The following is a 61,297-nucleotide window of genomic DNA, read 5'->3' as shown; positions in this document are numbered from 1 at the left end:
GCGTGGGTTTCCTCCGGGTGCTCCGGTTTCGTCCCACAGTCCAAAGACGTGCAGGTTAGATGGATTGGCCATGCTAAATTGCCCTTAGTGTCCAAAGGGGTTGGGTGGGGTTGCTGGGTTACGGGTATGGGGCGGAGTTCTGGTCTTAAATGGGGATGCTCTTTCCAAGGGCCAGTGCAGGCTCGATGGGCTGAATGGCCTCCTTCTGCACTGTATAGTCTACGTAATCATAACCTCCCTGCTCTTATATTCTATGATGTGGAGATGCCGGCGTTGGACTGGGGTGAGCACAGTCCACCAGGTTAAAGTCCAACAGGTTTGTTTCGATATCACTAGCTTTCGGAGCGCTGCTCCTTCCTCAGGTGAATGAAGAGGTATGTTCTAGAAACATATATATAGACAAATTCAAAGATGCCAAACAATGCTTGGAATGCGAGCATTAGCAGGTGATTAAATCTTTACAGATATTTAAAGATTTAATCACCTGCTAATGCTCGCATTCCAAGCATTGTCTGGCATCTTTGAATTTGTCCATATATATGTTTCTGGAATATACCTCTTCATTCACCTATGGATATGCCCACCAAGGTCCCTCCGATCCTCTGTAGTTCTTCGGGTCCTACCATTAATTGTTTATTCCCTTGCCTTGTTTGCAGATTCTTTATCCAGCGTGAAACCACAGGCTGACCGTGTGCTCTGTAAAACCTGACATTCCACAGGCCCCACTTTCCTGGAACAACATGAAGAATCTGCTGCTTTCCAGATCCCTTCATTTCCTCTCATCTGTTTAAAACCACAGAAAAGTCCAGTTTTCTCCTGGAGTTTGAGACAAATCAGCTTTCAAAATGATGCAGAGTTTCAGCCAATGAGGGAGAGCCGGGCTCAGCCCCGCCCCTCATTCACTCTGATTGGTTGAAGGACCAGCCCTTTCCATTCAGTCCTCCAGCTCCGCCCCTTCCTATTGGTCCGAACCTGCCGTCAATCAGTCCCCGGGCATTGTGAGCTGGAGCAAACCCTTCACAATCACTATCAGCTCTCTCGTTTGCAGCTGCGGGGCTTCTCCCTCCCTCCCGGGAACAGGCCCAGGTTAACGGGCACCATCCTGCTTCAGACACTGGAGGATGGTTCACATCAGAGGATGGGGGAGGGGGACAAGAAATAAGAGCTTACACTTTGCACTCAAATCAATGAGGACTCTGACCTCTGGCAAGGAAGGAAACCCTGGCAGGTGGGTGGGGAGAATTCGCAAACACCGGCTGGAGGCCCCAAACCCCCCCCAAAAGACCCGTGGATTTTAATGTCAGTCTGCAGACATGAGCTAGAGAACTGAACCCAGGCAGAGGAGAGGGAGGGAGAAAACTGGGAGTGGAGGAAAGAAATGGTGAGATGGGTTTGGATTTCAGCCCAGGGAGGAGGGAGTGTGTGTGGGACGGGGATTTACAGCTTTGGGGAAACCAGAGAAGAAAAAATGTTGCAGAGAAACTAGAATTGAGTTTCCTGAATTTCTATCCTGGACTGACAGTGATGACTTTTGTAAACTCCTTTTACAGGGTATTAAAAGGGGAGATTTCAAAGACTGGAAACTCAAACGGTTTTGCATAGACAGAGTGGATATGCAGAGATTTTTTTCCCAGGGTAGAGGGGTCAATTACTAGGGGGCATAGGTTTAAGGTGCGAGGGGCAAGGCTTAGAGATGTACGAGGTACGTTTTTTACACCGTGGGTAGTGGGTGCCTGGAACTCGCTGCTTGAGGAGGTGGTGGAAGCAGGGACGATAGTGACGTTTGAGGGGCATCTTGACAAATACATGAATAGGATGGGAATAGAGGAATATGGACCCCGGAAGTGTAGAAGATTTTAGTTTAGACGGGCAGCATGGTCGGCGCAGGCATGGAGGGCCGAAGGGCTTGTTCCTGTGCTGTACTTTTCTTTGTTCAAACCAAATATTATAGCAGCATTTGGCTGAGTTAATGGCTTCATCATTACCTGGATATCCACAGCCTTTGAATGTGGAAGGAGAAATGTTTGCCTGTTCTACCTGTGGGAGAACATTTCAAATAGCAATGTGATTGGAAAAGGACAGAGGCAGATGCATCTGAGTGACAGTGTTCCAGTTCACTGACTGTGCAAAGTGCTTCAACCAATTACTCAGCCTGCACCATTCACATAGAGGAGGAAACATCCATATATTCTGTGTGGCCAAGGCTTCAACTGGTTGTCCGAACTGGAGAGATACAAGGACACCTGGATCATGGAGACATGGAAATGTGGAGACTGTGGGAAGGAATTCCATTATCAATGCCTGCTGGAAACCCACCGCGTATTCACACAGGAGAGAGACCATTCACCTGCTCGGAATGTGGGAAAGGATTTACTCAATCAGCTGGCCTCGTGTTACACCAGCGATATCATGCAGAAGACAAACCATTCAGCTGTACTTCCTGTGAAAAAAGGTTCAGGCATTCCTCTTCCCTCACTGCACACCAACATACTCACACTGGGGAGCGACCGCTCACCTGCTGCACTTGTGGGAAGGGTTCACTTGTTCTTCCGTCTTTACTGCACACCAGCGGATTCACACTGGCGAGAGGCCATTCACCTGCTACAAGTGTGGGAAGGGATTCACTCAGTTATCCAACCTGCTTACACACCAGCGGATTCACACTGGAGAAAGGCCATTCACCTGCTAAAAGTGTGGAAAGGTATTCGCTCAGTCATCCAACCTGCTTAGACACCAGCAGGTTCATGCTGAGAAGAGGCTGTTCACCTGTTGTGTGTGTGGGAAGGGATTCACTCAGTCAGCTGGACTCATGTTACACCAACGAATTCACTCTGAGGACAGAGCATTCAGCTGCATGTCCTGTGCAAAGAGGTGCATGTCTTCATCTAATCTCACTATACACAATTGTGTTCACACCGGGGAGAGATTGTTTACCTGCTCAGTTTGTGGGAAGGGATTCACTCAATCATCCAGTCTGCTCAGACACCAGTGAAGTTACACTATGGAGAAGCTATTCAGCTGTAGTTTCATTGGAAAGATGCTCATAAAGTCATCCACCTTCAGTGCACACCAACAAATTCACAAAGGGACTTGACCGACCATCGACGCTGTGGGAAGGGATTCACTCAGTCACGATATGAGCTGAGACATCAGCAAGTTGACAAGTGACTGCAGGGATTGGATTTTGCTGTTTATGCTACTGTTATTCACATCCAGCATTGATGGTCTGACAATATCTGGTTTGATTCTGCTGATGTTAACAAACCCTAGAACTGGCTGCAGTTTAATATTTTCAGATGTCATTGATTCTCGGGGCTGCAATGTCCCATTTTCAAAGCAGCATCTGTGATATTCCCCTTCATTCAAGAACTCTTAACAGGATCGTCCTAAATTGATGTTTGATCCAAAATCTACAATTCAGAGTTTAAAAGGTTCCACTGATTAACATCTTCAATTAGAAAGTGCTGATTAATCATTGCTGATAATTGTTACTCACACATTCCTCACAGCAACATGTCCATTGTGAAATTACATTATCAAGGAGCATTAAACTAAACTGTGAAATATTTCACAGGCACATCAATAAAAACTTAATCAATCAACATTGATATTGATTAAACTTGGAAGTCACTGAGTTCAATCATTTCTCACACAGCAAGATTGCAAGAAACTGCAGAGTGTGGTGAACTCAGCCCAACGCATCACACAAGCTTGCCACCCTCCCATTGATTCTGTCTACACCTCCCGCTGCCTCAGAAAGGCAGACAGCATTATCAGACACCCCTCACACCCAGGGTTAGCCCTCTTCCAGACCCTTCCATCAGGCAGAAGGTACAGAAGTCTGAAGACCTGCACATCCAGACATAGGAGCAGCTTCTTCCCAACAGCTACTGACTCCTCAACGACTCTCCCTTGGACTGATCTGTTCCCTGTAAGAACACTATTCACCACGCCCTATGCTGCTCTTGTTTGGCCTTGTTCCGCACTGTAACCAATCACTATTTTGTTGATGAACCACCGTCAATGTACTCTGTCGATTATTCTTTTGTCTGCTATGTACGTACTGTGTATGTTCCCTTGGCCGCGGAAAAACACTTTTCACTGTACTTCGGTACATGTGACAATAAATATCAATCAATCAATCAATCAGCGGCAGCAGCCAGGGTTAGGGGATCGGGCGGGGAGTGGGCCGAGATAGAGTGCTCTTTCAGAGGGTCTGTGCAGACTCAATAGGTCAAATGGCCTCCTTCTACACTAAAGATCCGACAGGATTCAATGGTAAAAGTGGAACCTACAGCACAGACTGGTTTGAGACACACTCAGCAGAGATGATATCTGTCATTGAAGCAAAAAGCAAAGCCGACCTGATGTACAACATAAACCCAACACCGAGAACACGGCAGCATGTGAAAATAATCAAGACACTTGTATAAAACACGGAGAGATTGTGCAAATAAACACTGAATCAGCCAACGTCAGTAATTCCAAACTGCCTGCGATAACAGAAATCTGTGTGCTGTGTGTGATGGGAAGAGGGCGCTGGGTCACCATCACCAAAGTTGTGCCCCTGAAATCCCAGATGGTGACATCCTGGCAGATGTAAACAGATGTCCCGCTGGGTTGAACATGACTGTGAGCTGTGGACATCTCCCAGTCTCTGCAATCTCCTGCAGCTTCCTGTCATGGTTCAGTTGGACAAGGAACCCTCATCATTTGAGCTGGAAAAGGCCATTGATTGCTGAGCAAGCAGAAAGGTGCCCGACAAAGATGGAATTCCAGCTGAACTGCTCACACACAGAAAGTCCCATCGACTGTCATACCTTCACCACCTCCTCCTCTGTTGGGAGGTCGGAACAATTCCATGTGCATGATGCTAAAATCATCATAACCTATAAATGCAGTAGTGACCGAGGAGATTGCAACAACTACAGGGACATCTCACTCCTTAGCATCACTGGAAAGACCTTCGCCAGGGAGATGTTTAAAAGATCCATCTACTTGCAGACTGAGTGTATCCAGAATCACAGTGCGGTTTCTGTGCTGACATCTAAGTGAACATGATCTTGTCCACACACCAGCTACAAGAGACGTGAACAATTGGAATTTGATCTGGAGTCTCTGCTGAGAAAAGTGACATGTTCTAATTACTGAGTAAAAGTAAATCTTTAAGTATGAATTGCAATTTATTTGTACAATTGTAAAAGGCAGTGAAATGTTGGATTCTCTTAAGTTAAACTTCAGCCTTAACGTTGTGAATTGGATTTCACAAGTTTTTGAAGCTCCACCCTCTTTAACTTCTTTTGGTGTAAGAAGGTTGAAGCTTTTGGTTACCTGTGAAAGCTGATTGTTTTACCTTTATTTTTCTTTAGTTTTATTTGAATCAATTGGAAAGGTGCCTGAAGAAAGAGGAAAAAACACATTTGGGCAAAGCTGAGAAAAATGCCCAAAGAATTGAGGAAACAAAGTTTAAAATGGTGTTTGGTTCTTTTATCTGAAAATAAAGTTACACAAAGTCAACACAGTTGTGCACATTTGAGAATGTTTGCTCCAATACCTTTGGGAGCAGAGAAATTGAAGTTAACCCTTTCCACTGACAGCACGGTGACGATTTGAAATAAAGACTTTTAAAGATTTGGCTTCATCCCATTTGTTAACTTTCCAGACAAAGTGTTTGAGAACAGGAGATATTGGAGTTATTTCCAAACTGATTGCAAGTTCCTGTCCTTCTGTCTCTGATCTACAAATATATTATGTGAACATTAAAATGGACAGTAATGTTACTCCAGCACTCCAGTGGGTAAGACTGCTGCCTCACAGCGACACGGACCTGGGTACGATTCCAGCCTTGGGTGATTGTCTGCGTGGATTTCCTCCGGGTGATTTTGTTTCCTGTCACAGTCCAAAGATGTGTAGACTAGCAGGATTGGCCAAGTTAAATTGCCCCATAGTGTCCAAAGATGTGGTTAGTTGGGGTTGCGGGTTGGGGGAATGGGCTTAGGGATGGTGTTCTTAGGGCAGCACAGTAGCGCAGTGGTTAGCACTGCTGCCTCAGGGCACCGAGGACCCAGGTTCGATCCCGGCCCGGGTCACAGTCTGTGTGCAGTTTGCACATTCTCCCCGTGTCTGCGTGGGTCTCACCCCCACAACCCAAAAAGATGTGCAGGGTAGGTGGATTGGCCACGCTAAATTGCCCCTTAATTGGAAAAATTGTTTCAAAAAGGGAGGATGTTCTTTCGGAGGGCCAGAGCAGACTCGATGGGCTGAATGGCCTCCTCTACTGTAGGGATTCTATATTTCACAACATCCATGATTTGATAATCCTCCAAAATATCTGTGGTCTCCATTTTAAATACTTCCCCCAGTCTCACCAATGCATAGCACGTACATCTTAACAACAGCTGTGAACTTATTGAATGGTGGAGCAGGCTCGAAGGGCCAAATGGCCTACTCTTCTTTCTAAGTCCTATGTTTCCCTATGTTTAACTGACTTTGAACCTGAAATACACATAATATCCCTCCAATGTCCATCTCAGGTTCACAAGTCCATCTTGATAACAACTGAATTCCATGTCCAGGAAACACAGTCCACTGAAGAAGGAATGTTACTGCTGCTGTGTTTTCTGAAAGTTTTCTTCTTATGATAATTATTGTCCAAAGTTCTTTCTGCGAGAGGAGAGTCCTCACTGCTGCTCAGATGTGAATTTTCAAGTTCAGTTTTTAGAACAGTTCATAGTTCACCTTTAGAACTTTACTTTCTCCCATGTTTGTAGTTTCTCCATTGTTCCAATCTACAGAGAAGATTCCAGTCATTTCCACAGTTAAACTCGCTTCTTCTTGCTCAGTTGTAGGTGGATCTTTTTTTAGTTCATTTCTCAGACTCAAACATTCTGGATTCTCTTTTCGAGACAGAAATGGCTTATTTTGTGCCACCCTGTTCCTTCATTGGTCAAAATCTTCTTCCACACTTTAGGAGGGATGTCAGGCTCCTTGAGATGGTGTAGAAGAGATTTGGAGAATGCTTCCAGGGAGGAGGAATTTTATCCACAAGGTTAGGGTGGAGACACTGAGGTTGTTCACCTTGGAACACAGGAGGGTGAGGGGAGATGTGATCGAGGTGGACAAGTTTATGGCAGCTTTAGATGAGGTGAAAAAGGAAAAGCTGTTCCGATTAGCTGATGGTACAAGGATGAGGGTGCACAGATTTGTGAGTTCTGGACTGATGCAGGGGGATGTGAGGGAGAAGTTTAATGCAGTGAGTGGTAATGAGCAGGAACTCGCTGCCTATGAGGCCAGAGACAATGAAAGATTTAACAAGGAAAATGGATGGACACTTGAGGGAAATAAACCTGAAAGGACAAAGGGACAGAACAGGGAAATGGGACACTGGTTTACCCAATGAGAGTAATACCAGAACTGAGAGGAAAGACCAGGGTTGCGTTTTTCTAAAAAGAGAAGACTGAAGGGTGACCTGATGGAAGTCTTTAAGATTATGCAGAGGTTCAATAATCCAATAGGAATTTCAGTAGAAACCTCTTTACCCAGCAAGTGGTGAGAATGTGGAACTCACTCCCACAGCGAGTGGTTGAGGTGAACAGCATGAATCCATTGAAGGGGAAGCTGTATACATACATGAGGGGAAAAAGGAATATGATGGAGGAAGGTTGTTGATGAAGCTGTTAAAGACGGTTGGGCCTCGGACAAGAACCTGAAGATCTCCTGCAGTGATGTCCTGGAGCTGAGATGACTGACCTCAACAATGACAACCATCTTCCTCTGTGCTCGACATTATTCCATCTTTATCTTCATTGCACATTCTTTACATAAACAGGAACTAAAGTTTTACATTTTACAGCAAGTAAAATTCAGTCTTGGTATATAACTACTCATTGATTATTGATTCATTAATTACATTAGAATTAAGGATCACTACTTATTCAATCTTCTGTTACTGACAGGTAAGTAGTGAATACAATAATCTTTAATGAATACAGGCATCAGCCCACATTTTTCAGGCTTAAATTCTATTTGCCACAGATCTGACCAGCCCGTCTACATCATTCTGTATCAGAAAAACAGAGCATTTAGCCCTCAGGAAAGGCGGGGGCTGCTTTTCTTTAAAAAAAGAGAAGACTAAAGTGTGACCTGATGCAAGTCTTTAAGATTATGCAGGCTTCAATAATCCAATAGGGATTTCATGAGAAACCTCTTTATCCAGCGAGTGGTGAGAATGTGGAACTCACTCCCACAGCGAGTGGTTGAGGTGAACAGCATGAATTCATTGAAGGGGAAGCTGTATACATACATGCGAGAGAAAGGAACAGAAGGAGATGCTGATGGGGGAGATGAAGAGGGGCGGGTGGAGAATCATGTGGAGCATAAATACGACACAGACCAATTGATCCAACCGGCCTGGCCCTGTGCTGTAGACCCAATGCAACAGACACAAATGTATGTATTTTAGATCTACCTGGAGAGGCAGGAATAACACTATTTGCTGTCCAGGATAAAATAAATGTCCTTCATCAGCTTTTGTGGGTCATTTCCATGGAAACGTGCTCTCCCAGGCTCAATGAACATCAGCCCACTGGAAGCAGAGTCGTGAGACCGGCCAGTCCAGCTGAAAGAAACCCTCCGACCCGACCACTCAACTGTCAGAAAGAACATGAACTCAACTGTCAGAATGAACATGGTTCAGTTCTGGATGTGATTAACAGCAGCAATAATAGCAGAATCCAACCCCCGCAATTACTGGTGAATTCGCTGATGTGTCTTCAGGATGGATGACCGAGTGAATCCCTTCCCACACACAGAGCAGGTGAATGGTCTCTCCCCAGTGTGAACTCGCTGGTGTGTCAGCAGGGTGGATGAATCAATGAATCCCTTCCCACACTCAGAGCAGGTGAATGGCCTTTCACCGGTGTGAATCCGCTGGTGTGTCAGCAGGATGGATAACCGAGTGAATCCCTTCCCACACTCGGAGCAGGGGAACGGTCTCTCCCCAGTGTGAACGAGCTGGTGGGTCTGCAGGTGGGCTGACCGACTGAAGCCCCTCCCACACTGAGAGCAGGTGAATGGCCTCACCCCAGTGTGAATTCGCTGGTGTATCCGCAGGGAGGCAGAGCAATAAAATTCCTTCCCACAACCCGAACAGACGAATATCTTTTCCTCTGTGTGAACTCGCTGGTGTATCCGCAGGCTGGATGAATGACGGAATCTCTTCTCACACTCTGAGCATTTGAATGGCCTCTCCCCGGTGTGAACTCGTTGGTGTGTCCGCAGATTTGATAAATCAGTGAATCGCTTCTCACACTCAAAGCAGGTGAACGGCCACTCTCCAGTGTGAACTCTCTGGTATATCCGCAGTTTGGATGAATTAATGAATCCCTTCTCACATTCAAAGCAGGTGAATGGCCTTTCCCCGGTGTGAACTCGCTTGTGTACCAGGAGATGGGAAGACCGAGAGAATCCCTTCCCACACTCAGAGCAGGTGAATGGCTTCTCCCCAGTGTGAACTCGCTGATGTTCCAGCAGGCTGGAGGAACGACAGAATCCCTTCCCACACTCAGAGCAGGTGAATGGCCTCTCTCCTGTGTGAACTTGCTGGTGTGTCAGCAGGTCAGATGAATTAGTAAATCCCCTTCCACACTCGGAGCAGGTAAATGGTTTCTCCCCAGTGTGCCTGCGTCGATGGATCTCCAGCTGAGACGGGGAACTGAATCCATTCCCACAGTCCTCACATTTCCACGGTTTCTCCATGGTGTTGGTGTCCTTGTCTCTTTCGAGGTTCACTGATCAGCAGACACGTCCTCACACACAGCACGGATACGGTCTTTCTCGGCTGTGAATGGTGTGATGGTTCTTCAGGCTGTGGAACTGGTTAAATATCTTTACCACACCGGAACACTCTAATTCACATAGATGTCTTGGTGCTTTTTCAGTCGCACTGATGTTTAAAATCTTCTGAAGTTTACAGAACAGACAAACATTTCTCCTTCTAGATTCAAAAGCCATTGATATTCAGGTCCAGACAATCGAGCGACTGTCAATTCTCCACTTGACATTTGATTTGAGATTTATGTCTGCAAATCCTCCCCTTCTGATATTCTGGAAAAGGATTTGACAAAAGTCATCAGGATAAACATTTAGTACAGGCAATTCTAGTTTATGACAGTGGGTGGGGGATGTGAGGAAGAAGTTTCTTTAGACAGTGAGTGGGTCATAATCTGGAACTCACTGTCTGAGGATGATAGAAGAGGAGACAAATGGTTTCAAAATGAAACTAGATGGGCACTTGGACGGAAATTAACATTTGGGGCTAAGGGGATATAGAGGGGGAAATGGGACTGAGTGGATTGGAATGCAGAGATTTGATGTCTCAAATTTCCAAATGGATTCCTTTTGAACTATAATGTCTTGAACTGGAAATGTATAACATAGCGACAATACTAGATTACAAAAATAGAAATAAATAAATTCTATAACTGAAACATAAATATTACACCTAATATGTTCTATAAAACAACACTGGATATATCTCTGTTGCTGAGTCCCCTGGGAAACCATAACCATAAAATAAAAAATTCCAAAATTACTCAAAGGAAAAGATGGACGAGGTTTCATGTGTTTAAATTTTTTACAGTAACAATCAAACTAAAATCAACATCACTGAATTATGCATTCAGAGACAAATAGTGTTTGAATAGACAGGATAAATTTGACTTTAAATAGCTGCACAAAATCACAAGCACTTTCCCTCTCAACATACTAGGCACTAGATGTCTTGTGGCGCAGTGACTAGTGCCCTGCCTCTGAGCAGGAAGCTTCGGGTTCGTGTCCCACCCTGGAAATTGATGGTCGAGGGAAGTGGGTACAGGGAGCAGTCAAGCAGATTGAGTGGATCAACATGGAAATCCTTCCAGACTCATCAATGGCTGGCGGTAAGAATGGGAGAGACTTCAGCAATGTTGACATCCCCTGTGACAGACTCGCAACCTGTTTCAGGAATTACTAGCTTTAGAAAAAGATGGAAATCTGCCTTAATGCATCACTCGGTGTGGGAAGAGAATAAGCAGTAAATGCAATTACAGAGTTTCACAACTCCCTGTATTTCTTAGAGAGAAATAAAAGGCAGGAGACAGGTACTAAGTCATGATGCTCATTTGGAGAGCCTAGACAGACATAATGGATTGAATGACCCAAATGTATTTTTGCATGGGGATTATAGAAGTATGTAATATGCAGTGCTCTATTACGTGATTAGAGAGATAGGGGTCAGTGAGAAAGAGCTTTATTTTGGCAGTGAGTGATCAATACCTGGAATTCACTGTCAATGAGGGTGAAGCAGAGATGATCAGTGATTTCAAAATGAAATTGGACAGATGCTTGAAGGAAATAACCTTTCAGCTGGCACAGTGCTCAGCACTGCTGCCTCACAGCACCAGGGACCCAGGTTCAATTCTTCTGATTGTCTGTGTGGATTTTGCACTTTCTCCCTTTGTCTGTGTGGGTTTCCTCCGGTGCTTTGGTTTCCCCCCACAGTCCAAAGATGTGCAGTTAGGTAGATTGGCTATGCTAAATTGCTCCTAAATGTCCAAAAGTGTTGGTGCAGATTGATGGGCCGAATGGCCTGTTTCTGCACTGTCGGGATTCTATTCTGTTCTATTCAGCTGAACACGGATATAAAGGGGGAATGGGACTGACTGGATTGCTGTACAGAGTTAGCAGGACTCGAGTTCCTTCTGTACTGTCATGTCTCTAAAACTGGAAATATATAATGCAGCTACACTGCGATATATTACAATAGAAAAAATTATTATAATGAACTTTAGAAATCATAAATAATACATTATGTACCATATAATCATCTGTGTCATGATATTCAAACACACACATCATGATGGACACACTAACAGGCAAATCAGAGTACACAACACCACAACCAATCACAGACAAGAACACCAACCACATAAAAAGCACGAGCACGACACCTGGAGGTCAGTAGGTCTGGGGAGAAGGAAGCATGAAAGAGCTGTTGAAACACCACAAGCAGGGAGCCCCCCACGTGCAGAGTGCAAAGACCAAGTTGTAAATAGTGAGTTTAAATAAACAAGCGTTGTACCATATGCAACTGTGTTGGCTCTTCTGTGTGTTAGAACACCCAACACCACATGGTACAGGAGTGGATCGATACCTGCCTACCAACCTGCCATTCTGGACATGGACCACACCGGCAAACCGCAGCCGATGCAAGTCACGGGGAACCTAGGCACCAACTGGAAGCTCTACAGGCAGCGATTTGACCTGTACATCCGTGCCACCGAAAAACAGAATGTCTCGGATGATTCGAAGATTGCAATGCTCCTCTTCTACGCAGGCCCCCACCCAAATGATGTCTTTAATTCACTGGTGTTCGAGGAAGGCGAAAACCAGGCCAAATATGACACGGTCATCCTCAAAATGGACCAGCACTTTCAAACTGAAGTAAACGAAACTTTCGAAAGATACATCTTTCAGCAACGCCTGCAAGGTAAGGAGGAGCTTTTTCAACCCTTTTTGACGCACCTCCGGATTCTGGCGCAGTCCTGCGGTTACGGCACCACCACAGAGTCCATGATCAGGGACCAGATTGTTTTTGGCGTTGCCTCCAGTGGCCTACGCCAGCAGCTTCTTAAAATAAAGAGCCTCACCTTAGCGTCTGCTGTGGAAGCCTGTGTCCTCCATGAGAATGCTGCCTGCCGTTTTGCCCGATTTCAGGCGTCCGAGTTGGCACGGAGGGGGTCCCCAGCCGTCGAATCGGCAAGCCAGGCCGCCCACGACGTTGAACGCATCCAGGCCGTCGATTTCTTCCCGCCCCACGGCCCGGACGACAGCGGCCGCTTCCCGCGCTTTTCGCGGTCTCCCGCGCAGGTGCGCGCCAAGAATAACGGCCACAACGAGGGACGCACTGCGCAGGCGCGCCCACCGCAAGATCGCACTGCGCATGCGCAGTGGCGCAACGAACGCCGTGACGTCATGACGTGCAGCAAGTGTGGAGGTCTACACTTAAAAGGGCAATGTCCTGCAAAATACCAACAGTGCAACAGATGTGCCATGATAGGCCACTACGCAGCCCGCTGTCGTGCGGCTCAACCCATGGATCCGGCGCATCCTCGACAACCTCGCACACGAGTCAGGACCGTCCAGCCCACGCATCAAGACTTCCAGTTAAGTGATGCAGATGACCAGGATGACTTCAGAGTTGCCGTCATTGATGTCAACAAGGTCAATGCCATCAATCCAGACGATGAGTGGTGTGCCACCCTGACGGTCAACCGATCGCGCGTCGCCTTCCGTCTGGACACCGGCGCATCCGCCAACCTGATTGCTTACTCTGCAGTCCAGGCCATGAAGGTCAAACCACTCATCACACCATCCCGGCTTAAGATGGTTGACTATAACGGGAACGTTATCCCGTCCGTAGGATCTTGCCAGCTACAGGTGACTCACAAGAGGTACACGGCCACACTCCCCTTCGAAGTTGTGGGCTCATCAAAGGACTCGTTACTGGGCGCACAAGCGTGTAAGGTCCTTCACCTGGTACAGCGCATCATGTCTCTCTCTCCAGATGAGATATCCGACTTCCCGGATGCTGAGTTCCACGCGAATCTCCATTCCCTCCTCGCTCACAACCAGGAGGTTTTTGAAGGCATGGGGACATTGCCACACACGTACAAGATTCGACTCAGACCGGACGCCATCCCTGTCGTTCACGCACCTCGCAGGGTTCCTGCGCCTCTCAAAGACCGCCTCAAGGCACAACTGCAGATTCTTCAGGACCAAGGGGTCCTATCCAAGGTCACGGAGCCCACGCCATGGGTCAGCTCCATGGTCTGTGTAAAGAAGCCCTCTGGCGAGCTCCGTATATGTATAGATCCAAAAGATCTGAACAACAACATCATGCGGGAACACTATCCCATCCCGAAACGAGAAGACCTCACCAGCGAGATGGCGCGAGCCAACATATTCACTAAATTGGATGCGTCCAAAGGATTCTGGCAGATCCAACTGGACCCGGCCAGCCGAAGACTATGCACATTCAACACCCCTTTTGGCAGATTCTGCTACAACCGGATGCCATTCGGCATCATTTCGGCATCTGAAGTATTCCACCGCATTATGGAGCAGATGATGGAAGGCATCGAAGGGGTACGTGTATATGTGGACGATATCATCATTTGGTCCACCACTCCGCAGGAACACATGCATCGTCTTCGACGTGTCTTCACCCGCATACGGCAAAATGGCCTGCGTCTCAACCGTGCGAAGTGTGCTTTCGGCCAGACGGAGCTGAAATTCCTCGGGGACCACATCTCAAGGTCCGGGGTCCGTCCCGATGCAGACAAGGTTAGCGCCATCACAGCCATGCCACGACCGGCTGACAAGAAGGCTGTCTTAAGATTCCTGGGCATGGTCAACTTCCTTGGGAAGTTCATTCCCAACCTGGCTTCTCATACAACAAACATGCGCCATCTCGTAAAAAAATCGACGGAATTCAACTGGCACCAGTCGCATCAGCAGGAATGGGAGGAGCTCAAGCACAAACTGGTCACGGCACCAGTGCTGGCCTTCTTTGACGCGACTCGCCCTACAAAGATCTCAACAGACGTCAGCCAATCTGGTATTGGAGCGGTACTCCTGCAAAAAGACAGCACGTCATCATGGGCCCCGGTTGCGTATGCCTCACGAGCCATGACCCCTACCGAACAGCGCTACGCGCAAATCGAAAAAGAATGCCTGGGCTTGTTAACTGGACTGGACAAGTTCCACGACTATGTGTATGGCCTGCCACGATTCACGGTCGAAACTGACCACCGCCCCCTGGTCAACATCATTAACAAAGACCTGAACGACATGACTCCTCGCCTCCAGCGCATCTTACTCAAACTCAGGAGGTACGATTTTGAACTGATCTACACTCCGGGGAAGGAACTCATAGTGGCGGACACTCTTTCCCGAGCAGTGAGCACACCACCAGATGCGGAGGGGTTCGTGCGTCAAATTGAGGCACACGTGACTCTGACGGCAGCAAATATGCCAGCTGATGATCCTTGTCTGGCCCACATACGCGCAGAGACGGCGACTGACCCTCTGCTGCAGCGAGTGATGCGCCACATGACGGAAGGGTGGCTAAAAGGGCAGTGCCCCCAGTTTTATAATGTGCGAGATGATCTCACCAATATAGACGGGGTCCTTATGAAATCGCATAGGATCGTCATTCCACACAGTGTGCGCCAGATGATTCTTCGTCAACTACACGAAGGCCACTTGGGTGTCGAAAAATGCAGACGAAGGGCCCGGGCGGCGGTATATTGGCCGGGTATTAATGAAGACATAGCCAACATGGTGCTCAACTGCACAACCTGTCAGAGGTTTCAGCCGGCGCAACCTCCGGAAACACTTCTACCACACGAGATGGTGACGTCCCCCTGGGCGAAGGTGGGTGTTGACCTATTTCACGCGCTCGGCAGAGATTACATTGTTATTATAGACTACTTCTCAAACTACCCGGAAGTCATGCCTCTCCATGATCTGACGTCGTCCGCAGTCATTGGGGCCTGCAAGGAAACGTTTGCTCGCCATGGCATTCCAAGGACTGTCATGTCAGACAATGGACCTTGTTTTGCCAGCCGTGAATGGTCGTCCTTTGCCGCAGCATATGGTTTCACTCATGTGACATCCAGCCCTCTGCATCCACAATCGAACGGGAAGGCTGAAAAGGGTGTCCACATCGCAAAGCGGCTCCTGTGCAAGGCGGCTGATGCCGGATCGGACTTTAACCTTGCCTTGCTGGCCTATCGATCGGCCCCGTTATCCACGGGCCTCTCGCCAGCGCAGCTACTAATGGGTCGCTCCCTCAGGACGACGGTACCTTCCGTCCTGGCACCGACAACAGACCATGAGGCGGTTCTTCGGGACATGCAACTGCAGCGTGATCGCCAGAAAGGTCGGTACGACACACGAGCGACGGACCTGCCCCCCCTGTCCTCCGGAGACAAAGTACGCGTCCATCAACCGTATGGTGGCTGGTCAGCACCGGCCGAAGTCCTCCGACAAGTGGCTCCCCGCTCGTTCCTGGTTCGCATGCCGGATGGTTCCGTGCGTCGCCGCAATCGGCGCGCCCTTCGCCGACTTCCACGTTCACAGCCACACAACACGCCAGATCCTCAACAGGCTTCCGAGGATGACTTTGTGGAGCTGCCGCACATCACGCCCTTTCCATCGCCACCCATGGCCATGCCTGCACAGCAGCCGGTGGTTCTTGATCCACCCTTAAGGCGGTCAACCCGAATTCGTCGCAAACCCATTAGAATGGACTTATAATACAGTTCATATGTTTAATAAGTTGGACAATTTTACATGATAACCTGTTGTTGTTTATCGTTCCAGATGTCGTCTGACTGGACAACTGTTCAAAATTTTTTTTCTTCTTCTCTCGTTCGCATTTCTGTTATGTTATGGTACAACTGGATTCATGTGACGCACTCGACATCGCCCCATGTACATAGTTCCGTCATAGACACATGCTGCACACGACACACACACACTCTTAGATGCACTCACGTCACGATCATATTTATTACCACGTAGGCACATATCTTTGTAAAAAGGGGGGATGTCATGATATTCAAACACACACATCATGATGGACACACTAACAGGCAAATCAGAGTACACAACACCACAACCAATCACAGACAAGAACACCAACCACATAAAAAGCACGAGCACGACACCTGGAGGTCAGTAGGTCTGGGGAGAAGGAAGCATGAAAGAGCTGTTGAAACACCACAAGCAGGGAGCCCCCCACGTGCAGAGTGCAAAGACCAAGTTGTAAATAGTGAGTTTAAATAAACAAGCGTTGTACCATATGCAACTGTGTTGGCTCTTCTGTGTGTTAGAACACCCAACACCACAATCTGTACTGTATTAATTTACTATTCGTTTTAAACTCATTCATCTACTTGGAAAACGATCCCTTTCATTGTGAACATTAGGTAGGACACCATCCTGTCAGCCAGACAAATAATGTGTCAAACTGAGGGAGTTAAAGGATGTTAATGTATTTACGAGATACCTGGGCCTACTCCGCTCGCGCACACACGCGCGCCCTTTTCTCCCTACGGCGGCTGGCTGGTCCAAAAAGAGATCGGGAGCGACCGCTGGCGGCAGCCGCACTCAGCTTGCTGACACAGCTCGGGCACAGCTCGGGTCAGCAGCGCTTTCTGCGCTTGCGCGCTGGGCCGACAGCTGAGGGAGTGGGGGAGGGGACTTTGCAAAATGTCTTCCCATCATTTTCTTCCCAGTCCTGCAGTTTGATTTGAAACAACCGAGCATTGGATTTTAGCTTCACACACAGACTTCAAAACTTCCTCTTCTATCCAACATCTGTAAATAAAACACTTTCTTACTCTCCCTGGGAAATACAGTTGTGGGACTCTGGAACTGGAATTAGAGATAAATCTGCTGAGGGAGGAAATGATGAGATTTTGTGGAACCTGTTTTTATTATCTGAGATATTTAAAGTCAAATTTATCCTGGCTATTCAAATACTATTTGTTAATAAATGATTCATTTATGTTTTTAGTTTGATTGTTACAGTAAATAAAAACCTTCTCCTTTGATTTATTACATTGTCTGGCCATTTAGAATTTTTCTATTCTGTAATATACTGGATGAATTGATACATTCAGGAGGGTAATTGGGAGGGTGTATGTTAGGTACAGCAGAGTGAGAGTGGAGGGATGGAGGTTTACAGATTTTGTGGAAGGAGAGGGGAAAGAATGTCCCATAGCAACTAAAATTGTCTGTTTTGAATTTCTCTCCCATACTGACAGTGATGACTTGTAAACTCCCTTTACAGGATATCAGAAGTGGAGGATTTGCAGTCAGAAATCTCCAATGAAACAGCATGTCCAGGTCTGACAGAGTCACTCGATTCATCGGGACCTTAATTTCATCAGCTTTTGAATCTAGAAGGAAAATGATTGTTCTGTCTGCTTCAAAGCATTTTAACCATCAATGTGACTGGAAAAGCACCGAGACAAACACCCGGGTGAGAGTGTTCCAGTGCACTAACTGTTACACAGTTTGAAAAAACATCACACCATTCACAGCGGATTGAAACCCAACAATTGGGCCCGTCCAACTAACCTGGAGAGACACAAGAAAATCGACACCATGGAGAAACCGTGGAAATGTGGGGAATGTGGGAAGGGATTCCATTTCCCATCTGGGCTGGAAGCTCATTTACATATTCACACTGGGGAGAGGCCTTTCACCTGCTCTAAGTGTGGGAAGGGATTCACTCAGTCATCCCATCTGCAAACACACAAACGAGTTCACACTGGGGAGAGACCATTCACCTGCTCTGAGTGTGGGAAGGGATTTGCTCAGTCATCCAACCTGGTAACCCACCAGAAAGTTCACACTGGGGCGAGGCCATTCATCTGCTCCATGTGTGGGAAGGGATACATTGATTCATCTGCCTTGCTGTTACACCAGCGAGTTCACACTGGGGAGAGGCCCTTTACCTGCTCCAATTGTGGGAAGAGATACATGGATTCATCCAGCCTGCTGGTACACCAGCGAGTTCACACTGGGGAGAGGCCATTTACCTGCTCTAAGTGTGGCAAGGGATTCAATCAGTCATCCAGCCTTAAGATACATGAGCTTCTTCACACCAGTGAGAAGCCATTCACATGCTCCACGTGTGAGAAGAGATTCAGTGATTCATCCAGTCTGCTGACTCACCGGCGCATTCACACTGGGGAGAGGCCATTCACCTGCTCCGACTGTGGGAAAAGATTTACTACTTCATCCAACCTGCAGAGACACCGGCGCATTCAGACTGGGGTGAGGCCGTTCACCTGCTCTCAGTGTGGGAAAGGATTCACTCAGTTATCCAGCCTCCTGAAACACCAGCAAGTTCACAGTGGGGAGAGGCCATTCACGTGCTCCGAGTGTGAGAAAGGATTCATTGATTCATCCCACCTGCTGAGACACCAGCATGTTCACAAGTGATGACCGGGGTTGGATTCTGCTGTTAATGCTGCTGTTACTCACATCCAGGACTGAGCCATGTTCATTCTGACAGTGGGTGAAGTGGGAGAGTCAGGGTTTTTTTTGTGCTGGACTGGCCGGTCTCGCGACTCTGCTTCCAGTGGGCTGATGCTCTTTGAGCCAGAAGGTTCACACTTCCACTGAAATCATCCACAAAAGCTGATGAAGTACATTTATTTTATCCTGGACAGTCAATAGTATTTTCCTTCCACTGCAGTTAGATCTAAAATAAATACTCCGTTGCATTGAGTCTACAACACAGGGCCAGGCCAGTCAGCTCATGAAATCCCTATTGGATTATTGGACCCTTCATAATTTTAAAGACTTCAGTCAGGTTGCCCTTCAGACTCTTCTTATCTCGAGAAAAGCACCCCAACCTTTATTGAGCGATCAATTATTTCAGTTCTGATCTGATCATTTTGAATATGTTTGACCATTTTTCAGTGGCAACATTTCCTTTTTCGAAATGAAGATCACTAATATTGACAGTACATCCAGTGTAGTCCGACCATGGTACTAAACAACTTAAACATAACCTCCCTGCTTTTCAATTCTCTCCCTCTAGAATAGAATCCTACCTATGGGCCCCACACTTTTGGAAAGATGTGACGTTCCCCGAGAAGGTGCAGAGAGGATTTCTGAGAATGGTGCCAGGGATGAAGGAGTTCAGTGAGTTGGAGAGACTGGAGCAGCTGAAGCTGTTCTCTTTGGATTGGCCATTAAAGCAGAGAGGGAGGCCATTTGGCCCATCATTTCCATACCTGCTCACTGAGCAAATCAGTCAGTCCCATTGCCCTGTTGTATTCCCGTCTTTATTTCCCTCAAGTCTTCATCCAGTTTCTCTTTGAATTCATTCATCTTCATGCCTGTCTCCCTGATTGGTTGGAGGCTCATTTCCCAGTCAGTCCTCTAACACCATACTGTTTCTCTGTCATTGTGAGGCCAATGACAGGGTCCCAGAGAAAAAGGCCCCGTTATTCACATCTAAATCCAGCCCTCAGCTCCGTCAGCTGGCTGCCAGTGACATCGAAACATGGAAAATAGAAGGAGGAGGCCATTCAGCCCTTCGAGTCTGCTTCACCATTCATTATGATCATGGCTGATCATCCAATTCAGTCTGGACACACTCACCATCGGGAACATTCTTCTTGCATCTACCCTGTCTTGTCCTGTTAGACTTTTGTAGGTTATGAGATCCTTCCTCATTCTTCCGAACTCCAGCGAATACAATCCTAACTGACTCACCTCTCCTCATACAACAGTCCCTCCATCCCAGGAATCAGTCTGGTAAACCTTTCCTGCACTCCCTCCATAGCAAGAACATTATTCTTCAAAACGGCACACAATATTCCAGGTATGGCCTCACTCCTGTACTCGAATCCTCATGCAATAGCGATAGAGAGACAGAAAGATGCCAAATGCTCAAAGAGGAAGTGGAAACTGAGGGAGCGCTGCTCTGTTGGAGCTGCTGTCTGTCTTTTGGATGAGATGCTGCCTTTTTCAGGATGGCAGCCGGTGACTAGTGGTGTGCCTCAGGGTCTGTGCTGGGAACACAACTTTTACAAAATACATTAATGATCAGGAAGAAGGTACTGATGGCACTGTTGCTAAGTTTGTAGATGATACAAAAATCTGTAGAGGGACAGGTAGTATTGAGGAAGCAAGGTGGCTGCAGAAGGACTTGGCCAAGCTCGGCGAGTGGGCAATGAAGTGGCAAATGAAATACAATGTGGAAAAGTGTGAGATGCACTTTGGAAGGAGGAATTTAGGCATAGACTATTTTCTAAATGGGGAAATGCTTCGGAAAGCAGAAGCACAAAGGGACTTGGTGAGTCCTTGTTCACGATTCTCTTAAGTTTAATGTGCAGGTTCAGTTGGCAGTTAAGAAGGCAAATGCAAAGTTAGCATTCATGTCAAGAGGGCTAGAATACAGGACCAGAGATGTACTTCTGAGGCTGTATAAGGCTCTTGTCAGACCCCATTTGGAGTATTGTGAGCAGTTATGGGCCCCATATCTAAGGAAGGATGTGCTGGCCTTGGAAAGGGTCCAGAGGAGGTTCACAAGAATGATCCCTGGAATGAAGAACTTGTATGAGGAACGTTTGAGGACTCTGGGTCTGTACTCGTTGGAGTTTAGAAGGATGAGAGGGGATCTTATTGAAACGTACAAGATACTGTGAGGCCTGGATAGAGTGGACGTGGAGAGGATGTTTCCACTTGTAGGAAAAACTAGAAGCAGAGGACACCATCTCAGATTAAAGGGATGATCGGAGATGAGGAGGAATTTCTGCAGCCAGAGGGTTGTGAATCTGTGGAACTCTTTGCTGCAGAAGGCTGTGGGGGCCAATTCACTGAGTGTCATTAAGACAGATAGATAGGTTCATGATTAATAAGGGGATCAGGGGTTATGGGGAGAAGACAGGAGAATGGGGATGAGTAAATATCAGCCATGATTAAATGGCGGAGCAAATTCGATGGACCAAGTCTGCTCCTATGTCTTATGGTGTAACTGTCCCATCAGGCCACGATTTCAAAGAGCAGGGGAGTTCTCCCCAGTGTCCTGGGCAATATTTATCAATCAACATCACTGACAACAGGTAAGGTAAAGTTGTCATTGTCCCAGATGACATTAGGCTGCTTTCCCCTTTGAGGGGGAGAGCTAATTGGTGGTGATTTAACCCGAGGATCACATCCCAGACGCGGGGCAGGGTTGAGAAGCAGGGCCTTCATGAATAACCTCAGCCGGTATGGAGGTTGAACCTGCGCTGCTGGCCTTGACTCTGCATCATAACGCTGGTTAGCCAAGTGAGCTAAACCAGCCCGCCCGACAACAAACCATCTGCTCATTATCACATTGCTGTTTGTGGGATCTTGCTGTGTTAAATTGGCTGCTGCGTCTCCTCCATTACAACAGTGACTACTCTTCAAAAGTACTTCATTGGCTGTAACACTTTGAGACAATGGTGTTGGAGCTACACTCATCCAGGTTGGTGGAGAATATTCCATCAGACTCCTGACTTGTGCCTTGTAGATGGTGGATGGGCTTTGGAGAGTCAGGAGGTGTGTTATTAGCCACAGGATTCCCAGCCTCTGAACTACTCTTGTAGCCACAGTATTCATATGGTTAGTCCAGCTGAGTTTCTGACCAATGGTAAATGCCAGGATGTGGATAGTGGGGGATTCAGCAATCCTGTCATTGAAAGTCAAGAAGCACGATTAGATTCTATTTGGAGATGGTCATTGTGTGGCATGAATGTTCGTCGTCACTTCCCAGTCCTGCCAAGATATTGTCCAAGTCTTACTGCATTTGAAGATGGACTGCTTCAGTGTCTGAGGAGTGATGAATGTTGCTGAACATCAGTAATCCTGACCTTATAATGGAGGTTGTTGATGAAGCTGTTAAAGACGGTTGGGTCTCGGACAATAACCAGAAGATCTCCTGCAGTGATGTCCTGGAGCTGAGATGACTGACCTCCAACAATGACAACCATCTTCCTCTGTGCTCGATATGATTCCATCTTCATTGCACATTCTTTACATAAACAATAACTAAAGTTTGACATTTTACTGCAAGTAAAATTCAACCTTGTTGTACAACTACTCATTGATTGTGCGGAGGTGGCGAGAAGGAGGGCGAGCTTTAATCGGGCCAAGGCGGTGCTTCATAAAAAGAAGATAAAATTTGGAATGCTGCAACCGGCAAGACTGTGGGTCACATATCGAGGGAGGCACCACTACTTTGAGACGGCGGATGACACGTGGACTTTTATTGTGGAAGAAAAACTGGAATGAGCGGGTTATTAAAAAGAACGTTTGAACAAAGTGGTGGGGCGAATGTGGGGGGCGAAGAGGGGGGTTAAAAGGGGGGAAAGAGGAGTTTTATGTGCTAATCCTGCGATGTGGTAACTTTTCTCTCTTCCACAGGTGGTGATGGGGGAGGAGGGGAGGTGGAAGAGATGGGGCGTTGGCCATTGGGGGCGGGGCCAAGGGAGAAGCGCGGGCTTGGTTCCCGCGCTATGATAATAATGCGGGAATAGAGAAGCAGGAAGGAGGGGGCGTCGCACGGTGCGAGCCGAGGTCACGGGGGGAAGCTGAGGTCGGCCAGAGTTTGCTGACTTCTGGGAGCAACATGGGGGGGAGTAATTACACTAGCGGGGGATCTAGCGGGGGGGGGGGTGGGAGGGGGGAATTACTGGGTTGCTGCTGCTCGGGAGAGGGGGGAGCTGGTATGGGAGGGGATGGGCGGGGGGGCACTGACTGGGGGAGATACAGCTGCGTGGGAACCGGGTGAGGAGCTGGAAAAAGGGGATGGCTAATCGACAAGGAGGGAGGTAGGAAGCCCCCCAACCCGGCTGATCACGTGGAACGTGAGAGGGCTGAACGGGCCGATAAAGAGGGCACGGGTACTCGCACACCTTAAGAAACTTAAGGCAGATGTGGTTATGTTACAGGAAACGCACCTGAAACTGATAGACCAGGTTAGGCTACGCAAAGGATGGGTGGGGCAGGTGTTCCATTCGGGGCTAGATGCGAAAAACAGGGGGGTGGCTATATTAGTGGGGAAGCGGGTAATGTTCGAGGCAAAGACTATAGTGGCGGATAATGGAGGCAGATATGTGATGGTGAGTGGCAAACTACAGGGGGAAGACGGTGGTTTTGGTAAACCTATATGCCCCGAACTGGGATGATGCCAATTTTATGAGGCGGATGCTAGGACGCATTCCGGACCTAGAGATGGGAAAGCTGATAATGGGGGGGGAGATTTTAATACGGTGTTGGAACCAGGGCTGGATAGGTCAAAGTCCAGGACTGGAAGGAGGCCGGCAGCAGCCAAGGTACTTAAAGATTTTATGGAGCAGATGGGAGGTGTAGACCCGTGGAGATTTAGCAGACCTAGTCGTTTTTCTCCTATGTCCATAAAGTCTACTCGCGAATAGACTTTTTTGTGCTGGGAAGGGCGTTGATCCCGAAGGTGAGGGGAACGGAGTATACGGCTATAGCCATTTCGGATCACGCTCCACACTGGGTAGACTTGGAGATAGGGGAGGAAACAGGAGGGTGCCCACGCTGGAGAATGGACATGGGACTAATGGCAGATGTGGGGGTATGTTTAAGGGTGAGGGGGTGCATTGAAAAGTACTTGGAACTCAATGATAATGGGGAGGTCCAGGTGGGAGTGGTCTGGGAGGCGCTGAAGGTGGTGGTTAGAGGGGAGCTGATATCAATAAGGGCACATAAAGGGAAGCAGGAGAGTAAGGAACGGGAGCAGTTGCTGCAAGAACTTTTGAGGGTGGACAGACAATATGCGGAAGCACCGGAGGAGGGACTGTACAGGGAAAGGCAAAGGCTACATGTAGAATTTGACTTGCTGACTACGGGCACTGCAGAGGCACAATGGAGGAAGGCACAGGGTGTACAGTACGAATATGGGGAGAAGGCGAGCAGGTTGCTGGCACACCAATTGAGGAAAAGGGGAGCAGCGAGGGAAATAGGGGGAGTGAGGGATGAGGAAGGAGAGATGGAGCGGGGAGCGGAGAGAGTCAATGGAGTGTTCAAGACATTTTATAAAAAATTATATGAAGCTCAACTCCCGGATGGGACGGAGAGAATGATGGGCTTCTTGGATCGGCTGGAATTTCCCAAGGTGGAAGAGCAGGAAAGGGTGGGACTGGGAGCACAGATCGAGGTAGAAGAAGTGGTGAAAGGAATTAGGAGCATGCAGGCAGGAAAGGCCCCAGGACCGGATGGATTCCCAGTCGAATTCTATAGAAAATATGTGGACTTGCTCGCCCCGCTATTGACGAGGACCTTTCATGAGGCAAAGGAAAGGGGACAACTGCCCCCGACTATGTCTGAAGCAACGATATCGCTTCTCTTAAAGAAGGAAAAGGACCCGCTACAATGCGGGTCCTATAGACCTATTTCCCTCCTAAATGTAGATGCCAAGATCCTGGCCAAGGTAATGACAATGAGAATAGAGGAATGTGTCCCGGGGGTGGTCCACGAGGACCAAACTGGGTTTGTGAAGGGGAGACAGCTGAACACGAATATACGGAGGCTGTTAGGGGTAATGATGATGCCCCCACCAGAGGGGGAAACGGAGATAGTAGTGGCGATGGATGCCGAGAAAGCATTTGATAGAGTGGAGTGGGATTATTTGTGGGAGGTGTTGAGGAGATTTGGTTTTGGAGAGGGGTATGTTAGATGGGTGCAGCTGTTGTATAGGGCCCCGATGGTGAGCGTGGTCACGAATGGACGGGGATCTGCATATTTTCGGCTCCATAGAGGGACAAGGCAGGGATGGCCTCTGTCCCCATTATTGTTTGCACTGGCGATTGAGCCCCTGGCGATAGCGTTGAGGGGTTCCAAGAAGTGGAGGGGAGTACTTGGAGGAGGAGAAGTACACCGGGTATCTTTGTATGTGGACGATTTGTTACTATATGTGGCAGACCCGGCGGAGGGGATGCCAGAAATAATGCGGATACTTGGGGAGTTTGGGGATTTTTCAGGGTATAAATTGAACATGGGGAAAAGTGAGTTGTTTGTGGTGCATCCAGGGGAGCAGAGTAGAGAAATAGAGGACCTACCGTTGAGGAAGGTAACAAGGGACTTTCGTTACCTGGGGATCCAGATAGCCAAGAATTGGGGCACATTGCATCGGTTAAATTTAACGCGGTTGGTGGAACAAATGGAGGAGGATTTCAAGAGATGGGATATGGTATCCCTGTCACTGGCAGGGAGGGTGCAGGCGGTTAAGATGGTGGTCCTCCCGAGATTCCTTTTTGTGTTTCAGTGCCTCCCGGTGGTGATCACGAAGGCTTTTTTAAAAAGGATTGAAAAGAGCATCATGGGTTTTGTGTGGGCCGGGAAGACCCCGAGAGTGAGGAAGGGATTCTTACAGCGTAGCAGGGATAGGGGGGGCTGGCACTACCGAGCCTAAGTGAGTATTATTGGGCCGCTAATATTTCAATGGTGAGTAAGTGGATGGGAGAGGAGGAGGGAGCGGCATGGAAGAGATTAGAGAGGGCGTCCTGTAGGGGGACTAGCCTACAGGCTATGGTGACAGCCCCATTGCCGTTCTCACCGAGGAACTACACCACAAGCCCGGTGGTAGTGGCTACACTGAAGATTTGGGGACAGTGGAGACGGCATAGGGGAAAGACGGGAGCCTTGGGGGGGTCTCCGATAAGAAACAACCATAGGTTTGCCCCGGGGGGAATGGATGGGGGATATGGAATGTGGCAAAGAGCAGGAATAACGCAACTGAAAGATCTGTTTGTGGATGGGAAGTTCGCGAGTCTGGGAGCGCTGACAGAGAAATATGGGTTGCCCCAAGGGAATGCATTCAGGTATATGCAACTGAGGGCTTTTGCGAGGCAACAGGTGAGGGAATTCCCGCAGCTCCCGACACAAGAGGTGCAGGACAGAGTGATCTCAAAGACATGGGTGGGGGATGGTAAGGTGTCAGATATATATAGGGAAATGAGGGACGAAGGGGAGACTATGGTAGATGAACTAAAAGGGAAATGGGAAGAAGAGCTGGGGGAGGAGATTGAGGAGGGGCTGTGGGGAGAGGGGGGGGGAGAGGGGGGGGGAGGGGGGAGAGGGGGGAGGGGGAGGGGGAGGGGGAGTGGGGGGAGGGGGAGTGGGGGGAGGGGGAGTGGGGGGAGTGGGGGGAGGGGAGGGAGGGGGGAGAGGGGGAGGGGGAGTGGGGGGAGGGAGGGGGAGAGGGGGGAGAGGGGGAGAGGGGAGAGGGGGGAGGGGGGAGAGGGGGGGGAGAGAGGGGGGAGGGGAGGGGGGGGGAGGGGAGGGGGGGAGGGGGGGGGAGGGGAGGGGGGGGAGAGGGGGGGAGGGGAGAGGGTGAGGGGGGAGGGGAGGGGGGAGGGGGGAGGGAGGGGAGAGGGTGAGGGGGGAGGGGGAGGGAGGGGAGAGGGGGAGAGGGGGGAGAGAGGGGAGGGGGAGGGGAGGGGGGAGGGGGAGGGGAGGGGGGAGAGGGTGAGGGGGGAGGGGAGGGGGTGAGGGGGGAGGGGGAGGGGAGGGGGGGAGAGGAGGGGAGGGGGGGAGAGGGGGGAGGGGGGGAGAGGGGGGAGGGGAGGGGGGAGGGGAGGGGGAGGGGAGGGGGGAGGGAGGGGCGGAGAGGGGGGAGGGAGGGGGGGGAGGGGGAGGGGAGGGGGAGAGGGGGGAGGAGAGGGGGAGGGGAGAGGGGAGGGAGGAGAGGGGGGAGGGGAGAGGGGAGGGGGGAGGGGAAGGGGAAGGGGAAGGGGAAGGGGGGAGGGGGAGGGAGGGGGAGAGGGGGGAGGGGGGAGGGGGGGAGAGGGGAGAGGGGAGAGGGGGGAGGGGGGAGGGGGGAGAGGGGGGGAGGGGGGGAGGGGGGGAGGGGAGGGGGGAGGGGGAGGGGGGAGAGGGGGAGGGGAGAGGGTGAGGGGGGAGGGGAGGGGGAGGGGGAGGGAGGGGAGAGGGGGGAGAGAGGGGAGGGGTGGGGGGGAGGGGAGGGGGGGGGGAGGGGAGGGGGAGGGGGAAGAGGGTGAGGGGGGGAGGGGAGGGGGTGAGGGGGGATGGGAGGGGGGAGGGGAGGGGGGGAGAGGAGGGGAGGGGGGGAGAGGGGGAGGGGAGGGGGGACGGGAGGGGGAGGGGAGGGGAGGGGGGAGGGGAGGGGGAGGGGAGGGGGGGAGAGGGGGGAGGGAGGGGGGGAGAGGGGGGAGGGAGGGGGGAGAGGGGTGGAGGGGAGGGGGGGAGAGGGGGGAGGGGAGGGGGGAGGGGAGGGGGAGAGGGGGGGAGGAGAGGGGGGAGGAGAGGGGGGAGGAGAGGGGGAGGGGAGAGGGGAGGGGGGAGGGGGAGGGGAAGGGGGGGAGGGGAAGGGGGGAGGGGGGAGGGGAAGGGGGAGGGGAAGGGGGAGGGGGGAGGGGGGAGGGGAGGGGGAGGGGAGAGGGGGGAGGGGGAGGGGAGGGGGAGGGGGGAGGGGAGGGGGGGAGGGGGAGGGGAGGGGGGGAGGGGGAGGGGAGGGGGGAGGGGGAGGGGAGGGGGAGGGGGGAGGGGGAGGGGGGAGGGGGAGGGAGGGGCGGGAGGGGAGGGGGCGGGAGGGGAGGGGGGGGGGAGGAGGAACCAGAAGGACTCTCAGGGTTGTTAATATATACTGTATAATATGTATAGGTCGTTGCTACAGATAATTATATATTGGACTGTTAAATTATATTTTTGGAGAGTGTTACTTGTGATAAGGCAGTTGCCAATTAGGGTTAGTTTTCATTTTTGTTATTTATTATTTATTCATTTTCGGTTTATAAAATAGGTCATTGTTATTTGTGTTGTTATAATATTGTGTAAAGTTTGCCCTGAGAGGATCGGCTCAAGGGTTCACCAGGCGGTGGCAGCCATTTCTCGACTACCTAGGGGAACGTTAGAGGGAAGACAGATGACCAGCAGCAGCAACCCAGGGGGAGGGGGGGGGGGGGGGGTTTAGTTTAGGTCAAAGATAAAGGGGTTTTGTTACTTGTGTATTGTTTAAAATTTCTGTATTGTTATTGTTGCGTTTGCTTTGTAAGAGGGGAAAAATTGTTGTTTGGGAAAAAAATGTCAATAAAACATTTATAAAAAAAAAAATAATATTGTGTAAAGGATGCACAATGTACTGTGTTGGTTGACCAAAAATTTTCAATAAAATATTTTTTTTTAAAAACTACTCATTGATTATTGATTCATTAATTGCATTAGAATTAAGGATCACTACTTATTCAGTCTTCTGTTACTGACAGGTAAGTAGTGAATACAGTAATCTTTAATGAATACAGGCATAGCCCACACTTTTCAGACTTAAATTCCATTTGCCACAGATCTGCCCATCTGACCAGCCCATCTACATCATCCTGTATCAGAAAAACTGAGAGCATTTAGCCCTCAGGAAAGGCAGGGACTGCTTTTCTTTAAAAAAAGAGAAGACTGAAGTGTGACTTGACGCAAGTCTTTATTATGCAGGTGTTCAATAATCCAATAGAGAAACCTCTTTATCCAGCGAGTGGTGAGAATGTGGAACTCACTCCCACAACGGGTGGTTGAGGTGAACAGCATGAATACATTGAGGGGGAAGCTGGATCCACACATGATGGAGAAAGGAATAGAAGGCGATGCTGATGGGGATATGAAGCGGGGTGGGTGGAGGCTCATGTGGAGCATAAATACTTTTAAAATAATAAAAAATTTAGAGTACCCAATTCATTTTTTCCAATTAAGGGGCAATTTAGCGTGTTCAATCCACCTACCCTGCACATCTTTGGGTTGTGGGGGCGAAACCCACGCAAACACTGGGAGAATGTGCAAATTCCACACGGACAGTGAACCAGAGCCAGGATCGAACCTGGGACCTCGGTGCCGTGGGACTGCAGTGCTACCACTGTGCCACCGTGCTGCCTATGGAGCATAAATACTGACACAGACCAATTGATCTGACCAGCCTGGCCCTGTGTTGTAGACTCAATGCAACAGACAAATGTATTTATTTTCTAGCTACCTGCAATGGTTGTTAAAAAAAAACAACTAAAATTTAATATTACTATCCAGGATAAAATAAATGTCCTTCATTAACTTTTGTGGATACTTTCCATAGAAACGTGCTCTATCAGGCTCAATGAACATCAACCCACTCGAAGCAGAGAAGTGAGACCGGCCAATCCAGCTGAAAGAAACCCTCCGATCCTCCCACTCAACTGTCAGAATGATCATGGTTCAGTCCTGGATTTGATTAACAGCAGCAAAAATAGCAGGACCCAACCCGTGTAATTACTTGTGAACTCGCTGATGTGTCTTCAGGTGAGATGACTGAGTGAATCGTTTCCCACACAGAGTGCAAGTGAATGGCCTCTCCCCAGTGTGAACTCGCTGATGTGTCCGTACAGAGGAAGAATGAGTGAATCTCTTCCCATAGATGGTGCAAGTGGGAAACAGCCTCTCCCCAGTGTGAACTCGCTGGTGTATCAGCAAGTTGAATGAATTGCTAAATCCATTCCCACACTCTGTGAACTTGCTGGTGAGCCACCAGGTTGGATGATTGAGTGAATCCCTTCCCACATTCAAAGCAGGTGAATGGCCTCACCCCAGTGTGAACTCGGTGGTGTTTCCGCAGGGTGGATGAATCGCTGAATCCCTTCCCACACACGGAGCAGGAGAATGGCTTCTCCCCAGTGTGAACACGCTTGTGTGTCAGGAGATTGGATGAATGAGCGAATCCCTTACCACACTCGGAGCAGGTAAATGGCCTCTCTCCAGTGTGACTGCGTTGATGAATCTCTAGCTCTGATCGAGATTTGAAACCCTTCCCACAGCCCGAACAGGTGACCAGTCTCTCACTGGTGTGAACTCGTTTGTGTTTCAATAATTTGGATGAATTAGTGAAGCTCTTCCCACACTCGGAGCAGGTGAACGGCCTCTCCCCAGTGTGGCTGCGTCGATGAATCTCCAACTCTGATGGGGATCTGAATCCCTTCTCACAGTCACAGCATTTCCACAGTTTCTCCATGATGCGGGTGTCCTTGTGTCTCCAGGTTGATCAGTTGAAGCCTCGCCCACACACAAAACAAATGTATGGTTTCCCCGAGCAAGGCCTATGCAAGCTGTGTTACTGGTTAAAGCTCGTTCCACTGTCAGTTCACTGGAACACTCTCACTCAGGCCTGTGTGTGTCTCGTGCTTTTCCAGTCACACTGATGTTTAAAATCTTTTTGAGATTTCTGTCTGCAAATTCTCCCCTTCTATAATCCTGTAAATGGAGAACACAAAAGTCATTGCTATCAGTACAAGATAGAAATACAAAATCAAAAATCTAGGGCAGCACGGTAGCATAGTGTTTACACAAATGCTTTACAGCTCCAGGGTCCCAGATTCGATTCCCAGCTGGGTCACTGTCTGTGTGAAGTCTGCACATTCTCCCCGTGTGTGCGTGGTTTCCTCCCACAGTCCAAAGATGTGCAGGTTAGGTGGATTGGCCATGCTAAATTGCCCTTAGTGTCCAAAATTGCCCTTAGTGTTGGTTGAATGGGGTCACTGGGTTATGGGGATAGGGTGATGTGGGCTTGGGTAGGGTGCTCTTTCCAAGAGCCGGTGCAGACGCGATGGGCCGAATGGCCTCCTTCTGCACTGTAAATTCTGTGAAAAATTCTAGTTTCTGTGAATCCTTCTTTCATCTATCATTCCTCAAAGATCAACCCAGACACATTCTCTCCATTCTCACTGTGCTGTACCTAATATTCACCCAAACAATTCTCGTGAACGACTGATACATACTGCTCAACAGTTTCTACTCTACGCAGTCTCCTGGAATATATATGTTATGTGTACATGTAACTGTTTGAAACTGTGTAATATGCTGCGGTGGCAGAGGATATGCGAAAGAACATTATTTATACAGTGAGTGGTTTGACTCTGCATCTCTACCTATGTTTCTACATGAAATTTGATGGATACTTGAAGGAAATAAACTTGCACGAGTACAGTAATATAGGGGGAATGCAAGTGACTGGGTGACTCAGCAAAGAGTTAATAAAGACTGGAGTTGCTGTTTGATCTCCTCTGTATTGTGAGGACTAAAGATATACAGAACTATATTTTAAAAGTGGAAATAAATGATTTTATGACAGAACCATAAATATATCAAATATGTACCACATAACAACACCAGGTATATCTCTGTCCCATATTACTTCATTGTCCCCTTAAATGTCACAAGTAGGCTTCAAATAAAGTTACTGTGAAAAGCACCTAGTCGCCACATTCCGGTGCCTGTTCGGGGAGGCTGGTACAGGAATTGAACCGTGCTGCTGGCCTGCCTTGGTCTGCTTTCAAAGCCAAAGATATAGCCCTGTGCTAAACAAGCCCCTTAAGAGGGAAAGAGACCTGGGCCAACCTTTCTGGAGTCTGCACCCTCCCTGGATTCACTTCCTTTCCCTCCAGTTCCTGCAAGTCAACAATTGAAGCCTAGAATTGAAAATAAATAAAAGTGGGAGAAGAGAAAGTGTTTTACTCACAAATGTTACACACGGGAGGTTTTATTCTGTGTGAATCCCAATCTTCATTCAGAGATGGAGCAGCAGCAGCTTTGCTGGGCTGCAATGAGCAGCTTCACAAGCCCCATATTCACACAATCGAGGAAGCTGCTTTCAGCCATTGGCACAAAGCTCGCGTTCTGATTGGCTGGGTGTTCAGCCTGCTTCCGTTCACCCAGCTCCTCCCATTGGTCAATCCCTTGCATGACGACAATGGGGAATCAAATCTCGAATTTACGTAGGGGTGGGAGACACTTTGACCTCCAGACGGGCGTTGAGCTGTTGTCCAGTCCGCAGTATTCTGTTTCTGGACCCAATGGATCACGGTGTGCTGAGAAAACGTCACAAAGGACTCTGTCGGAATCGTCCAATAGGAATCACACTGCTCCGCGGTGACGTCCACAGGCGCGCGGCCACGGGAGCCCGGCTCCCACATTTGTTTCCCCCAACACCTCCTGGAGAGAAGGTTTCAAGGCTTCCGGCCAGAGCGAGCAGCCGCTCACTGATCTTACCCCCCCCCCCCCCGGTCCAAAACGGCATCGGGAGCACTGCGCTTGCTCCGGACAGCAGCGCGTTTTGCGCTTGGCCTGCAGCTGAGGGAGTGGGGGAGGGGACTTTGCAAAATGTCTTCCCATCATTTTTTTCCCAGTCCTGCAGCTTGATTTGAAACAGCACAGCATTGTTTTTTTTAGCTTCACACACAGGCTAAAGCGTCCTCCTCTGTTCAACATCTGTGAGTAAAATACTTTCATTCTCCCGCTGGGAAATACAGAGTTGTGGGACTCTGGAACTGGAATTAGAGATAAATCTGCTGAGGGGGAAATGCTGTGATTTTGTGGAACCTGTTTTTATTGTCTGAGATATTTAAAGTCAAATTTGTCCTGTCCATTCATTAGACCATTAGATATAGGAGCAGAATTAGGCCATTTGGTCCATCATGTTGTTCCGTCATTCAATCATGGCTGATAAATTTCTCATTCCCATTCTCCTGGCCTCTCCCCATAAGCCCTGATCCCCTTGTATTCAAATATTGTTTGTCTGTTAATACATGATTTATTTATGTTGATTTACGTGGGCAGCACATTAACACAGTGGTTAGCACTGCTGCTTCACAGCGTCAGGGATCTGGATTTGATTCCCGGCTTGGGTCACTGTCTGTGCAGTGTCTGCACTTTCTCCCCGTGTCTGCATAGGTTTCCTCCGGGTGCTCCGGTTTCCTCCCACAAGTCCCAAAAACGTGCTTGTTAGGTGAATTGGACATCCTGAATTCTCCCTCTACCCGAACAGACGATGGAGTATGGCGACTGGGGAGATTTTCACAGTAACTTCATTGAATTGTTAGTGTAAGCCTACTTGTGACATTGATAAAATTTATTATTTGTTTGATTTTTTAAAAAAAAAGTGAAACCTTATCCTGCAATTTAATCCATGGAAGTCCAACAGTGGAGATGGAGGCCATTCGACCTATCGGCTCTGCACTGACCTTCTGAAAGAGTACCCTACTTAGGTCTTATCCCCGTAACCTCAGTTCGCCTGCATTAGCACAGTGGGCTAAGTAGCTGGCTTGTAATGCAGAACAATGCCAGCAGCGCAGGTTCAATTCCTGTACCGGCCCCCCGGAACAGGTGCCGGAATGTGGCGACTAGGGGCTTTTCACAGTAACTTCATTGAAGCCTACTTGTGACAATAAGCAATTATTATTATTATATCCTTGGACACCAAGGGGTAATTGTAACATGGCCACTCCACCTAACATGCACATCTTTACACACCAAGAGGCAATTTTAGCATGGCCAATCCACCTAACCTGCAAATCTTTGGACACTTAAAAGAGTATTTTTTGCATGGCCAATCCACCTAACCTGCCAATCTTTGGACAGTTGGGGTTCTCTGGAAATGTGTTTATTTTCAGGTTATTGGTCCCGACAGAGATTGTAGCAACATTAATATGTGTAGTTCTTGTATGGTACATATTAAATATATTATTTATGGCTGTGCAGTCAAGTTAATTTATAATTATTTTTATTCTGTAAGATAGTACCAAAGCTACGTTACATATTTCCAGTCAGTTATTACAGTAGAGAAGGAGTCCATTCAGCACCTCGAGTCCATGCTGACTCTGTGCAGAGAATCTCATCAGTCCCATTCCCCCTCTATATCCCCATTCATCTGTAGGTTTATTTCCTTGAATATCCATTTTGGAATTTTTGATCATCTCCTCTTCCGCCACCCTTGGAGACAATGAGTTCCATATAATGATCATTCACTGCCAAAATAAATGTCGTCTTCAAATCACCTCTGTGTATCTAATGAAGTAATATCTCACACATTATTGAGCCCACTAAAATGCACTTATAAATTTAGACCAACTACTTGCATGAAGACTTTTAGATCCCTGTGTGCTGAAAAAGAAGTAGTGAGCATGAATCGAGATAAATGGCACCTTGAGAATTGGAAGTGTGTATATCAGGCACAGCAGAGTGAGAATGAACAGAGAGTGTGTGAGACGGTGATTTACAACTTTTGGGGGAAAAGAAAGGAAAGAATTTTCCATAGAAACTAAAATTATCTGTTCTGAATTTCTATCCTGGATTTACAGTGATGACTTTTGGAAAAACTGTTTTTACAGGATGTCAGAAGGGAAGGATTTTCAGACACAAATCTAAAAACAAATGCCATGCCGTGATCTGATACAGCCAATCGATTCATTGAGAGCTGAATATCATCAGATTATGAATCTAGAGTGCAAAATGTTTCTGTCAAAAGATTTTAATCATCAGTGACTGGAAAAGCACCGAGACACACATACGCTCGAACGAGAGGGTTCCAGTGAACTGACTGTGGAAAGAACTTTAACCAGTTACACAGCCTGAAGAAACATCACACCATTCACAGCGAGGAAAAACCATACACATGTTCCATGTGTGGACAATGCTGCAACTGATTGTCAAACCTGGAGAGACACAAGGACACCCACTGATGGAGAAACTGTGGAAATGTAAGGACTGTGGGAAGGGATTTCTGTTCCCGTCTGCTCTTGAAACCCATCGACGCATTCACACTGGAGAGAGACCGTTTACCTGCTCTGTCTGTGGAAAGGGATTCAGTGATTCATCCACCCTGCGAAAACATCAGCATGTGCACACCAAGAAGAGGCCGTTCACCTGCTCTGAGTGTGGGAAGGGATTCAGGGATTCATCACACTTGCTGACACACCAGCGGGTTCACACTGGGGAGAGGCCATTCACCTGCTCTGAGTGTGGGAAGGGATTCAGGAATTCATCACACCTGCAGACACACCAGCGAGTTCACACCGGGGAGAGGCCATTCACCTGCTCTGCATGTGGGAAGGGATTCAGTCAGTCTTGCAACCTGATTGTTCACCAACGCGTTCACACCGGGGAGAGGCCATTCACCTGCCCCGAATGTGGGAAGGGATTCAGCGATCCATCTGCCCTACAGAGACACCAACTTGTTCACACTGGGGAGAAGCCATTCACCTGCTCAGTGTGTGGGAAGGGATTCACTCAATTATCCAACCTGCTGAGACACCGGCAAGTTCACAAGTGATTCCATTGGCTGGATTCTGCTGTTAATCACATTCAGGACTGAACCGTGTTCTTTCTGACAGTTGGTGAAGAGGGAGGATCAGAGAGTTTATTTCTGCTGGACTGGCCGGTTTCATGACTTTGCTTCCAGGGGGCTGATACTATTTGAGCCTGGGAATGCACATTTCCACTCATTCAGCCCATCACGTTCCTGCTGGTTCCGCGAGAACAATTCAGTGAGTCCCATTTTCCTGTTCCATCCCGGTAAGTGTCTGTTCCATCCCGGTTAGTGTATTTTCCACAAGTGTCCTTTCTAAATTATTCCATCATCTCCGTTTCTCCCACACTCATGGGACGTGTATTCCAGGTCATTACCACTCACTTGAGAGGCAGACAAGACAAAGAGGTTAGGAGGTGGCCATTCTGCCCATCCTGATCATGCTGCCTGTTTGAAAGAGCTACCCAGTTAATCCATTTTCCCTGCAATTTTCATTTCCTTTCTTTTGGAAAACAGTCTCGCAATGCAGGCAGCGGATTCCAAATCACAAAACGTCACTGTGTTTTCAAACAAATAATTCAGGAGAAAGTGTGTTTGGATTTCAACATGGTGTCAAAGACATGGTCATTTTATAAAATTAAAACATGAATCTTTATTAATGACTAAATGTACCATGTGCAAATTTGTGGCCAATTGAAAAAAATGCATTTATATTACACCTCTCACGACCGCAGGACTTCCCAAAGCATTTTGCAGCCCATGGAGTACTTTTGAAGTGGAGTCACTGTTGCAGTGTGGGAAAATGTAAGGAGGCCTGGGGAGTCATTTTTAGTTTTAAAAATCAATCTTGTTCATACTGTATTCATACTGTAACCATTGTTATAAGTAACAAGGTCAAGGAAGCCATTTTATCTCCAATTTCTTTCAGCTGTTTCACATTCAGTAACTCTTCTTTATTAACTATAGATTGAACTACATAAAGCCACTGATGATGAAGGTGATAATTAAGTTTTCACAGTAACTTCATTGCAGTGTTAAACTGAAATTGAACTGGACCAGCCACATTAATACTGTGGCTACCAGGGCAGGTCAAAGGCTAGGAATCCTACGGCGAGTAACTCACCTCCTGACCCCTCAAAGGCTGTCTACCATCTACAAGGCACAAGTAAATGTAATGGAATACTCTCCACTTGCCTGGATGAGTGCAGCTCCAACAGCACTCAATAAGCTTGACACCAATAAGGACAAAGCATTCCGCTTGATTGCTCCACCTTCCTCAAAACTTCAAACCCTGCACCACCGACAAAAAGTAGCAACTTTGTGTACCTCGACAAGATCACTGCAGTAACTCACCAAGGTTCCTTTGGCAGTACCTTCCAAACCCACAACCCCTACCATCTAGAAGTACAAGAGCAGCAGATACCTGGGAACCCCACCACCTGGAGGTTCCCTCCAAGTCACTCACCACCCTAAATTGGAAATATGTCCCCGTTCTTTCACTGTCGCTGAGCAAAATCCTGAAACTCCCTCCCTCACAGCACAGTGGGTGTACCTACACCTGAAGGACTGCAGCGATTCAAGAAGGCAGCTCATTACCACTCTCTGAAGGGCAACTAGGGATGGGTAATAAATGCTGACCTAACCAACGATGCCCACATCCCATAAAAATGAATTTTAAAAATGTAAGCCTATTTGTGACAATAAGAAAGATTACTAGATTATTATTAGTAATGAACCTTGATTCGGCGATGCTGAGTGCTGCAAAACCCCAAACCCATTGTGCTACATTAGATGTGATCCGCAATTGGATACTATTTGTTAAGCAATTCTGACTGTTGTAAGAATTACGCTGGCACCCAATTTAAGATTATCATTTGGGCTTTCAGAGTGGTGCACATCTGTGTTCCAGAAGTTACATCTGTGAATACACAGAGCCCTGATCGATGCAGACAGAAGAAGCTAGAAACTCATATGCTTGCTTGAACTGAACAAAATAGTGACAGGTGTGTTCCATTGGCTGGATTGCGGGTTTGGGATGTGGAGCAAGGACAGCAGCGCAGGTTCAATCCCATTACCGGATGAGGTTATTCAGGAAGGCCCCTCCTTCTCAACCTTGCCCCTCGTCTGGGATGTGGTGATCCTCAGGTTAAATCACCACCAGTCAGCTCTTCCCCCTCAAAGGGGAAAGCCGCCTATGGTCACCTGGGTCGATGGCAACTTTACATTTTACATGGTTCATTCCACAGGAAATGCCCTGATTCAATCAGAGTCAACCTGCCTGGTTTGAGTTTAAACAAAGCTTGACTCATCAGTTAACTGGTACACTCTCCACGGCAATGCCTCTCCACGGCAATGCCTCTCCACGGCAATGCCTCTCCACGGCAACGCCTCTCCACGGCAACGCCTCCCCATGGCAACACCTCTACCAATCAGAGTCCACTTATCAACAAATCAACACTCTCTTCTCATGAAGTTTAAATTGTTGTTCCCTTTAAATTTTCTATTCTTGCGAATGTCCTGATGAGTGGAAGATGAAAAGCTTCAACTCTTTTCTCGATGTTTTAATTACCGACCAGTCTGTAATGCTTGAGTAAGAAGTGAGCCTTCATTGAGTTACAATTACTTAATCAGTAGTTATAGTGAAAGGCTCAGTTTTATTTGTTGTAAAAATGTAAAAGCCTAATTGCTGTGTATATAAAGAATGTGCAATGAGGATAAATGTACCGGCAAGAGAGACCTTCCAACTCTGATTAGCCTCAACATTTGAAATGGTATGAATAAGGAATTGTACAGAATCAGATAAAGGGATATTATGAAACAGTTCAATTGTATTCCTATCCAAGGTAATGAGAGATGGTGATATAAGTAATGACCATCCAGTCATAAATTAATCTAGTGATCAAATTGAACAATTTTCATGTTGCAACAGGCCCAACTCTTGCCTTTGACAATGTGCCGCAGAGGAGAATGTTAAATAAGTTTAAGAGCCCATGGTGTTAAGGGTAAGATCCTGGCATAGATAGGGGATTGGCTGACTGGCAGAAGGCAGAGAGTGGTGATAAAGGGGTCTTTTTCAGGATGGCCACCGGTGATTAGTGGTTTGCCTCGGGTCTGTGCTGGGACCACAAATTTTCACAAAGTACATTAATGATCTGGAAGAAGGAACTGAAGGCACTGTTTGCAGATGATAAAAAGATCTGTAGAGGGACAGGTTGTATTGAGGGGGGCTGCAGAAGGATTTGGATAGGCTAGGAGAGTAAGCGAAAAGTGGCACCTGGAATACAATGTGGAAAAGTGTGAGGTTATGCACTTTGGAAGGAGGAATTTAGGCATAGACGATTTTCTAAATGGGAAAATGCTTATGAAATCAGAAGCCCAAAGGGACTTGGGAGTCCTTATTCAGGATTCTCTTAAGGTTAACGCGCAGGTTCAGTCGGCAGTTAGGAAGGCAAATGCAATGTTAGCATTCATGTCAAGAGGCAAGAATACAAGACCAAGGATGTACTTCTGAGTCTGTATAAGATCTGATCAGACCCCATTTTGAGTATTGTGAGCAGTTTTGGGCCCGTGCCTAAGGACGGATGTGCTGGCCTTGGAAAGGGTCCAGAGAAGGTTCACAAGAATGATCCCTGGAATGAAGAGCTTCTCGTATGAGGAACGGTTGAGGACTCTGGGTCTGTACTCGTTGGAGTTTAGAAGGATGAGGGGGGATCTTATTGAAACTTATAGGGTACAGCAAGGCCTGGATAGAATGGACATGGTGAGGATGTTTCCACTTGTAGGAAAAACTAGAACCAGTGGACACAATCTCAGACTAAAGGGACGATCCTTTAAAACAGAGATGAGGAGGAATTTCTTCAGCCAGAGGATGGTGAATCTGTGGAACTCAATGCCGCTGAAAGCTATGGAGGTCAAATCACTGAGTGTGTTTAAGACAGCGAAAGATAGATTCTTTATTAACAAGGGGATCAGGGGTTATGGGGAGAAGGCAGGAGAATGGAGATGAGAAAAATATCAGACATGATTGAATGGTGGAGCAGACTCGATGGGCTGAGTTGCCTAATTCTGATCCTATGTCTTAGGGTGAGCTCATGGTCACTTTGGAGGATAAAAAGAGGTTCCAAAGGTCTTGTTAGCCAAGTGCTAAAGACTACCAAGGCTACGTTCCACAGAAATTGCTGTCAGAGAAGGAGCCTGAGAGGGTTAGACTTCTAAAGATTGGTCACCTGCATGAAGTTGTGAATGTCAATGTCTCAAAGTTGTTCAGTAAACCTTTATCTTTGAATAAACTTATTTATCTTGGGGATCACTGCACAATGTTCAGTGCCATTCACAACTCCTCAGATACTCAAGCAGTTCATTTCCAAATGCAACAAGACCTGGACAATATCCAGACGGGTTGATAACATTCAAGCCAGTCAAGTGCCAGGCAATGGCCATTTCCAATAAGAGAGAATCTAACCAATGCCCCTTGAAATTCAATGGCATTACCACCTCTGAACAGTGCTAACCACTGTGCCGCCCATAAATGTAATGGAATACTCTGCCTTTGCCTGAGTGGAGCTCCCAACAACAGGCAAGAAGCTTGACACCATCCAGGACAAAGCAGCCCACTTGATTGGCACCCCATCCACAAACATTCACTCCTTCCACTACTAACAAACAGTGTGCAATAGTGTGTAACATCTACAATATGCACTGGTGAAACTCACCAAAGCTCCTTACACCTTCCAAACCCCCAACCACGTCCATCCAGTAGGACAAAGACAACAGATATATGAAAACACCATCACCTGGAAGTTCACCTCCAAATCACTCACCATCTTAACTTCAAAATATATTGCCATTCCTTCACTGTCACTGGAACTCCCTCCCTAAGAGTACTGTGTGTGTACCAACACCTCAGATACTTCAGGGGTTCAACAAGGAAGCTCACCACCACCTTCTTGAGGTCACGTAGGGATGAGCAATAAATGTTGGCCGAGCCCGTTAATGCACATCCCTTGAATGAATAAAAATTAACAATAATGAACTTTATTAGTGTCATAAGTAGGCTTACATTAACACTGGAATGAAGTTACTGTGAAAATCCCCTAGTTACCACACTCCGGTGCCAGTTCGGGTACACTGAGGGAGAATTCACCTAACAAGCATCTATGGGACTTGTGGGAGAAACCTGGAGCGCCCGGAGGAAGTCCACGCACACACGGGGAGAACGTGTAGACTCCGCACAGACAATGACCCAAGCCAGGAATCTAACCTGGGACCCTGGCGCTGTGAAGCAGCAGTGCTAACCACTGTGTTACCATGCCACCACCTTTCACTTAAACTGTCCTGGGTATACACAAGGCAGCCATCTTGAATCCTACCCCTGCCATTTCACATTATCCAATTCATATCCAGGTTATAAATACCTACGATTACCTTTCTCACAAGTCCCTATTATTTCTGCAGCAATTATAAATCGACCAGGCTGCTACTGTTAGGTGACATTTAAACTACGAAGTACAATTGTGACTTACTACGCTTATTTTGCTTATCTCCAGACAAACTAATTCTACATCTGAGATGTAATTCTACATCTAATCAAGGGCTGGTTTATCACAGGGCTAAATCGCTGGCTTTGAAAGCAGACCAATGCAGGCCAGCAGCATGATTCAGTTCCCGTACCAGCCTCCCCGAACAGGTGCCGGAATGTGGCGACTAGGGGCTTTTCACAGTAACTACATTGAAGCCCACTTGTGACAGTAAGTGATTTTCATTTCATTTCATTTTCACATCTTCATCTTCTGAGCCGAGATCATTTCTCACGACTGTGTTGATCTCAAATGTGATCAACAGAACTAACCCATACCCTTTCATCTCGTCCTATCCTAAACTAAAGAGCTGGTAATTGACTTCAGGAAGCAAAGTACTGTACACAGCCCTGTCTGCATCAACGGGGCCGAGGTGATGATGGTTAGCAGTTTCAAATTCCTAGGGGTGCACATCTCCAAAAAATCTGTCCTGGTCCACCCACGTCGACGCTACCACCAAGAAAGCACAACAGCGTCTATACTTCCTCAGGAAACTAAGGAAATTCGGCATGTCCACATTGACTCTTACCAACTTTTACAGATGCACCCTAGAAAGCATCCTATCAGGCTGCATCACAGCCTGGTATGGCAACTGCTCGGCCCAGGACCGCAAGAAACTTCAGAGAGTCGTGAACACCGCCCAGTCCATCACACGAACCTGCCTCCCATCCATTGACTCCATCTACACCTCCCGCTGCCTGGGGTAAGCGGGCAGTATAATCAAAGATCCCTCCCACCTGGCTTACTCACTCTTCCAACTTCTTCCATCGGGCAGGACATACAGAAGTCTGAGAACACACACGAACAGACTCAAAAACAGCTTCTTCCCCACTGTCACTAGACTCCTAAATGACCCTTTATGGACTGACTTAATTAACACTACACCCTGTATGCTTCATCCGATGCCAGTGCTTCTGTCGTTACATTGTATATGTTGTGTTGCCCTATTATGTATTTTCTTTTATTCCTTTTTCTTTTCATGTACTTAATGATCTGTTGAGCTGCTCGCAGAAAAATACTTTTCCCTGTACCTCTGTACACGTGACAATAAACAAATCCAATCCAATCCTCTGTGAAGTCAACTACTCCGGAATATTCAGTGTCCAGCCTCAGCAACTTTCCAAACACATCCCTGTATTGGCTGCGATACCATGCACATTTATTTCTATCTCTGCCATCAGTTCATCTATCTTATTACAAATACTGGTGTATTCAGATGGAGAGCATTTAAATCTCTTTCTATCCTGTTTCCCTACTTTGACCCTCTGTTGCATCTATTTGTACATAAGAACATAAGAACTAGGAACAGGAGTAGGCCATCTGGCCCCTCGAGCCTGCTCCGCCATTTAATGAGATCATGGCTGATCTTTGTGGACTCAGCTCCACTCTCCGGCCCGTACACCATATCCCCGAATCCCTTTATTCTTTAGAAAGGCATCTATCATTTTCTTAAAAACGTTTAAAGAAGGAAGCGTTTAAAGAAGGAGCCTCAACTGCTTCACATATCTGATAACTCTGGTTATCATTGCCTGTATTGCTACTTTGACTATTGCCTTGTCTTTGCTCGTTAAATTTGGAGGGTATTACTTTTTTGTTCGCTATTTAATTCAAATCTAAGATGCTCATGCTCCCAGAGGAGAACCTCTTGCTGTATGCTACCGATGTTGCTGGCAATAACATCTACCACAATCACTACGCCTACCCTCTCCTTCTCTGTATTCTATGGAGCAGATCCCCCACCATTCAGAATGCGGACTTAAGCGTTTTACATCTGTGGTTCAAATTATAATCGGACCACGAAAGGTGAATTTGTATTCAACAATATCTCGTCGTAATGGCGATTCGATTACCCAGCATGCACCGAGAGGGTGAATATGCCCTCACTTCACTACGGGAGATCATTGCGCGTGCGCACTACCGCTCATGCCGGAGCGTGCGCAGTGCGGGTGTTGGCAGTGGGCGGATGGGTTGATGTTGGATTCGCAGGAAGAGCAGAAAGTGATTGGAGACAGCAGGTGAGTGAGGTTAAATTGAGGCGGTGGCCGATAGGGGAGGCTTCATAAACACCCGGTGCAGGAAGGGAAACTTTAATAAAACCGGATGGAGGCCTTATACCACAAATGAAAAGCTCGAGGTCCCGTTTTTGCAGCCGCCATCTTGGACAATAGGCGACGCTGCAGCCATCTTTATGGGGGGCACTGGACAGCAGAGCGCATGCACGGCCGCCATCTTTATTGGGGGCAATAGGATCCGCCCATGAGACCAGGGAGGAGTCGGTCAGTCTTGCTATAGTGGGAATAGGCGGTCCTGTTGGTGATGTGAATGTGTGCTCAGAATCTCGGTTTGGGAATTAGTAAATAGTTTACTTCAGCCTCAGACAATCCCCAGGGAGAGGGCTGGAGTCAGTGGCTAAGGAGTTTGTACTGGGGACTGAAGGCAAAGATCTCGCTCTGCCCCATATTCAAATAGAGGCAATCCAATACAGTCAGGCAAGTCACGAAGATGACCCGGTCCATCTAGAAGGTGCAGTTTTAGGGTTTGGGAAATTGTAGTTCAGTTGTAGGTTTATAAAATACCTCTCCATTGCTCTGTGTCTCCCACACCTTTTCCTGTCCCTCTGCTCCCATTCTCGCTCTGTGTCTCTCACTTCCCCTCGCTGCTTCTCTTATCACACAATGCTCTACCCCATAGGGTTGTGGGTGTACCATCATTGAATATATTTAAGGCTGAGATGCAGGGAATTGAGGGCGGCATGTTAGCACAGTGGTTAGCACTGTTGCTTCACAGCGCCATGGTCCCACGTTCGATTCACGCTTGTTCTCCCTGTGTTGGCGTGGGTTTCCTCCCACAAGTCCCAAATACGTGCTGTTCGGGGAACATTGTGAATTCTCCCTCTCTGTATTCCAACAGGCACCGGAATGTGGCGACGAGGGACTTTTCACAGTAACGTCATTGCAGTGTTAACGTAAGCCTACTTGTGACAATAGTACAGATTATTATTATTTTGGTCTCTTGGGAAGTCAAAAGGATCTGGGGAACTGATGGGAAAGTGGAGTTGAAGATTAAGATCAGCCATGATTGTGCTGGATGGCGGAACAGGCTCGACGGGCCAAATGTTCTACTTCTCCTATTATGTTGTTACAGAGGTCAGAGTCTTGTCTCGGTCCACAAAGGTGGCAAGTTCTCTTCCCTGAAAGACATTAATGAACCAGTTGGTTTTCTGCAAAATCCAGCAGCTTTCATGGTCATTGTTTTCCTAGTGCCGGCCCCACAAATGACCAGATTCATTCAGCTCAATTTCAGAACCTGCCTTTGTGTTTTTGTGTTTTTTTTCTCACTCCCTATTTTCTGTTTCAAATCAATTTCACAGAATACTCGAAAGGGAGGATTTGCAATCAAGAAACACAAAGCAAACCACGTCATAATCGGACGCAGTTCCCCATTTAGTTGTAAACTGAATATCGATTAATTTTTAACATGGAAGAAAACGGCAACATTCACAGTGAGGAGAAACCCTGGAAATGTGGAGAATGTGAGGAGGGATTTAGATCCCCATCTGAGTTGGAATCTCATCGACGCAGTCACACTGGGGAGAGGCCGTTCACCTGTTTTGCGTGTGGGAAGGGATTCGCTCGATCTTCCAACCTGCTGCAACACCAGCGGGTTCACACTGTGGAGAGAGCATTCACCTGTCCACAGTGTGGGAAGGGATTCACTCAATCCTCCCAGCTGCTGAGACACCAGCGAGTTCATAGTGGGGAGAAACCATTCATCTGCCCCGAGTGTGGGAAAGGATTCACTCGCACATCAGGGCTGCTGACGCACCAGCGAGTTCACACTGGGGAGAGGCCATTCACCTGCTCCAAGTGTGGGAAGGGATTCGCTCAGTCATCCAACCTGCTGAAACACCAGCGAATTCACACCGAGGAGAGACCTTTCAAATGCCCAGACTGTGGGCAGTCCTATAAAAGTTCCCTGGACCTAATGCGTCATCAAATTGTTCACACTGATGAGAGACCGTTCAAGTGCTCTCACTGTGAGTCTGCGTTCAGGCGATCAGAAGAACTCACTGTACACCTACGAATTCACACTGGGGAAAGACCGTTCACCTGCTCAGAGTGTGGGAAGCGATTCACTCAGTCATCTGCACTGCTGACGCATCAGCGAGTCCACACTGGGGAGAGACCATTCTCTTGCTCAGAGTGTGGGAAGAGATTCACTGATTTATCCACCCTGCTGAAACACCAGAGTGTTCACACTGATGAGAGACCTTTTAAATGCTCGGACTGTGTAAAGTGCTATAAAAGTCCCCGGGAACTGATGTATCATCAACGTGTTCACACCACTGAGAGACCATTTAAATGTCTAGACTGCGAGAAGTGCTACAAAAGTTCTGGGGAACTGATCCGCCATCAACGCGTTCACACTGACGAGAGACCATTCAAGTGCTCTTACTGCGAGACAGGTTTCAGGGGACCAGAACAACTCACTGCGCACCAGAGAATTCACACTTGGGTGAGGCCATTCACCTGCTCCAAATGTGGGAGGGGATTCACTCAGTCATCCACACTGCTGCGACACCAGCGAGTTCACACTGGGGAGAGACCATTCGCCTGCCCAGAATGTGGGAAGGGATTTACTACCTCATCCACCCTGTGCAAACACCAGCATATTCACAATGAACAACAGTGATTGGATTTTGTGATTAATCATATCCACACTGAACCATGTTTATTAGGGTCTGTTTCTGCTGATGTTCGTAAACTCGAGCCCATATATCTTCACTAATATTGTCGATAATGGTCAAATAAATCAGTTTTGTGCTAAACACAGTGTGTTGAGTCTCAAACACAGCTTAGTTCTTTTTGGAGTGTTCTCCCTCTCCCCTGTCTCCTCCATCCTCACCTCCAACAACAAGTGTGAGGAGCTCATGGAGTTTCTTTGTCACCAAGGTTGAGACAATCTGATCAGCTGCCTCTGCTGCTTCCCTCCCACTAACCCACCAGGCCAAACTATTTCTACATTTCCTCAAAGTCTGAGCCCTGAACTACATCTTTCTCCCGTTTCTCTATCTCCTTCCCTCTCAGAGCTCACCTTGTCCATGAGACCCACCTGCTCCCTTGACCCTATCCTCAGAAAAATGCTGACTATCCAACTTCTCCATGTGACTGATATCCTTAATGATTCTCTCTTAAATTCACTATCATCAATCATCCTTTTTTTAAAAAAAGTGTTCATCCCACCATCTTTGCAAACTAGCATCCCATCGCCAACCTGCCTTTCCAAAATTCTTTCAATCTGTGTCCCCCGAGGATCTGTCCTCGGCGCCTCCTATTTCTCATCTACAAGCTGCCATGAGGTGACATCATCCAAAAGCACCGTGTTAGTTTTCACATGGACACTGACAACACCCAGCTCTACCTCACCACCATCCCTCTCCATTCCTCCACTGTCACTAAATTATCAAACTGCTTATCCCACATCCAGGACTGAATGAGCAGAAAATTCTTCCAATTAAATATCGGGAAGATCAAAGCTATTGTCTTCAGTCACCATTAGAAATGCCGTTCCCTAACTCCCGAGTCCATCCCTCTCCCTGGGAACTGTCTGAGACTGAAGCACTCTCTGCACAATCTCCGTGTCAGATTTGACCCCAAGATGAGTTTCTGACCCCATATCCACACCATCACTAATATCAGATATTTCAATCTCCATAATATCACCTGTGTCCATCCCCACCCCCAGCTCATCTGCTGCTGAAACCCTCATCCATGCCCCTGTTACCTTTGACTTGATGATTCCAATACATTCCTGTCCAGCCTCTCTCATTCACCCCACACGGAAACGTGAGATCATCCAAAACTCTGCTACCTGAGTGCTTTCTCACACCAAGTCCTGTTCACCATCAGCCCTGTGCTCACTGACTTTGCTCCTGGTCTGGTAATACCTCAATTTAAAAATTCACATCCTTGTTTCAAATTCCTCCCTGGCTTCGTCCCTCCCTATGTCTGTAATCTCCAGTCGTGCTCTCTCTCAGATGTTTGCACTCTTCTCATTCTGGCCTCTTCACATCTCCGATTTAAAAAAAAATGTTTTTTATTGGATTTTTGTACAGAGTATATTTTGCCATTATGTACACAGGATATATGTATATACATGTAAGTAGGCATCCGTTTGTGCCGGCGAGGCACTTCCGGAGGGCAATCCTCAAGTGGGCCTGGTGCCGGTGATGGCCCTCGCTTCTCCCGGTCGGATTTTGCCGCCGTTGTCTTTCGTGCACGCTGCCACTGCAGCCGGCCCTCCCGTCCTCCACCTGTATTCTCCTTTTTCTCTGTTCCTATGGATGTCAGGTTGGTTAACGTCCCCCCCCCCGTCCCCCCCCCCCCTACCTCCCTGGCTCGCCTCTATTGTTCCCTATCCCTTCCCTCCTCCCACCCCACCCCCGCGGTTCGCCTTTCCTTCCTCTTAGAATGAGTTGTTCTTCCCCCCCCCCCCCCCCCCCCAATCTCTCGTTCTATCTCACCCTCTCAGGCTTTGGCTGCTTTCCCCTGGTTCCTGGCTATTCTTCTCCTTGTTTGTTGGCCACAAACGAGTCCCGGAACAATTGGGTGAATGGCTCCCATGTTCTGTGGAAGCCGTCGTCTGACCCTCGGATGGCGAATTAATTTTTCTCCATTTGGAGAGATTCTGAGAATTCGGACAGCCAGTCTGCTGCTTTGGGTGGTGCTGCTGACCGCCAGCCGAACAGGATTCTACGGCAGGTGATCAGGGAGGCAAAGGCAAGGGCGTCCGCCCTCCTCCCCAGGAATAGATCTGGCTGGTCTGAAACCCCGAAGACCGCCACATTCGGGCATGGCTCCACCCTCACCCCCACCACTTTGGACATTGCCTCGAAGAAGGCAGTCCAGTACCCCACAAGTCTGGGGCAAGACCAGAACATGTGGGCGTGGTTGGCCGGACCTTCTTGGCACCGTTCACATCTATCATCCACTTCCGGGAGGAACCTACTCATACGGGTTCTTGTTAAGTGGGCTCCATGTACCATTTTTAGTTGCGCCAGGCTGAGGCTTGAGCAGGTGGAGGTGGAGTTGACCCTATGCAGTGCTTCGCTCCAGAGTCCCCATCCTATCTCGATCCCCAGGTCCTCCTCCCATTTCCTCCTTGTTGCGTCCAGTACGGTGTCGGCCCCTTCTGCCAGTCGGTTGTACATGTCGCTGCAGTTTCCTCTCTCTAATATGCTTGTGTCCAGTAACTCTTCCAGTAATGTCTGTCGTGGCGGTTGTGGTTAAGTCCTTGCCTCCTTTCGTAGCAAGTTTCTCAGCTGCAGGTACCTTAAGCTCGCTCCCCCAGGTCATCTGGAATTTCTCCGTCAGTTCGTCCAGAGTCGCAACCCTGCCATCGGTGTATAGGTCTCTGACTGTCAGTGTCCCCTCATCCTGTCTCCACATTTTGAAGGTGGTGTCGGTCAGTGCTGGTGTGAACCTATGGTTGTTACAGACGGGAGTATTGTCTGACATTTTGGTCAGGCCAAATTGTTGCTGTAGCTGGTTCCAGGACTGAAGGGTGGCTATCACCACCGGGCTGCTGGAATGTTTTTTGGGTGGGGATGGGAGTGCCGCTGTGGCAAGGGCCTCCCCTTACTGGAGGCCTCCTCCACGCGCACCCACTCGGCTGCTGGCTCCTTGATCCATCCCCTTACTCGCTCGGCTGTCGCCGCCCAGTGGTAAAATTGTAGGTTTGGGAGGGCTAGCCCTCCCCTTGATTTTGTTTTTTGTAAGACTTTCTTTGTGATCCTAGCATTCTTCCCCCCCCCCCCCCCCCCCCCCCATACGAATGCCATGATTAGTTTTTCTACTGCTTGGAAAAAGGCCTTGGGGGTGTAGATCGGGATGGCTCTGAGTAGGAAGAAGTACCTCACATCTCTGATTTTAATAACTCCACCATTCGTGGCAAGACTTGGGTATGAAACTCTGAAATTCACTCCCTAGAAGCTCCATCTCTCTCCTGATTAAAGATTGTTGTTAAAATCTGCCTCTCCAATCATGCGTTTGTCCATCTGTTCAAATATCTCCCGATGTGACTCAGTGCCAATGTTTTACTTCATGAGTTTCCCCTGAAACACAATGGGATGTTTTATTACATTAATCATGTTGTATAAATACAAGTTGTTGCTGTTTCATGACCGCCAGTTAAAGCAGAGTAAGATTCCACAAACAGCAGTCAGATGAGTAACTGATGTTTTTTCGTGCTGTCAGTTAAAACAGGAATGTAGGTCCCACTGCAGCAGGAGAACTCCCCGGTGAACAGGATGTGGAGTTGAGCTCTCCTGAGCTGAGAGTGGAGCTGATTGAGCTGTCAGGCATGTCGTGTATCCGGTGTACACAAGTTACAAACCTTATCTCATACTTTTAATGTTCTCAGTAAGTACACAGTCCATGCAAACCAATGGGTGAAATGTGGTCAGACAACCCACACTCTCAAACCAAGTGACAGACACCATCCAATACAACGTCTATGGATTTCTCTTCAATTCCCCAGACCTTTGTCACACTGTGAGCCACTTCAAAGTTCTTGCTCTCCCAATATAACTCTGGTTGCTAAGCAATAGTCTAGATTTTCTAAACCCGTACATTTGCTTTACTTTCTGTATACTGTACATGGCAGAACCCTTAGGAACATTAACATACAGAGGGATCTAGGTGTGCAGGTCCACAGTTCCCTAAAAGTGGTAACACAGGTGGCCAAGGTGATTAAGAAGGCTTATGGTCTGCTTGCCTTCATCGGCCGGGGCATTGATGTTTGAAACCTTTTGGAACAGGGAGCAAGGATTCCTATCTTGACTTTGGAATCGCTCATGCTAGTTGTGTCCTAATGAATCGAGATATTTCCGACTGCAAATCCTTCCATTCCAATCCATTGTAAACACATCAATCAAAGCCATCACTGCCAGGACAGGATAGAAATTTGAAACTGATATTCTAGTTATCACACAACATTCTCTCCTTCAATAATCTCTCCCTCAATGTTAACAAAACGAAGGAGATTGTCATCGACTTCAGGAAGCGTAGTGGAGAACATGCCCCTGTCTACATCAATGGGAATGAAGTAGAAAGGGTCGCGAGCTTCAAGTTTTTAGATGTCCAGATTACCAACAACCTGTCCTGCTCTCCCCACCCCCAATGCCGACACTCTAGTTAAGAAAGCCCACCAACGACTACTTTCTCAGAAGACTGAGGAAACTTGGCATGTCAGCTTACGGCTCTCACCAACTTTTACAAATACACCACAGGAAAGCACTCTTTCGGGTTGTATCTTGGCTTGGTATGGTGTATGGTTCCTGCTCGGCTCAAGACTGCAGGAAAGTACAAATGGTTGTGAATGTAGCCCAATCCATCATGCAAACCAGCCTCCCATCCATCGACTCTGTCTACAATTCACGCTGCCTCGGAAAGGCAGCCAGCATAATTAAGGACCCCACACATCCGGGACATACTCTCTTCCACCATATTCCATCAGGAAAAAGGATATAAAAGTTTGAGGTCAAGTATCAACCGACTCAAGAACAGCTTCTTCCCTGCTGCCATCAATCAGACTTTTGAATGGACCTACAACGTATTAAGTTGATCTTTTCTCTGCACCCTAGCTATGATTTGACATTACATTTTGTAGTCTCTCTGTATACTAATACATGACAATAATAAACCACATCTAATTCTCCTCTCTCTAAACTATCCACAGACTTCCTCCTATCAATTGTAGCCCTAATTCTTTTGGCTATCCTCCAAATTTTGCCCAGTTCTTCTCCCCAATGCTGCTGACTCTCGGATTCTATTTCACACTCAGCTATTTACCTCCCTAATATGTCACTCTGATGTCTAAATCTTAACACCTGAATTTAACAATTTTTGCTGAACTGGAGTCATAATTAATTCCAGTGACGACCCACATGAATTTTCTGTCCGGGTGGGTTCACTGCGCCATCTCCCGACCACCTGTCCCCCAGTGCCAGGAGTTCAGACACTGGCTTCCAAACGAGCAATGGCGGCTCCAGCTCCCACAAGCCTGGGAAATCGCTCCATTCACCGCGCGGATGTGCGCATGTTCACCGTAAGAAGGGCTGCGCATGTGCGGAGATTTGCGCTTTCTATTGGTCAACAGTTGGGTGTGATTTGGAGTCAAAGTGGCTCCAAGCGACATAACGTCCGCTTTCCCATTGTCTTTGTGCGGGGCATTGACCAATGGCAATTGTCGGGAGACCGGAAGAACTTTATTCCTCCAGCCAATCAGAGCACGGCTTTGGGTCAATATAGGACACACATATGTCCAGTTTTGTAATATGGTACATATTAGATAGAGTATTTATGGTTAAGTAATAAAGTGCTAAGTATTTCTAGTCTTGCGATATAATGCTGTAACTAAGTTATACATTTCCAATCATAGTGAGAATGCGGGAAAAATTTGTGGGATGGAGATAAACCGATTCAGGGGAAAGCGAGAGGAATATTTTACAGAAACTAGCATTGTCTGTTCTGAATTTCTGTCCTGTACTTAGTGAAGACTTTTGTAAACTCCTTTTACAGGATGTCAGAAGGGGAGGATTTGCAGCCAGAAACCTCAAAATGCATCAAGACTTAACAGAGCCACTCGAATGACCAGAACCTGAATGCCATCAATCTTTGAATCTCGAAGGATAAATTGTCTGTTTTGGCCGTCACATCAGTATGACTGGAAAGGCACCAAGAAACACAGATCTGAGTGAGAGTGTCCAGTGCACTGACTGTGGAAAGGGCTTTCACCAATTATACAGACTGCAGAAATATCACACCATTTACAGCGGGGAAGAGACCGTACACATGCTGTGTGTGTGGACCAGGCTTTAACTGATTGTCAAACTTGGAAAGACACAAGAACACCCACAGCTGGGGAGAGACCATTCGCCTGCTCCAAGTGTGGGGAAGGAGACTGCTCCCCATCTGCCCTCAAGATTCATCACTGCAGTCACACTGTGGAAAGGCCGTTCATCTGCTCGGAGTGTGAGAAGGGATTTCTCCAGTCATCTGACCTGTGGAATCACCAGCAAGTTCACACTAGGGAGAGGCCTTACATCTGCTCTTGAGTGTGGGAAGGGATTCACTCAGTCATCCCACCTGCGGACACACCAGCAAGTTCACACCGGGGAGAAGCCGTTCACCTGCTCGAAGTGTGGGAAACAATTCAATCATTCATCAGACCTTCTGAATCACCAACATGTTCACACAGGGGAGCGACCGTTCACCTTCCCCGAGTGTGAAAAGGGTTTCACTCAGTCATCCCACCTGCTGATACACCAGCGAGTCCACACTCTGGAGAGGCCGTTCCACTGCCCCAAGTGTGGGAAGTGTTTTATTCAATCCTCACACCTAGTGACACATCAGGGCATCCACACCAGGGAGAGGCCATTCAACTGCCCCGAGTGTGGGAAGCGTTTTATTCAATTATCGCACCTCGTGACACACCAGGGAGTCCACACAAGGGAGAGGCCATTCAACTGCCCCGAGTGTGGGAAACGTTTTATTCAATCATCCCACCTAACATCACATCAGGGGGTTCACAGCAGGGAGAGGCCTTTCACCTGCACTGAGTGTGGGAAGCGTTTTATTCAATCATCTCACCTAGTGTCACACCAGGAGATTCACACCATGGAGAGGACATTCACCTGCCCTGAGTGTGGGAGGGGATTCATTCTGTTATCGGACCTGCAGAATCACCAGCAAGTTCACACTGGGGAGAGGCCATTCTCCTGCTCTGAATGTGGGAAGGGATTCACTCGTTCAGCCAACCTACAGGCACATCAACGCGTTCACACCAGGGAGAGACCATTCACCTGCTCTGAGTGTGGGAAAGGATTCGCTCTTTCATCCGATCTGCAGAGTCACCAGCAAGTTCACACTGGGGCAAGGCCATTCACTTGCTCTGAGTGTGGGAAGGGATTCATTCAGTCATCCCATCTGCAGACACACCAGCAAGTTCACAAGGATTCGCAAAGGGATTTACTCAGTCATCCCACTTGCTGAGACACCAGCAAGTCGCTAAATGATGACTGGGACTGGATTCTGCTGTTTTTGCTGCTGTGAATCACATCCAGGACTGAACCATGTTCATTCTGACACTTGGTGAAGTAGGAGAGTTGGAGGGTTTCTTTCTGCTGGACTGGCTGGTGTCAGACTTTGCTTCCAGTGGGCTGATGCTGAGCCTGGGAGAGCACATTTCCACTGAAATTATCCACAAAAGCTGCTGAAGGACATTTATTTTATCCTGGACAGTAAATAGTGTTTTTAATAACACTACTGGCAGATCTAAAATAAATACATTTGTCGCTGTTGCATTGAGTCTACAGCACAGGGCCAGGCCAGTCGGCTCAATTGGTCTGTGTCAGTATTTATGTGACACATGAGCCTCCACCCTCCCTCTTCATCTCCACCATCAGCATCTCCTTCTATTCCTTTCTCCCTCATGTATGTATCTAGCTTTACGTTCAATGTATTCACGCTGTTCATCTCAAACTCGTTTTTAAAAATTTTAGAGTAACCAATTCATTTTTCCCAATTAAGAGGTAATATGTGGCCAATCCAGCTACCCTGCACATCTTTGGGTTCTGGGAATGAAACCCATGTAAACAAGGGGAGAATATGCAAACTCCACACGGATAGTGACCCAGAGCCGGGATCAAACCTGGGACCTCGGTGCCGTGAGGCAACAGTGCTAACCACTGCATCACCGTGCTGCCCAAGGCTAAAGAGGTTTCTACTGAAATTATTGAACGCCTGCATAATCTTAAAGACTCCCATCAGATCACCCTTCAGTCATCTCCTTTCTAGTGAAAGGCAGCCGCAACCTTTCCTGAGGGTTAAATATTATTCTTGTGAACACTTGTTGCACCTTCTCCAGTGTCAATTTCCTTTTTCTAAATAGCGATCACCAATGTTGACAGAGCTCCCAGTGTAGTCTAACCCTGGTTCTAAACCAGTTAAACAAAACCTCCCTGCTTTTCAATTCTATCCCTCTGTAATGGGACCCGATATATGGGCCCCACACTTTCGGAAAGATGTGACTTTCTCAGAGAGATTGCAGAGGAGATTTATGAGGACACCAGGAATGAGCAACTTCAGTTAGTTGGAGTGACTGGAGCAGCTGAAATTCCTCTCTTTATATCACAGTCAGTCAGCAGAGATGGAGGGCACTCAGCCCATCCTGGCACAAAGGAAGATGGTTGTGGTTGTTGAGGTCAATTATCTCACCTCCTGAACATCACTGAAGGAGTTCCTCAGGGTAGTGTCCTTGGTCCCAACATCTTCAGCTACTTGATCAATTACCTTCCTTTCATCATAATGTCAGAAGTAGGGATGTTTGCAGATCACTGCACAATATTCAGCACCATTCACAGCTCCTCAGATACTGGCACAGTCCATGTCCAAATGCAGCAAGACCTGGACAATGTCCAGGCTTGGGCTGATGAGTGGGAAGGAAACGTGGGCCACACGATTGCCAGACAGACAATGACCAGACAAGGCCCAAGACCATAAGAAACTACAGAGAATCCTGAACACAGCCCAGTCCATCTGGCGAAACCTCCTCCCATCCATTGACTCCATCTACACCCCTGCTGCCTTGGGAAAGCGGGAAGCATAATCAAAGACCCCTCCCACCCGGGTTATTCTCTCTTCCAACCTCTTCCATCGGCCAGGAGATACGATCGTCTGAGAACACGCACTAACAGGTTCAAAAAAAGCTTCTTCCCTGCTGTTACCAGACTCCTCAATAGCCCTCTTGTGGACAGAACTGATCGCTCCACACACCTTCTCTACTGAGTAGTACTCACTCCATATGCTTCACCTGGTGCCTGTGTCTATGGATTTACATTGTGTATTTATGTATGTCATATGTTTTTTCCATCTTTTGAACATTCTGTCTGGACTGTACGCAGAACAATACTTTTCACTGTACCTCAGTACACGTGACAATAAATCCAATCCAATCTCCAACAAAAGAGTATCTGACCATTACCCCTTGACATTCATTTGGCTGAATCCCCACCACACCTTGGAGGTTACCATTGACCAGAAGCTGAATTGGACTAGCCACATACATATTATGGCTGCAAGAGCAGGTCACAGGCTAGCAATCTTGTGGTGACTATCCCACCTCCTGACTCCCCAAAGTCTGTCCGGCATCTCCAAGGACGAAGTCAGGAGTGTGATGGAATACTCTCCCCTTGCCTGGATGAGTGCAGCTCCAACTGCACTCAAGAAGCTTGGCAAAACTCAGAACAAATCAACCCACTTAATTGGCATCTTTTCCTCATTCACTGCCCCACCACTGATGTACAATATTGGCTGCGTGTACCATCTACAAGATGTTGTAAAAGAAGGTATGTTGCCTCCCGGGTGCCAGGGCCAGGGATGTCTCGGATCGTGTCTTCAGGATCCTTAAGGGGGAGGGGGAGCAGCCAGAAGTCGTGGTGCACATTGGTACCAACGACATAGGTAGGAAAAGGGGTGTGGAGGTAATAAACAAGTTTAGGGAGTTATGCTGGAATTTGAAAGCCAGGACAGACAGAGTTGTCATCTCTGGTTTGTTGCCGGTGCCACGTGATAGCGAGGCTAGGAATAGGGAGAGAGTGCAGTTGAACACGTGGCTGCAGGAATGGTGTAGGAGGGAGGGCTTCAGGTATTTGGATAATTGGAGCGCATTCTGGGGAAGGTGGGACCTGTACAAGCAGGACGGGTTGCATCTGAACCAGAGGGGCACCAATATCCTGGGAGGGAGGTTTGCTAGTACTCTTCGGGAGGGTTTAAACTAATGTGGCAGGGGAATGGGAACCGGATTTGTAGTCCAGCAACTAAGGTAGCCGATATTCAGGACGCCAAAGCGTGTAATGAGGCAGTGGGGAAGGGAACACTGACAAAGGAGAGTATTTGCAGGCACGGAGATGGGTTGAAGTGTGTATACTTCAACGCAAGAAGCATCAGGAATAAGGTGGGTGAACTTAAGGCATGGATCGGTACTTGGGACTACGATGTGGTGGCCATCACGGAAACTTGGATAGAAGAGGGGCAGAAATGGTTGTTGGAGGTCCCTGGTTATAGATGTTTCAATAAGATTAGGGAGGGTGGTAAAAGAGGTGGGGGTGTGGCATATGTGAGAAATATGAGAATGACTAGAGCGAGGGTAGGTCCGATCAAGGACAGTAGCGGGAGATTGTGTATTGAGTCTGAAGAGATAGGAGAGGTCTTGAATGAGTACTTTTCTTCTGTATTTACAAATGAGAGGGCGATATTGTTGGAGAGGACAGTGTTTTAAACAGATTGGTAAGCTCGAGGAAATACTTGTTAGGAAGGAAGATGTGTTGGGCATTTTGAAAAACTTGAGGATAGACAAGTCCCCCGGGCCTGACGGGATATATCCAAGGATTCTATGGGAAGCAAGAGATGAAATTGCAGAGCCGTTGGCAATTATCTTTTCGTCCTCACTGTCAACAGGGGTGGTACCAGGGGATTGGAGAGTGGCGAATGTCGTGCCCCTGTTCAAAAAAGGGACTAGGGATAACCCTGGGAATTACAGGCCAGTTAGTCTTACTTCGGTGGTAGGCAAAGTAATGGAAAGGGTACTGAAGGATAGGATTTCTGAGCATCTGGAAAGACACTGCTTGATTAGGGATAGTCAGCACGGATTTGTGAGGGGTAGGTCTTGCCTTACAAATCTTATTGAATTCTTTGAGGAGGTGACCAAGCATGTGGATGAAGGTAAAGCAGTGGATGTAGTGTACATGGATTTTAGTAAGGCATTTGATAAAGTTCCCCATGGTAGGCTTCTGCACAAAGTAAGGAGGCATGGGATAGTGGGAAATTTGGCCAGTTGGATAACGAACTGGCTAACCGATAGAAGTCAGAGAGTGGTGGTGGATGGCAAATATTCAGCCTGGATCCCAGTTACCAGTGGTGTACCGCAGGGATCAGTTCTGGGTCCTCTGCTGTTTGTGATTTTCATTAATGACTTGGATGAGGGAGTTGAAGGGTGGGTCAGTAAATTTGCAGACGATACGAAGATTGGTGGAGTTGTGGATAGTAAGGAGGGCTGTTGTCGGCTGCAAAGAGACATAGATAGGATGCAGAGCTGGGCTGAGAAGTGGCAGATGGAGTTTAACCCTGAAAAGTGTGAGGTTGTCCATTTTGGAAGGACAAATATGAATGCGGAATACAGGGTTAACGGTAGAGTTCTTGGCATTGTGGAGGAGCAGAGAGACCTTGGGGTCTATGTTCATACATCTTTGAAAGTTGCCACTCAAGTGGATAGAGCTGTGAAGAAGGCCTATGGTGTGCTCGCGTTCATTAACAGAGGGATTGAATTTAAGAGCCGTGAGGTGATGATGCAGCTGTACAAAACTTTGGTAAGGCCACATTTGGAGTACTGTGTACAGTTCTGGTCGCCTCATTTTAGGAAGGATGTGGAAGCTCTGGAAAAGGTGCAAAGAAGATTTACCAGGATGTTGCCTGGAATGGAGAGTAGGTCTTACGAGGAAAGGTTGAGGGTGCTAGGCCTTTTCTCATTAGAGCGGAGAAGGATGAGGGGCGACTTGATAGAGGTTTATAAGATGATCAGGGGAATAGATAGAGTAGACAGTCAGAGACTTTTTCCCCAGGTGGAACACACCATTACAAGGGGACATAAATTTAAGGTGAAAGGTGGAAGATATAGGAGGGATATCAGAGGTAGCTTCTTTACCCAGAGAGTAGTGGGGGCATGGAATGCACTGCCTGTGGAAGTAGTTGAGTCGGAAACATTAGGGACCTTCAAGCAGCTGTTGGATAGGTACATGGATTACGGGAAAATGATATAGTGTAGATTTATTTGTTCTTAAGGGCAGCACGGTAGCATTGTGGATAGCACAATTGCTTCACAGATCCATGGTCCCAGGTTCGATTCCGGCTTGGGTCATTGTCTGTGCGGAGTCTGCACGTCCTCCCCGTGTCTGCGTGGGTTTCCTCCGGGTGCTCCGGTTTCCTCCCACAGTCCAAAGATGTGCGGGTTAGGTGAATTGGCCAATGATAAATTGCCCTTAATGTCCAAATTGCCCTTGGTGTTGGGTGGAGGTGTTGAGTTTGGGTAGGGTGCTCTTTCCAAGAGCTGGTGCAGTCTCGGGGGGCCGAATGGCCTCCTTCTGCACTGTAAATTCAATGATAATCTATGATTAATCTAGGACAAAGGTTCGGCACAACATCGTGGGCCGAAGGGCCTGTTCTGTGCTGTATTTTCTATGTTCTATGTTCTATGTTCTATGTGCTGCAGAAACCCACCAAGGCTCCTTCAGCAGCAATTTCCAAACTCACAACATCTGACAATTAATGATAAAAATCTTTATTAGTGTCACAAGTAGGCTTACATTAACACTGCAATGAAGTTACTGTGAAAATCCCCTAGTCGCCACATTCCGGCGTCTGTTTGGGTACACTGAGGGAGAATTCAGAATGTCCAATTCACCTAACAGCACATCTTTCGGGACTTGTGGGAGGAAACCGGAGCACCCGGAGGAAACCCACGCAAACACGGGGAGAACGTGCAGACTCCGCACAGTGACCCAAACCGGGAATTCAAACAGGGAATTGAACCCGGGTCCCTGGCGCTGTGAAACAATAGTGCTAACCATTGTGCGACAGTATCACCCAATTAGATGGTAGAAAGACGAGGACAGCAGATACATGAGAACACCTCCACCTAGGAATTCACCTCCAAGTCACTCATGTCAGGAAAACAGAGATAGTTTTAAGTGATCTGTATTTGTGTTGCTAAATATTAAAATCGAGTATAGATTTCAGTGGGTTTGATTCAGTATTTCTGTGCAGGAACAGAACAAAGAACAAAGAAAAGTACAGCACAGGAACAGGCCCTTCGGCCCTCCAAGCCTGTGCCGACCATGCTGCCCGTCTAAACTAAAATCTTCGACACTTCCTGGGTCCGTATCCCTCTATTCCCATCCTATTCATGTATTTGTCAAGATGCCCCTTAAATGTCACTATCGTCCCTGCTTCCACCACCTCCTCCGGCAACGAGTTCCAGGCACCCACTACCCTCTGTGTAAAAAAACTTGCCTCGTACATCTCCTCTAAACCTTGCCCCTCGCACCTTAAACCTATGCCCCCTAGTAATTGACCTCACTACCCTGGGGAAAAGCCTCTGACTATCCACTCTGTCTATGCCCCTCATAATTTTATACACCTCGATCAGGTCACCCCTCAACCTCCGTCGTTCCAGTGAGAACAAACCGAGTTTATTCAACCGCTCCTCATAGCTCATGCCCTCCATACCAGGCAACATCCTGGTAAATCTCTTCTGCACCCTCTCTAAAGCCTCCACATCCTTCTGTTAGTGTGGCGACCAGAATTGAACACTATACTCCAAGTGTGGCCTAAATAAGGTTCTCTCCAGCTGCAACATGACTTACCAATTCCTATACTCAATGCCCCAGCCAATGAAGGCAAGCATGCCGTATGCCTTCTTGACTACCTTCATCACCTGTGTTGCCCCTTTCAGTGACCTGTGGACCTGTACACCTCGATCGCTCTGACTTTCAATACTCTTGAGGGTTCTACCATTCATTGTATATTTCCTACCTGCAATAGACCTTCCAAAATGCATTACCTCACATTTGTCCAGATTAAACTCCATCTGCCATCTCTCCGCCCAAGTCTCCAAACAATCTAAATCCTGTTGTATCCTCTGACAGTCCTCATCACTATCCGCAATTTCACCAATCTTTGTGTCATCTGCAAACTTACTAATCAGACCAGTTACATTTTCCTCCAAATCATTTATATAAACTACAAACAGCAAAGGTCCCAGCACTGATCCCTGCGGAACACCACTAGTCACAGCCCTCCAATTAGAAAAGCACTCATCCATTGCTACTCTTTGCCTTCTATGACCTAGTCAGTTCTGTATCCATCTTGCCAGCTCACCCCTGATCCCGTGTGACTTCACCATTGGTATCAGTCTAACATGAGGGACCTTGTCAAAGGCCTTACTGAAGTCCATATAGACAACATCCACTGTCCTACCTGTATCAATCATCTTTGTGACCTCTTCGAAAAACTCTATCAAGTTAGTGAGACCCGGGGCAGCACGGTGGCGCAGTGGTAGCACTGCAGTCTCACGGCGCTGAGGTCCCAGGTTCGATCCCAGCTCTGGGTCACTGTCCGTGTGGAGTTTGCACATTCTCCCTGTGTTTGCGTGGGTTTCGCCGCCACAACCCATAGATGTGCAGGGTAGGTGGATTGAACATGCTAAATTTTCCCTTAGTTGGAAAAAATGAATTGGGTACTCTAAAGTTATTTTTAAAAAGTTAGTGAGATCCAACCTCCCCTTCACAAAACCATGCTGTCTCTCGCTAATACGTCCATTTGCTTCCAAATGGGAGTAGATCCTGTCTCGAAGAATTCTCTCCAGTAATTTCCCTACCACTGACGTAAGGCTCACCAGTCTGTAGTTCCCTGGATTATCCTTCTTAAATAAAGGAACAACATTGACTATTCTCCAGTCCTCCGGGACATGACCTGAAGACAGTGAGGATCCAAAGATTTCTGTCAAGGCCTCAGCATTTTCCTCTCTAGACTCCTTCAGTATTCTGGGGTAGATCCCATCAGGCCCTGGGGACTTATTTACCTTAATATTTTTCAAGACGCCCAACACCTCGTCTTTTTGGATCTCAATGTGATCCAGGCTATCTACACACCTTTCTCCAGACTCAACATCCACCAATTCCTTCTCTTTGGTGAATACTGATGCAAAGTATTCATTTAATACATCACCCTTTCCTCTGGCTCCACACATAGATTCCCTTGCCTATCGTTCAGTGGGCCAACCCATTACCTGGCTACCCTCTTGCTTTTTATGTACATGTAGAGAGCCTTGGGATTTTCCTTAACCCTATTTGCCAATTACTTTTTGTGACCCCTTCTAGCCGTCCTGACTCCTTGCTTAAGTTCCTTCCTACTTTCCTTATATTCCACACAGG

At 47.7% G+C, this 61,297-nt stretch overlaps 5 protein-coding genes and 1 long non-coding RNA gene across 9 annotated transcripts; 4 read left to right on the top strand and 2 right to left on the bottom strand.

The window, feature by feature from the left end:
• Positions 1-5,465: 5,465 nt before the first annotated feature.
• LOC140418604 (uncharacterized) lies at positions 5,466-17,247 on the bottom strand. The gene is made up of 2 exons (XM_072502134.1): positions 17,114-17,247; positions 5,466-10,104 (listed from the first exon to the last, which is right to left on the bottom strand). Exon 2 carries the CDS (start codon positions 9,754-9,756, stop codon positions 8,746-8,748), a length of 1,011 nt encoding a protein of 336 aa, XP_072358235.1. The 5' UTR covers positions 9,757-10,104; positions 17,114-17,247; the 3' UTR covers positions 5,466-8,745.
• A 76-nt stretch (positions 17,248-17,323) lies between these two features.
• On the top strand, positions 17,324-20,033 carry LOC140418607 (uncharacterized). Its single transcript, XM_072502139.1, has 2 exons — positions 17,324-17,426; positions 17,900-20,033. The coding sequence occupies exon 2, from the start codon at positions 18,217-18,219 to the stop codon at positions 19,057-19,059; it is 843 nt and encodes a 280-aa protein (XP_072358240.1). The 5' UTR covers positions 17,324-17,426; positions 17,900-18,216; the 3' UTR covers positions 19,060-20,033.
• A 9,009-nt stretch (positions 20,034-29,042) lies between these two features.
• On the bottom strand, positions 29,043-32,507 carry LOC140418612 (uncharacterized). Its single transcript, XR_011945166.1, has 2 exons — positions 32,111-32,507; positions 29,043-30,846 (listed from the first exon to the last, which is right to left on the bottom strand). It is a non-coding gene; the product is annotated as an uncharacterized lncRNA (long non-coding RNA).
• A 57-nt stretch (positions 32,508-32,564) lies between these two features.
• Positions 32,565-36,341, top strand: LOC140418608 (uncharacterized). Its single transcript, XM_072502140.1, has 2 exons — positions 32,565-32,861; positions 34,758-36,341. Exon 2 carries the CDS (start codon positions 35,042-35,044, stop codon positions 35,696-35,698), a length of 657 nt encoding a protein of 218 aa, XP_072358241.1. The 5' UTR covers positions 32,565-32,861; positions 34,758-35,041; the 3' UTR covers positions 35,699-36,341.
• Positions 35,816-46,078, top strand: LOC140418599 (uncharacterized). 4 transcript variants are annotated; one of them, XM_072502121.1, is made up of 3 exons: positions 43,208-43,265; positions 44,161-44,215; positions 44,621-46,078. In XM_072502121.1, the coding sequence occupies exon 3, from the start codon at positions 44,728-44,730 to the stop codon at positions 45,940-45,942; it is 1,215 nt and encodes a 404-aa protein (XP_072358222.1). In that variant the 5' UTR covers positions 43,208-43,265; positions 44,161-44,215; positions 44,621-44,727; the 3' UTR covers positions 45,943-46,078. The 4 variants fall into 4 exon arrangements, with proteins under 4 accessions (XP_072358223.1, XP_072358224.1, XP_072358221.1 ...); XM_072502122.1 differs by lacking the exons at positions 43,208-43,265; positions 44,161-44,215 and adding an exon at positions 35,816-35,940; XM_072502123.1 differs by lacking the exons at positions 43,208-43,265; positions 44,161-44,215 and adding an exon at positions 41,271-41,421.
• A 6,052-nt stretch (positions 46,079-52,130) lies between these two features.
• LOC140422811 (uncharacterized) lies at positions 52,131-53,874 on the top strand (the record flags this gene model as incomplete). The annotated part of the gene is made up of 1 exon (XM_072507717.1): positions 52,131-53,874. A coding segment is annotated over one exon (1,173 nt), but the record flags the coding sequence as incomplete, so codon positions are not given.
• Between the last annotated feature and the right edge of the window lie 7,423 nt (positions 53,875-61,297).

The sequence above is a fragment of the Scyliorhinus torazame genome, chromosome 5, assembly GCF_047496885.1.
Source record: "Scyliorhinus torazame isolate Kashiwa2021f chromosome 5, sScyTor2.1, whole genome shotgun sequence".
NCBI classification, from domain to species: domain Eukaryota; kingdom Metazoa; phylum Chordata; class Chondrichthyes; order Carcharhiniformes; family Scyliorhinidae; genus Scyliorhinus; species Scyliorhinus torazame.
Note: the sequence above shows the minus strand (reverse complement) of the source record. Positions and strands in the feature narration are given on the sequence as shown.

Coding starts and splice junctions, on each gene's coding strand:
- LOC140418604 (XM_072502134.1), bottom strand. CDS start 9,756: ATGGAGAAACCGTGGAAATGTGAGGACTGTGGGAATGGATTCAGTTCC.
- LOC140418608 (XM_072502140.1), top strand. CDS start 35,042: ATGTTCCATGTGTGGACAATGCTGCAACTGATTGTCAAACCTGGAGAG.
- LOC140418607 (XM_072502139.1), top strand. CDS start 18,217: ATGGAGAAACCGTGGAAATGTGGGGAATGTGGGAAGGGATTCCATTTC.
- LOC140418599 (XM_072502122.1), top strand. CDS start 44,728: ATGGAAGAAAACGGCAACATTCACAGTGAGGAGAAACCCTGGAAATGT.